Source organism: Cucumis sativus, chromosome 4 (genome assembly GCF_000004075.3).
Source record: "Cucumis sativus cultivar 9930 chromosome 4, Cucumber_9930_V3, whole genome shotgun sequence".
Taxonomy (NCBI): Eukaryota; Viridiplantae; Streptophyta; class Magnoliopsida; order Cucurbitales; family Cucurbitaceae; genus Cucumis; species Cucumis sativus.
In genome coordinates, this window is record NC_026658.2 from 8,782,760 (window position 1) to 8,850,674 (window position 67,915).

General features: G+C 32.9%; 7 protein-coding genes across 14 annotated transcripts; 1 reads left to right on the top strand and 6 right to left on the bottom strand.

Annotated features, from left to right (window-relative positions):
* The first annotated feature begins 23,843 nt into the window (after positions 1 to 23,843).
* Positions 23,844 to 27,683, top strand: LOC101215786 (leucine-rich repeat receptor-like tyrosine-protein kinase PXC3). The gene is made up of 2 exons (XM_004149356.3): positions 23,844 to 26,911; positions 27,005 to 27,683. Exons 1-2 carry the CDS (start codon positions 24,559 to 24,561, stop codon positions 27,328 to 27,330), a joined length of 2,679 nt encoding a protein of 892 aa, XP_004149404.1. The 5' UTR covers positions 23,844 to 24,558; the 3' UTR covers positions 27,331 to 27,683.
* Positions 27,684 to 28,527: 844 nt separating this feature from the next.
* LOC101213065 lies at positions 28,528 to 32,679 on the bottom strand. Of its 4 annotated transcripts, none has more exons than XM_011655126.2 (4): positions 32,521 to 32,679; positions 32,155 to 32,207; positions 29,164 to 29,264; positions 28,528 to 29,031 (listed from the first exon to the last, which is right to left on the bottom strand). In XM_011655126.2, the coding sequence occupies exons 3-4, from the start codon at positions 29,255 to 29,257 to the stop codon at positions 28,883 to 28,885; spliced, it is 243 nt and encodes an 80-aa protein (XP_011653428.1). In that variant the 5' UTR covers positions 29,258 to 29,264; positions 32,155 to 32,207; positions 32,521 to 32,679; the 3' UTR covers positions 28,528 to 28,882. The 4 variants fall into 4 exon arrangements, with proteins under 4 accessions (XP_011653428.1, XP_004149394.1, XP_011653429.1 ...); XM_004149346.3 differs by having other exon boundaries at positions 29,164 to 29,274; XM_011655127.2 differs by lacking the exon at positions 32,155 to 32,207 and having other exon boundaries at positions 32,521 to 32,662.
* LOC105435221 lies at positions 29,781 to 32,145 on the bottom strand. Its single transcript, XM_011655125.2, has one exon. The coding sequence runs from the start codon at positions 30,525 to 30,527 to the stop codon at positions 30,120 to 30,122; it is 408 nt and encodes a 135-aa protein (XP_011653427.1). The 5' UTR covers positions 30,528 to 32,145; the 3' UTR covers positions 29,781 to 30,119.
* A 1,972-nt stretch (positions 32,680 to 34,651) lies between the features above and the next one.
* Positions 34,652 to 36,728, bottom strand: LOC101212501 (40S ribosomal protein S28-1). Of its 5 annotated transcripts, none has more exons than XR_004216026.1 (3): positions 36,525 to 36,726; positions 35,800 to 35,818; positions 34,652 to 35,097 (listed from the first exon to the last, which is right to left on the bottom strand). XR_004216026.1 is itself a non-coding variant. In XM_011655128.2 (2 exons), the coding sequence occupies exon 2, from the start codon at positions 35,071 to 35,073 to the stop codon at positions 34,876 to 34,878; it is 198 nt and encodes a 65-aa protein (XP_011653430.1). In that variant the 5' UTR covers positions 35,074 to 35,097; positions 35,800 to 35,818; the 3' UTR covers positions 34,652 to 34,875. The 5 variants fall into 5 exon arrangements, 1 of the variants encoding a protein (XP_011653430.1); XR_004216024.1 differs by having other exon boundaries at positions 36,567 to 36,724; XR_004216023.1 differs by lacking the exon at positions 35,800 to 35,818 and having other exon boundaries at positions 36,567 to 36,728.
* Positions 36,729 to 38,711: 1,983 nt separating this feature from the next.
* On the bottom strand, positions 38,712 to 41,055 carry SEF2 (zinc finger AN1 and C2H2 domain-containing stress-associated protein 11-like). The gene is given in 2 exon segments (NM_001280712.1): positions 38,712 to 39,720; positions 40,789 to 41,055. Coding segments are annotated over 2 exon segments (870 nt in total). The 5' UTR covers positions 40,888 to 41,055; the 3' UTR covers positions 38,712 to 38,949.
* Positions 41,056 to 45,248: 4,193 nt separating this feature from the next.
* Positions 45,249 to 47,067, bottom strand: LOC101212017 (40S ribosomal protein S2-4). The gene is made up of 2 exons (XM_004149342.3): positions 46,303 to 47,067; positions 45,249 to 45,621 (listed from the first exon to the last, which is right to left on the bottom strand). Exons 1-2 carry the CDS (start codon positions 46,954 to 46,956, stop codon positions 45,460 to 45,462), a joined length of 816 nt encoding a protein of 271 aa, XP_004149390.2. The 5' UTR covers positions 46,957 to 47,067; the 3' UTR covers positions 45,249 to 45,459.
* A 2,752-nt stretch (positions 47,068 to 49,819) lies between these two features.
* LOC101211779 (cellulose synthase A catalytic subunit 3 [UDP-forming]) lies at positions 49,820 to 55,697 on the bottom strand. Its single transcript, XM_004149341.3, has 14 exons — positions 55,293 to 55,697; positions 54,997 to 55,192; positions 54,726 to 54,892; positions 54,555 to 54,624; positions 54,218 to 54,419; positions 53,559 to 53,825; positions 53,125 to 53,470; positions 52,881 to 53,018; positions 52,633 to 52,758; positions 52,342 to 52,554; positions 51,941 to 52,205; positions 51,436 to 51,638; positions 50,965 to 51,315; positions 49,820 to 50,822 (listed from the first exon to the last, which is right to left on the bottom strand). The coding sequence occupies exons 1-14, from the start codon at positions 55,314 to 55,316 to the stop codon at positions 50,238 to 50,240; spliced, it is 3,153 nt and encodes a 1,050-aa protein (XP_004149389.1). The 5' UTR covers positions 55,317 to 55,697; the 3' UTR covers positions 49,820 to 50,237.
* Positions 55,698 to 67,915: the final 12,218 nt, after the last annotated feature.

Consider the following 67,915-nt stretch of genomic DNA (forward strand, 5'->3'; position numbering starts at 1 on the left):
AGTCTTGTGTCTTTCAATCTCTCCACTCACGTTATATTTGATTTTATACACTCGAAGCCTTCTTGCTTGGGGGCAAGCCTTCCATGACTCAAGTCTAGTTAGCTTCTCTCCGGCCAACATCTTTCATAACTTCATTAAAATTTTGAGGTTCATGGCCAATAGTCACTGCTGCAAGAAATACGTGATGTTGCGCAAAAAAATTATCATAATTCACACAATATGCTATAGAGTGTGGAGTACCTAAGGAGCTTGTGAACACCGATGAATTTAGGGATGGATTTTATTGTCGTGTAGGTTTATTAATAAAATCACGAAGAAGAACTTATGGATGTTTGGTTCGTAGAGACTTGTGCCCAATTCAACCACATCACTTACTTGTTTTCATCGTGTAACATAGTTGGTGAATGAATCGTTGTGGTGGTGTGATTAGAAGTTTCACCAAAACAATTGTCAAAACTTTCATCCTCAACAACCCTTGATTATCAACCACTCCAATGAATCTTGTGACTTCTTCTATAGGAGCAACATCATAAGAGGATACTACTTCCTAAAAAATATTTTCCAAATTGTTAGAAGTTGTGTAGGCCCGCGGATAATTTATTTGTTCAGTTTGGTTTCTTCTTGGTTGACGTGGCAAACGGCGTTTGTTTAAAGAAAAATTGTGAAGAATGATATTCTGTTGGGACAAAGATTGTATTTGGTTCCTTTTCGAAAAAGATTCTTTCCTTTTTTATTGAAGATTTGTCGTTGGGGTTATTATGTGCGTGTATGGACATTATTCGACATATGATTCATTTTGTAAGATTGAGAAACACGTTGTAGCTGGGCAAGAAGATAGACAGAAAAAATAGCTTCTCCATTAAACAATTAATTATTCATAGAACCCAAAGCGTGTAAGTCCTCTCTCAATGGTGTGATTTGTTGTTGTTACTTGGATCTGTTATCATCTAGTACTGAGATTATAACATTCTAAGTTCAAGCTTCTGTAGTATGATGTTTTAGAAGAACTTTCATGTACGTCATGATGAAGGACGTGTTTCAGGGGAGTTCTTTCATTTTACTACCTTAATATGTTGATTAATGAGAAACTTGATTAAGAGGAAGATTTTGGTTAGCCAAATCTATCTTTGAAATAGTTTAGTGATAGTGTTACTTGTTGTAAAATTGTATCACGGATAGTACTGAGTGAAGAAGTTTAATGTGAGACTCTCTACTTAGAATCATAATAGTTTGATTATGATTTACATATCAAAGAAATAAAATATATGATCTCAGGTCAAGGACCCCAGACGTAGATGTTGTTTCATCGAACTGGGTTAACAATGTTTGTGTTTCCTACTATCTCTAATTATTGTTCTGATTGTTATATCCCTGCAATTAACTGTGAGTTCTTCTAAATCTCTGTCGTTGATTCTTTCACTGTTTTATCACAAATCATCTAAAATAGGATTAGAATTTACCATATTTCTATCAATAATTCCATAATTACTAGGTTCAACATATAGAGAAATTTATTCTCATAGAATCTTACATCTAGTGAAACAAATATTTTTTCAATTACGAGATTGTCTAGCTTCCACCCTTTCTTATCATATGGATATTCAATAAACACACACTTTTGACTTTGTGGAGCAAATTTATCTTCTTTTGCTCGTTGATTTTGAGCGAAACAAAGGCATCCAAGAACATGTAACACATCAAGGTCTGGAACAATGCCCAATAGAAATTTAAAAGATGTTTTATTTTGCAATAGACTTAAAAGTGTAAGATTAATCAAATAAATTGCACCCAAAACACATTCTCCCCAAAATGTAAAAGGAAGATTTCCTTGAAACATTAAAGCACGAGCCACATTAAGTATGTATTGATGTTTGCATTCTGCTCTACCATTTTGTTGTGGAGTTCCAACACATGAAGTTTGAAAGATAACTCTACGGTCGGTTTGATATATTTTGATATGTCTTTCTCATCAAAATAGTCATGCATGCATTGAAATTTCGTCCCATTGTCACTTCTCACTATTTTAAAAGATATCTCAAATTGACGTTCAACCATAGCAAGGAAGGAAGGGAATGATTTCGAAACTTCAATTTTATTTTTCAACAGATAAACCCGAACAACTCTTGAAAAACCATCTACTATAGTCAGACAATAATGAGAATCACAGGAAGATGGTGTGTTGTTATATGGACCACACAAATCATAATGAATAAGTCCAAATAAACGAGACTTTGTTGTCACTAACAGAAAAACTATCATAATTAAGTTTGTTTAGCCTGAGAACACGACACGTGCATTATTCAATTTCATTTTGATAGAGCTACAATGAATGATAAGGATTAAATAGATGACCCAATCTTCTATGTCATAACTCAAACTCAGATATTTCTGGAACCTTTACTGCATACATGTAAGAATTGCACCGCACGTAAATCATAGAGTCCATCCTTTCGTCCACCGGCACCAATGAGGCTCCCAAAATGTTGGTCATATGTTGCACACAAAGTAGTGTAAATCGAACAACACAATTAGCATCATCAATCAATTGTGACATCAATATTAAATTGTGTTGGAAGGCAGGTGATAATAAAACACGTTGGCAAAGGGTAGCATGCCCCTCCATTGTAGGGAATGCCACAGTCCCATCTGGCAAGCTTACAAGACTTGAGATGATTGTGTTTGTCTGAGTCAACAAATTCAGATTGCCAATCACATGATGAGATGCTCCAATATCAATAATACACTCCATATATATATACACTTGTTTAAACACAATTTATAAAATCCAATCACCTTCTACATTCAGATTTCAAATGTGTTCTCACCTATTTTGATAAATCAAACCAATGAAAAGTTGGCAAATGAGTTCAGACACTTGACCCAAACAACCAATGGACAAATGGTAGCAACACTAAAGCTCACAACAATTGAAATTCGAAAATTGTTGAAATACCAAGACAAAGGATCTAAAAATGGGCGAAGTCTTGAACCACCAAAACTAAAAATTGATAATGGGAGTAATGGTGCTAATAAACCACCCAAACAATGGAAGATATTAAACCACCAAAGTTATGGTGAGGGATCTTTTTTTTCTCTTTGAAATTGAACAAAATCTTGAAACAAACGTAGATCACTAAAACCAAGACAGTAAAGCCACAATCGGCAATACCCAAATGACAGCAAAGATTATGGATGTTGGTTGCTACACTTCATTTTTCATTTTTCCCTTCTCCAACCATTTGGTAGGTTGTGATACCATGATAGGACAGTTGTTTCCTTTTCTCTTTTTCATTCAGAATAAAATCCAATATATAACTAACAATCAACTAAAATCAAAATACAAATGAAAAATTATAAAATTTTACGAAACATATATAAAAATATATTTTTAAAGTAGTAATAAACCTGACTTTCAACCTTAAACGGTTGAAGGTTCAATCTCCCATCCCACATTATTAGTACTAGAAAGAAGCCAAAATAGTTGATTTAGATCGCTCAAATATAGACAAAATAATATTTCAAACACACAAATGGACACGTTTATCAAGAATCTAATCATTCAAAAGAAAAAGAAGCAAAATAAAAGATATACAAAGAAGAAAAAAAGTAAACTAAAGACATACCTAGATTGATTTGGTGAGTGTTTAAAAAAAAAGTTTTAAAGATACTTAGAAATTCAAGTCAAACAAATTATCTCAACTTTTTCCCAACAAATATAGTTTGTCGGGCTTATCTACTCTGTAAGCCGATTAAATTTGCTTTAGTCGATCGATTTTTTTTTTTCGTTAGTAAAACAATTGTTGAGACGAGAATCAAACCTCCAACTTTTAGTAATGGAGGCTTATATCAATTATCATTAAACTAAACTTATTTTAATAAATTAATGATAAATTATGTCATATATGTTCTTATTTGAAGTGGCTACTTTTATTTTCATTATTTGTTTTAAAAGAATAGCTTTTGAAGATATTTTTTTTATTTAAAATCAAAGTTATTTAAAGTTCAAATATTTTATATAATGGCTAAAAAGGTTGAACAAATGTAAACATAAACAACTAAATGGATAATACTAATTGCATTAAATATTAATTATTTAATGCCCTATCTTATTCAAACAAAACTAAAATATGATCCACTATTTAAATGCTTGTATTGTTAATAATGTAATGGGTGACAATAATAGACTAGAAAATTTCCAAACATTACTTGAACTTTTTGATTCGGCACGTAGAGCAAAATAATCAAATTCTATATTTCGTTTTTTTTCTTTATATTCTAATTTATCCTTTTTTAGTGCACATCTTACTAATTTTTGTACCATATGTTTATTAAATTAACGGCTTGCTTCTTGTAAACTTTGAATCTAATAAATTAAGGATCTTTGTAGTATGAATACTTGAACTTTATGCAGTGACATAAAAGTGAATCAAGTTCGAGTTAATAGCCTAAATAGTCTATAGTATAGAAATAGAGTTTGGTGCCTTATTTTAAGGACATTATAGATGTGATCCACTTTGTATATAGTACAAACGATGTTATTCTAAATTGTTCCTGTAGAGACATGTGAGTGAGGGTATCATATGCAAAGAGTTTGTATAAGACCAGACCACGAGATAGTACTTTTATATTATAACGCTCTTTAGTGTTTAAAATCAACTATTTCGACTTTAATAACCTAGGTAACTTGACCTTGATTTTAAGTCAACTATGAACTCTTGTTTATTTGATATTATCCTTAGGTGTGCATAGGTGATGATAGCTCAATAGCACTAATCCAATGGACTTCCCATTTTAGGGGTAATATCGAGTGGATAATTGAGGACGTATGGTGCAATACAAAATTCTCCTACTCTGACTTGTAGGGATAGTAGAGAGAGGTTATTTTCTTAAGTGCTGACTTTGAGACTTGAATAATGGGTCTCACTCTTTCATTGGCCTAAGAGAGATTTGGTTTAAGGGTTGGACCATAAACCAATTGTTCATTAAAGAATCGGTTGAGACTTGAGAAACAATATATAATCTCGAAGTTAAAACTGTATTTTGACCTAGTCGAGATTATGAACAACCTGTGAATGATCGACTTACTAAAAATAGTTATATCAAGTGGACACAGATATATCTATAATGATGAGAGTGCAGTATTGACCTATAGTGAACAATCTTGTTTGTTAATGAATGTTGGCTAGCTAGGTTAAAATGTTTAGCTTGTTAATCTCGAATTGTTGGAGATCATGATCCGTAGTTTAAATATTAATTAATTAAATAGTTTAATGGATTAATTGTTATTATTTTATTATTTAATTGAATTTTTTAAAATTAATTAGATTAATTGTGAAATTCATTTAAATAAATGGAATTATGAAATTCAATTTAAAAAGTCAAAATATTGACTTTAGGTTACCGTGGTCTGTTTCCTGTTCTTGTTTTCATTTTTTAAAAAACAGATACGTTTGGTAACGTTTCCTGTTTCTCGTTCTAAAAAAAATAGAAACATTTCTCATTTTATAAGAAATTATTAGGAGAAAAAAAAATAGTTTCTCTTGTTTCGTTTCTTAATTATTTTTATTGGTTTCCTTTTCTTTTTCTTTTTTCTCAATTATTTCTATTGGTTTCTTTTTTTTGTTCTCAATTATTTTTATTGGTTTTCTTTTCCTTTTTTAAAATTATTTTTATTGGTTTCATTTTTCTTTTTCTTAATTATTTTTGTTGGTTTCCCTTCTCTTTTTCTCAATTATTTTCCTATTTCCTTTTTCTTTTCCATTTTCCCACACGTGGTTTCATTTTCTTCCTCTTATTTCCATCTTTTTTTCTCAAATAACCACTTTATGTGGTTTTCTTTTTCTTTCTCTTATCTCCATCGTCTTCCCTAAATAACCAACGTCTTCCCCAAATAACTATTTTCTTCCCCAAATAACCATTGTCTTCTTCTTCCTCTTATTGCTTTTGTCGTGGGGTTTTGTCTTCCTCCTCGTCTGCTCTGTCCTTCAGATCTCAATCTTCATCTTGATCATCATAAGATTACTAGAAGACCTTCCTATCTAGGTTTGAGAAAGTGAGTGGTGTAATGTTTAATTGAATTATATGTGAATAAAATAGTATGAATAAAATAAAAAAAAATAAATCTCGAAGAAAACTAGGAAACAAGAAATATTTATCAAATACATTCATGTTTCTTGTTGTAAAAAAAGAAGAAACATGGAACATAGAACATAGAACATAGAGCAAGAAACGGGAAACAGGGAACGAAGACGTTACCAAACAGGCTTTGAGGTTCTCCAACTTGGAGTTGAAGATTAATAAGATGCTGACTTCTTGTGTTGTTAAACTTACAAAGCTCCACGAATTCCATTTAACTAAAATCAAATTAAAAACTAATGGTTAGTTTGCATGTGATTGGCTATCTATACTTGAGTCTTAATGTGATTAAAACTTATCGAACATCAAGTAATATGCTAGAAATTACTTTGTGTTCTTGCATTCTCTTCTCTAAAAAACACTCACCAAATTGATTATTAAATTGATCCCACAACCAAGCTATGAATATAGAAGATGGTAAAAAAGATCTTGGTGGTCGTTCACTGCTTGTTTGTTATCTATTACAACATCAAATACACTGAGGTTCGAGCTACATAATATCTTCAGACTCTATTTTTTGAAGATTTATCAAGGCAGGTTTAATCCATTAAATTGATGTAATTAGGATGATATTTGATCCAATTGCTTTGGTTGCATGATTACTTAATCCTTCATCGACTAACGAGAATAACTGCGAAAAGATAAGAAAGAATAGGGAAAGAAGATTTTCAGAGAACTCTTATATTCTCTTAAAAATTGGAGGAATTTTTTTGGAGTCTACAAAATGGATGTAGAGATTATGTCGTACCGTGTTCCATGAGAGTTTCCCAAGGCCTTTGTTACACCCCCTCCCCGACGCACTTCCCTAAACTTAAGAGAAGGCATGAAGCCAATAAGTATTGCTCAACTCCAAACAACACTCACTAACCCTAACTTGACTACTAACTCCATTACTAGAAGATATATGAAGAAAAACATATGCAATACTGATCATAAATGCAAATTCTACTTGATAGTGCAGCCTATAATAACACTATACTAAGGATTAGAGTTTAGAGTAAAATAGCATAAACCTAACCAACGGAAACAAAGGTTTAACACGATCAAATGTTCTAACTTGAAATTCATGTTAAAATCAAAATTTAAAACTTATTTTTTGACTCATGGATTTTAAGCTAACTCCCAGTATGTCTATAAATTTGTTTGATCTATAAATTTGAACAAATCCTCTTGGTCCTAAATATTCCAAACTTATGCTAAAAAATCTCAAAAAAATAAAAAAATAAAAAGGTCCAAAATGGCACATTGATACGGGTGGCGCATGGTTGGACGACAGGTAGGTTACACGCACGCTTGTAAGCCCCCTTAGGGTACCAGGCCACTTGCTAACATTGCAAGGCAAAACATGCTTTATAAATCCTTCGTCTTAGTCATTGTAATACTATTTTCTTAAGACTAACTCAAAATTGAAACACTTCGTATCTTTAAATTAGATATTTTATTGCTATTCAAATTTTTGGTTCATAAGCAAAAACAATCATATTGTATACCAATCTTCACTGCATGAGATAACTTTGATGATACCATAGATTTTCTAAATGCTTGTTAGTCAATTTTTATCTAGATGTATTTTGAGTTTTTAAAACGTTTTTCTCGATGGTACTGCTTGCAATAACAACCTTTTTCCTTGTGTTTTACAGTTGAAACCTTTGTTTGACATCCAAGCTTCCAAAACGATAAAATTGAGTTAATATTTCAATATAATTTTGAAACTAGCAAATATAAAGTAACTTTTAATTAGAGACACTGCTAAATTTGAATTAATATCTATCATTGATACACTTACAAAAAGTTTATGGTAGAATTTAAAATTTTGTAAATATTTTAGAAATTTTTATCATTTACAATAATTCTTTTTAAAATGGTCAAGATTACCAAAATATTAAAATTATGCATGTTTGAATAAATATATTAATTAGCTAGAAGACAATAGGTTGTGTGATATGTTATCAATTTGTTTATAATTTTCGAAACTTCGTATCTACTTCAACTTAGAATTGAGTATAGTTGATGGATATGTATTACATTGATTTTCTTTGTTATTTATTTGTTCATGAAATCATATATAGAGTGAGATTTTATCTTTCCTTTTCAAGGAGGAAGAGAAAAAAGATGTTGAATCATTTTTGTCATTCCCACATTTTTCTTTCTCTATTTGTTCATTAAACAAAAAAGCTATATCTTTAAAAATTTTATGAATTAAAAGAAATTTCCAAAACTATAAATTTAAAAAAGATTTGTGGGTATCAATATATTCTATATAAACATCAGATTGAAAGACAGAATGATTAGGTACAATTAAATCACAAAGTTTGCTTTCCAATCAAAAACTGAAACTTTAGGAAATCTAAGATTACCCAAATCTTAAATCACTGACTTTAAACACCCAATCAAATCTCTTCTTGCCTCTGCACCATCTCTATCTCTGCCCTTCTCTCCCTCATCACACCTCTCTGCCTCTCTCATTCTATATTACTGTATTATATTCCCATCATCTCTATTATTCACTTTTTACATTTTTTATATATCAATATTTTCTTATTTTAAAATTATACAATGTGTATTTACTACTTTTCATTAACAAATAATTTCAACATGAAAAAGTGTCCTTTTCTTTTATTCTATTAATACTATTTAAGAAGTGTCACCACTCACCATGGACAACAGGATATATACTCTCTCTGCAGTTCAATGCCCTTTAGAATAATATTTAAAAAGTGGGTTTCAAACCCTTTTTTTTTTTAATAATAAAACCGTGCTGAAAAAAAATGGAATATTCTTATTGTTTTTTCTAAGAAAAAATAACTTCATCAACAAAAAAAAGTAAAAAAACACCTAATCAACATAAATATTATCGGTTTGGTTAATGAAATTATTATTCTTTTAAATAACAACTTCAATAACAACAATAAAACGGTAATTCACAATTTAAATGGTAAAGTGAAAAAAATATTTGAAGTTTAGTGAATTTTTTGTCTAAATACTCTGCTTTTTATTATTCTTTCTGTCTTTTTTTAAAAACAAAAAACAAGTCATCCATATTATATTTTGTTAAGTGGTAATGACTTTTCGACAGTAAAGAGGTGACTTCTAGAGTGTAATTGATGTTGACAAACATTACTCTTCGAGATAGAATACAATAAATGTCAATTGGATGCTTCTTTTTGTGGTGGAGGTGGTTATATACACATTGAATGAGTACGTAGAGTGATATGAAATGGTCTTTTCAATGTATATATGAGATACATGTGTAAAAGAAAAACAAAATACCTACTTACAAATATAATTTCATGAGAGCCAAACTTTAAGAAAATACAAAAACGAAAATGAAAAAATTAAATAAATATGAAAGTAGTGATTTGAAGAGTAAAACAATGCACCATTTCATGTTATTTTATAATAGATAGATAATAACGTTAGAATAAAAATTATTGCATTAAAAAGTAAATAAAACCATAAGATTTTATGTGCAATGTATGTGTTTCTTAACTAATAAACAATAAATGAACCCTATAAAATTGTATTGACGTTATAAATTGTTTACTTTTCGTTTAAATATTAAAGATGTGAGATCAGATTTAACCTAACTATTGGGGTCTACACTCATGTTAACATGTTTTAATTAGTTAAATTTCAGTAGACATGAAGCATAGATTGACTTGATAACGTTGACCATTGTTTCAAAACTAAAAGACATTTTTTAGAAAACAATTTTAGAAAAACACTCAATGGACTATCTCTAAGGGTTTTTCTTTTTTTAATTTTTATTTTTGGTATTTAAAGGGAAAAAGACCCCTATGGCCCTTTTGGCAATAAAGAGATTTTTAGGGTTAGTTCAATATTCACCTTCCCATCATTTGAAAAAGAAGAAAAGGGAAAAAGATACACCCAACCAAAGAAAAAAGGAAAGAAAGAAAAGACCTCTCTCACATATTTGTTTGAAAATGTATGCAAAAGCGAATTTGGAGTTTTGTAATGATGAAAAAAAAAAAAGATGAAATTCTAGAAAAAGGAAATATTTTATTATTGTTATTATTCTCTTCAGTATATGAATTAACTATTAAAGTCTCTTAACTACATGCTATTGAAAATTCTTTTTCTATGAGAATATATGGTATTAAATTTCCCTCAACAAATTGACATTTCCACAGATATTGACCTAAGATGAGATGTTAATGGACGTGTTCTATTTGTTTTAATTAAAATATGAAATGTTGATTTAGTTCAATAACTCATTTGTTTTTTAATAATTTTTCATCAACTATTCATCTAAATTAATATAATCTACATTAATATTGTATGAAAATCTTTATCTATATATCTTATCTTTCTAAAATGAAGATGTAAACATTCATGTCGACATCAACACATGTTAAACTTTGCGTACATATATACTTTTGAAATAAAGACGTTTGAATGAAAAAGAAAAAACATGGTAGCCCCCATAGATTGAAATTAGGGATAGCATGGCAATATGTGATGGGCCTACTTGTTTTGCTACATGTTTAGGTAATGCAACATTGGTCATTTTCATATAGAGAGAGAGAGAGAGAGAAAAGAAAAAAGAAAAAGAGATGTGTCTATTCTCAACTATGAGAGCAATGAAATTTCTTCTCACATGGTTGCCTCATTTTACATTATTCTGCTTTCTCTCTTGCACATGGAAAGAATCTTAGGGTTCTCTCTCTCTCTCTCTCTCTCTCTTTTTAAGATGGTTTTGTTTTTCAATTTTTCTTTCTCTCTCTCAATCTCTCCAAATGTTTGTTTGCTTCATAATTTACTCAATTTCTAGTTTGGACATGTTTGGTTCGGTTTTAAAATGTTTTTAAATGAAAAAACAATGTCTATAAACACTTAGTGTTTATAAACCGTTCAAAACATACCACTAAAGTTTTTAGTCTCTATAGTTGAAACAATTACTTTCTTTTTATAATTTGTCTATTTAAAGGAAAATTCTTTTTTTTTTTTTTTTTGTAAACATCTTAGAAGAGAAACGAAACCCTAAATTACTTATTGATAAAAAAAAAATGTTAAGTTATGTAGGAAGATGAATGTAATATTATATCATTCAACACTCTCCTTCATGCGTAAGCTTGAAATACAAAAAATACCCAAGAAGTAAAATTTAATATTAATTGAGGGAGGAAACAACACAATAACCTAGAGGTTTGAAAACAATCCCCCTAAGCCAACGCTTACTTTAATATCATCTTAAATTATCAATTGATCCAAAAATTTAAGCTAGTGAGTGAAGGTGAATTTCACTAAATAATCATTCCATTTAGGTGGTGATTGTAAGTTTTATTTCATGAATACACAATAAAACCATAACATTGTATAAAACAATAAATGTCAAGATTTTTGAACTATATGATTTTAACGAATTAAATTTAGTTAGAGAATCACATAGCTTGATCCATGAGTGGTTTTCTAAGGGATTGTGTTTCTCTCACTTGACTTTCCTTAACATAACTAATTTTCTTGATGGGGAAGAATGAATTACTTAATGAGGCAGTGAGAGGATCAATCCCTAAGGTTCTATTCATAGACACCACCCATCATGGTGTTTAATTAGGGTATTATTTTTTTACCTACTAGACCTAATAAAATAATAGGCTCGAAAGAGATAAAATAACATATAATGCATATGGACCACATTAATAATTATCTTATATTTAAAATAAATCTAACCGTGATTAAAATAATCCTAATTTTTTTTTCAATTGATTGTGTTTGAGAGTAACATCAAAAAGTGTAAGCACTTAGAATGGAGAGAAAAAATATATAAAGAGAGAATGATCGAACATAATTTAAAACTCTTGATTGATAGAAAAGTTAGTAAAGTTGGGTAGTTGGATTATAAATAGTGTATTAGTTAGATAATAAAGCAAAAGAAATATTTGGAAAGACATTAGACAATATATTAAAGAAAGAGAGAGAGTTTGAGTACATAGGTTGCAATCTAACCCCCTTCCCTACACACATAAACAAAACTAATATTTTTTTTTCAAAAAATAAAAAATCACGTGACAACTTCTAGTTTGATGCAATAGAAATTGCAAAATAGATGAGAGTAGTCCCACGACACTTACACTTCTTTTCCAATAGCAATATAAGTCGAACAAAAAAATAAATAAATAATGTCTATACACATGTCAGGAAAAATTTATCATATTATACAAGTCAGAAGTTGTGTTGTCACGCCCTGACACTTCCTGCGATCAAATGTGGGACGTGACGCCTAGACATTCATCACGTATCTCACTACAAGATGACGTGAAGAATGCCTAGTAAGTGAAACAACTTACTCCAACTTGCTTTGATCACAAGGCCTTCCCCTCGAACCTTAGAAACTTTACTCATCACAGTGGAAAATATGTACTCTTTAGACTTACTCAATCGCTTAGCACTCTTGTCACAACAACAAAATTCATTCCTAAGCGATAAGTACAAAAAATAAGCAGCGGAATAAACATAGCTTCTCTTTTTATTAACTCGACACTTTACAATAAATTCAAACTTAATAGTTAAATTCATTTTCTCGCTAGGCATATAAAATTAGAACTGAGTTTTGATCCACTTTTCTTCCTCCACGATCCAATGTTGCTCCTTATAATAGGGTATGTAGAGGTGTAAAAACCTCATTTTCATCCTTCTCCTCGGTCGCCCAATAACCATTTCAGGAACAACCTTCAATGCTTTCTTTCTTTGGCTCAGTTCCTTCACACTCATTATCTCTGGCCTCACCAACCTTAACGTGTTAGACAACCTTTCTTCAATTTGAGTAGGAGCCCTTGAAGTTAAGGAGTAAAGTTCTTACCCACTGACTCCGTAAACACAAGGTAGGATGACATGGCTTGGACGCCGCACAAGTTTTCATAACAACCCTTCTTTTCCTTCTTTACTTGGCTTCTACACCTGACCCCTATTCTTTAGTTGGCATCAACGCCTGACAACCAATGGAGGAAAGACTTAAAACATAAGTCAAAGATTTATTGAGTGATAGGGTCTAGGAAATTTTTTTTGAGACTACAACATATTCAATAACAACATTAATACTAAGCTTCATAAACACGAGCTTTTATCGCATCAAACACAACCACAACATTTACAACAATTTCACACGGTTCAAGCCATCAGAGTATTCACTACTCATATATCACCGGGGTCTGGGATTATTCCATCGCCTGGACCTGGGATTTACACTCACCAGTGTCTTGCAATTTTCCTAGGACTTCCACTAGTGTCTCATAATATTCAATCTCATCTCAGACGTGGGATTCACTTTCATCAGCTTTTTCACATATCATCTCACACTCAAATTTGGGATTCACACTCACCAACATCTAGTATTTCAAGAACACAACTCATATACTCGCTCAAACATAGGATTCACTTTCACCAGAGTTTACCCGCTTAGACCTGGGATTCATACTCACTAGCATCTCACATTAAACATGGGGTTTCCACCAACGTCTTGCGATAAATCAGCCACCATTACTCGTCACAACGCCAACATCACATAAAAAGCATTAGCTGAACATAACACTTTCAAGATGTGTCAAATATCATACAACAAGCATCAGAAAGGGTTACAAAAGAATGTTATTCATACAACATTCATAAGATACTTGCATGTTCGTCAATATCATAAATTAAAACACTTATGTGATATACAATATGCATTCATTTAGAAGGATATGGAATCGTTTACAACAAACATTTGTTTTATAAGGATCACTCACAACACTTTGCCTCAACTCTTTCTTTCTCTGGCTTTCCGCTTCCTCTTCTTGCCTCGTGGTTTTCTTTAACCGATTTTTCAAGACTCTAAAATATACTCTCAATTCAGTAGAACGTTTAGTAAATGTTTTTCCCTTTTTCGTCCGACCTTTGATCCTATTTATAGTGACCTTTCACATCTAACGGTCACTTCTTTACACAAGTCACCTTTCTGTTTTGATGTACACAGCAGCCAACTCAAACTCGACACGTAAGTCAATCGTCAGTTACGAATAGACGCTCTCCTTGAGACGCCAACCTTATCTTCTTGGAAAGCTAAACTTCTTTAAGTCGCCTAACTCTCTACTTGGAAAACACAGACTTTTACTCTTCGTCAGAGGGTTGTCTGGTCACTTCAATCGAACACTTACCGCATCACCACATTCTTAGGCATAAGTACTTTCCCCGCATGGCTACTCCAATCACCTAGTCTTAGGTATTAAACGCAACTTTTTCTTTGCCAATAGCCCCAACCTGTTACCTAATTCCATGCAATGGCTCTTACACTCAAATACTTCTTTTCACATCACCATTTCCCCAATTGCATCCTTCTTGGCAGAACGCTTCTTTCTACCTTGGTCAAAATAGCTTATCTTAGTGGAGTTCTTCTTCAACAAAACTCCTTTTGGAATCGGAATCTTACATGTGTGACCAGTTCACCTCTCCTGATGGTTTCTTCGTCAATTTGTGGGATGCTATTTTTTTCTTTTTGTTATATACATGATAAGTTTGCAACTCTTTTTTACACTTAATTGCATGTTGTGAGTGAAAGGATAAAAGCCTATGGCAGTGGAAGATTTTACACAACCATTTCTCAAATTAATTTGGGAATCTCAAAATACCGGTACATTGACAAAATAATTAAGAAACTGGTTTTCTTATTAAGATTTAAAGTCTAAGCATGCTTTCTAATTATAGATTAGAGAAAGAAAATTTTAATTGTTTATGTCTCTAAATCTACCAAGTAAATCTTCAAATTGGGACACCACCCGTTGGAGACCTTCCTATCCTCTTGATATTTATAAATTTTTATTAATTCATTAAAGAAAACTATTTTCTTCTAGATATTTATAACTCTTTTTCCTTCTTAGAGTATGAAAGGGAGTTGGAGAGAATCACAGTGATTCTGTTAATTTAAAAATATTAAATTAACACAAATTTCAAACCTACTAACTAATTAACTATTAATCAATTAGTTAATAATTAATTAATATTTCATTTAAATCTTATTTAATAAATATCTCTCAAATATCTTATAGTTTTAATTAATTTAATTTAATTTAATAATATTAAACTAAACTATTAATTCATTTTTTAATTAATTAATAACTAAATTAAATATCTTATATTTAACTTAAATTAAATTTGAATCATATTCAAATATAAGTTTCTCTCATAACCAATAATTTTAATATGAATCTAATTCACATTAAATTAATATTTTAACTCATTCAAATATTTTATCTCTCATAAATTAATTTTGATAAATTGTATATTATAATGTATCACCTATATGTTAAACTAATTTTCAAAGTAATTTTGAACATTTCAAATTACAACTAATATAAATAAACAACACTACCCTTTATGAGCTAGAAAGATGACCTAATGAACCTACAGATCATAAACTACAACGATGTGAGATTAATTGGCTAAACTCATTAACCACATTAATCAATATTCATTAACTATGTGTACACTCCACAAAAGTCTCATAGTTGAACTCTTCTCACCATAGATATACTTTTGTGTCCACGGATATAGATCAATAACAGTAAGTTAGTCCTTCACGAGTGTTTGTAACACCAGCTGGATCAAATTACCGTTTTATCCCTAGGTTACATCTAATCCTTAAATATTAGTGCTCCTCTAATGAACAACATGTTTATGGTCCAACCAATAAACAAAAAACCTCTCGTGCCATAAAGAAGGTAGTTGAGACATCACTTCAGAAAACACTCATCTACTAATTACCCTAAAGTAGAAAATGAGTGAATTTCATCTTCTGCAATTATGCTCCAAGCTCCTCACTCAATCTTGTCCCCAAAATGATAAGTTTATTGAGTCGATGATCTGACCACTCTCACCAGTACAAATCAAAGGACAATCCCTTGCGAACAAAAGTCCATAATATACACTCAGAATTAAGACTAAGTTACCTAGGTCATCCTAATGAAATAGAAACCTAACTAGTTAACAAAATTACATCTAGTGGTTGGATCATTATATTTGTATCAAATACAAAGTGAGTCGTATCCATAGTGTTAACAGGATAAAGTACCCAGCCTTATCCCTATACTATAGACCCTTTAAGTTGATCTCGAACATTGATCTATGTATGTCTCTACATACTGTTCAAGACTCATTAAACAGCTTAGGATCTTAGTTTATTGAATTTGGGTTATTAAGACAATACTAATAATATAATCCATAATAATTATTACAATAATCACACTTTATTAACAACGGTCGATAGATTATATTTACAATCTACGAGTTTTAGGACATAAATCTTGGCTTGAGTCTGGAATAGAAGGGTTGTTTTTAGAAAAATAGGCATTTGACTATAAGAGCATATTTTAAGAAAGGTGTTTTGAAGAATAGGCATTTTGATGGTTTCTTTTTCTCTATCTTTTAAAAGGAGAAAAAACGAAAAAAAATAAGGATTTGAATCCCAAATAAATTACTTATTATATGAGGTGCGGATCCTTGAGATTAAATCTCTACCAAATTCAACCTCTAAATAAGTTTATTTCAACATGAGATTTGATTTGCTTAAGATAAAGTAAAGAGGAAAAAAGAGTAAAGACAATAAGGTAATCTAAATAATAAGAAAAACTCACCTTTCGGAGATTTTTTTTTCACATAGATTCGCTCTAAAACTTTTCTTTGTACAAACTCTATGATGAATTTTTTTCTCTAAGTAATTTTCTTCTCCCCTTTTTCAAATGACAAAAGGTCTCTATTTATAGAACCGGGGTGTACCACAAATTAGAAAAAAATAATAAGAATAAAATCAAAATAGGATATTATGTTAATCAAATTAATTTTCATTTTCCTAAAATAAATTAAATGAGATTTTGTGAAAAATAAATTAATAAATCAAATTGATATTAAAATATTTTTAAAATAAAATTATTTAATTTTATGTCCTAAAATGATATAAATGAAATATTATAAGATATTATGTTATTATTAATTTTTTTACCTTTTTTAAAAAATTAAATAATTAAGTTTAGCCATTATTACTAATATTATTTTTTTAAAAAAATATATATATATGTGTATGATAAAATTAGGTGGCTACAGCATGCCTCCTTCGTGCATCCTTGTAGAATTAGAAGGTGGACAAAGGTGTAGTCACTAACTCATCAAACTAAAATACTTTAGATAAATTGCCAACGTCAAGGACTATAGATAAAACAAGTGTCACGCGACAAATGATAAATAAGCTGGAGGCCAGAGATAAAACAAGTGTCACCGCAACAATATGGTGTTTAGGGCCATGGATAGAACAAGCGCCTCATGACAAAAGAATAAATAAGTTGGAGATTAGGGATAAAACAAGTGTCACTGCAGCAATACGGTGTCAAGGGCCAGGGATAAAACAAGTGCTTCATGACAAAAGAATAAATAAGCTAGAGACGAGGGATGAAACAAGCGTCACCGCAGCAATACGGTGTCAAGGATCAGAGATAAAACAAGCGCCTCATGACAAAAGAATAAATAAGCTGGAGACAAGAGATAAAACAAGCGCCACCACAGCAACATGGTGTTAAGGGTCGGGCTAAAATAAGCACCTCATGACAAGAATAAATAAGCTGGAAACTAGGGATAAAACAAACGTCATCACAACTAAAATTAAATTGATAAATGTCATTCATGAATGCTTGTATGCATGTATATGCTTACTAAGTCATGCTTATTTTAATAGTTTACTTTTTTTCAAACATTCTCTAGATTCTTTTCAAAAGAAGTAAACGAGTCAAAGCATACAAAATAGGTGGTTTATTTTTCACAAAAACGGTTAATTAGGTATCATGAAGTTGGAATGTAATTTGGCTGCTAAATTGCCTTGAAATTCTCCTTAGAGTGATCATTTACCAAATAAAACACCATCTCTAGTCCTTGCGACCTATGTTAGTAGGTCGATAAAAGACAGTGATTATACATATTAGATCTTGATCTTAAAGTCCTTCCTTAGACTTTAAACTCTTCATAAATGATGAACTTTAAAGGCTCTTATAGTCTCTAAAACCAGGAAATCTTCTTCAAAATTGGCTCTCTCCTGCAAATAACAATGACAAACATCATGTGCTTTGCAATGTAGTTTTACTCAGATGGATGATACTTGAACTTTGACATAGAAAGGAAATTTCACATTATATATTAAATAAGAGGAGACTGCCTTTAAATGATCTTTGATTTAATCCATTTTATGAGCAACAACGACGAAGATTATCAGATATCTTGTAACATAGTCACTTCCAAATTAAATATTTTGGCTTTCTGGTTGAACAATCCTCTTGTTCTCTATTCCAACATCTCGAGGCATAACATATTTTAATTCTTCTCCTTATGGTTAAGAGATGAAAAAGTGAAATCAAACCTTCATGTTGATTTCATTTATGAAGTTTTCATTGATATAATTTTTTTTCACGACAATAAAAATGAATATACTTGAACAAAAATAGAAGCCAACAGTCCATTTTTATTGTGGAAAAAAAGGATACATATGGTTATGAAGATGTCATCCAATTCAACAAAAGATTAAAAGATGCCCCTATTACAAAGGTCTTTTCTTGATCTTGAGGGTAGCCAATAGAAAATAACCTTCCATTTTTCTATCGATCTTAAGCATTTCCTTATTTCTAATTGTGATGGTCCAAATTTTGCAAGCATGAAGAAACCTAACTCACCATATGGAATTACACTACTAAAGATGTGATAGGGACAAGTGCCTCGTTGTCATTTCTTTGCTTTATTTTTTTCTCTTCATAGTTCACTTGTTTAAATAATGGTAGTGACACAAGTCTGATAATGCTCTACCCTGAGTTGATCTCATGCACTTCATCTTTTTATTTAGTGGGATCATACTTTTGATAATGCTAACTTCTACTTCTGCATCATTTGTAATCCCTTCTCCTTTAAACTTCATTATCATAATGTATGAGGTATTTTACTACAGTATGGAGCATTCATAACATTGGTGAGATTTCCTTACTCAGTCAAAGGAGGTTGCTTTTGCTCAACTGGTTTTTTACATTTTTAAGCACATTTCTTAAAAGTGGTTAATGCTTCCTTTTCTAAACACTGAAGATTTAAATGGTATGAGGCCAAACTAATAAATGTCATTGTACTGTTTCATTACTTGTGCACTTGGGAGATATCCAACTACATATACCAATGAGCAGTTGAGCCAATTAGGCTATCTTCTTACGAACAAACAACTAAAAAGAGAAGGATGTCAATCCACTTCCACAATGACAATTTCTTGAACTTGGGTGTTGTAATGATGACATTCAAGACTAAACACAGTTGTGTCGTCGTTTAAAGACCTAGGGTGTACCACAAATTAGGAAAATAATAATAAGAATAAAATAAAAATTGGATATTAGGTTAATAAAATAAAATTTCATTTTCCTAAAATAAATTAAATGAGATATTTTGAGATTTTGTGAAAAATAAATTAATAAATCAAATTGAAATTAAAATATTTTTTATTTAAAATTAATTTTTTTTCCTAAAATGATATAAGTAAGTCAAAAGTGATATATTTAAAACAAATTCATTTCTTTTTTTCTAAAATAGTACAAATAAGATAAATGTGATATTAAAAGATTTTTTTAAAATAAATTGATTTAATTTTATTTCTTAAAATGATAAAATGAAATATGATATGATATTATGTTATTACTAATTTTCTTACCATTTTATAAACAAACAAATAAATAAGTTTAGTCATTATTACTGATATTATTTTTTTAAAAAAATATATATATGTGTATGATAAAATTAGGTGGCTAGAATTATTGTTATAGTTAATGTACTTAAGGAGCATGTAAACTATGTCGTAGAACGCATGAAAATGAGTTAATAAAGAAGATGTTTTGTTATTTCCGATGCATTCTATTATTCTTATTGTTTAGTAATTAAAGGAGATAAAGTGAACTAGGTGATAAAGCCAAGATTTTTAAAAATTTTAAGTTGAGCGTTCTGGCGTTCCACTTGACGCGTCAAGGCTGCTCAAGTTGGGTTGCATGCCACATAGCAAAGTTAAGTCGCGTGAAGAGGGGTGTGACAAGATCAACACACAGGTGTGAGGAATCTCATCGTATGAGGTACAAAAGATCATCTCATTTTATCATTATAGTTCATTTCAAATCTAAATCATTTATTAAATCAAGTTTATTTTAAAGATTTGAGATCATAAGGGAAATCATATAATTGAAGAATTCAATAGAAATGTGTGAATATATATAAGGTTTAGAAGCACAAGAATTCCTTTTGGTTCAAAAATATTTTAAGAACCACTCACAATCAATTAGCTTCTTCACCCAGTTCCTTAGCCAAGAATCTCCTTGCACTTCCTTTAATTCCTTGTCGAACTCAAGCTCACGATAAATCTCTGAAAATCTTGAAATTCTTTCAATTCTTTCTTAAGTGAACACAAGGTAAAAACAGCTTAAACAATTGTCGAACTTCATCTATTTATAAGTCTCTTCAGTGAGACTTTCCATACTGAAATGATTACTTATGTCCTACAGTGAGATTTAGCTACCCAATGTCAAAACCCCACGTGTAACTGTCATTTCCTTATCCTAAATTCAATTGGACGGTAAAGTCATATTAATCGTCGACTTTCTTACATCAGAATGACATCATTACTTCCAAGTGAAGAAAGCTCACCTCACCCTCCAGTCCATCGATTAGTTCCTTTGCATCGTGTAATTAAAACAAAAAGCGCAAGTTGCAGATTTTCCAATCACCATCTTTTTCGTGCATCCAGTTTCATCGCATAACTCACTCTTGCTGCATGAAATCTTATCGCATAGTTTAGGATGCGATCAGGGTCTCACATGCACTAAGGTATGATAGATTAATGTTTTTAGGCCATTTAAAGAGGAATAGATTAATGTTTTTTTAGGCCATTTAAATAGGAAATGATGTTGAAGTACTCCTAGATTGACAAGTTGGTATTGATACCTTAGAAACCAAAATTGTAACTTTAGACACATCATCATCGATTTAAAAAAATTTTAAGCTCTTCTTAATTATTAATAATAATAAAAAAAAAAGTATGTATATAAGGTTTCACATTGTACAAACATCTTAGAATCAAACCGTACTCAACTAAATTTATCCCACTAATTCTTTAAATTCCACCTAAAAAATCCTCAAAATTTATACTAATGTTGACATTCACCATTTTCATTTGACCTCCAACATATTCTTTTTCATTCACCACCAAAACCAACAAATACACGAGACATCTTGCAAGTAGGTAAGAAAATTAATAAAACAACCAAAACCTCGCGATCAAAATCATTACATACTCGGTCGAGATTTGAAATCTACACTAACCTCGAGGATAAATATAAATAAACTCAATCGATATCTTTAACTTAGCATCGAGATTACGTAAGAAGAAACAAAAGAAAAAATTGTTGGCCTAATTAGTATGAAAATACAAGAAAAACGTAGTTTCTAAAGAAAAGTAAGGTATTTTGGAAAAATATGAAATGTGGTTGTGAACAAGAAAGGAAAGAAAATAACTTGAAATTGTTCAACAAGTAATATAATAATACTTATGGAATTGGGGGCATTTTTCGTCACAAGCGAAAAAGTAAGAATCTTGTGATGGATTTCACTATATTCATATTCAGCTAAGCCAAGGATGCATTTGAGGCACACCAACTAAATAAGAAATCTCACGCTCCAATTCGGGCAACATAACTTGAGAAAAATACCATAACAATTATTTAAAATGTGTGTTGTTTTTAAAATACTAAACCTAAAACAAGCCATTTTAGACCATTTCTATTATCATAAATATAACTCATCTTTTTCTCTAACTTTTTTTCACATTCTCTAACTTTATTTATCTCTAAATAGTGGAGTGAATAGTTATCTTTTTTTCACATGTAAACGGATGTCATTTGATAGTTCATTATATTACTAACTTTTTTCAAACAACCACTGTTATCATTATCAATTGTATCTATTACATTTAAACACACATTTCAACAATAACATCCTATTAGTAAATAGCTAAAAAGACTTAAAAGACATATGCATTCAAACGATTGTGTCTCATCAAGAGATGGAAAAAATAGGCCTTTATCATAAATGCAGGAGCTTTTCCAAAATAAAATATAAAAATTGACTTATTTAATACAACTTATTTTTTTTCTATTTTTGACCATTTTTGACAATTTTTTAAATGATGAAAATAAAACAGGTAGATAAAGATTCTATCTCTGGTAGTCTCGTCTATATTTATAATATAGATAGAGATAGAGATAGGAAAACTGCTTATTAATTTTAGTTAACAGTTGAGTCTCGTTAGAATCCAAACTTAATAAGAATCAATATAATTGAAACTTTTTTAAAAGAATTTAAAGATGAAATATCCACAAATTCAAAGTTTTTTTTATTGTAAATTTGTAAACGTCAAAAGACGGCCTTCATGGATAACCATTATCATACCACTATTTGCATATTTCTTAAAGACAACGATTAAATTTTTAGCCACAATTTAAAAAAGAAACAACTTTTTTAAAGGATATTTTTTAAAATAGCAAAATAAATTAAAATATTTACAAACTATAGCAAAATTTTAGATTCTATCAATGATAGACTTCTATCATTATCTATCAATGTAACTGATAGAAGCATATCATGGCTGAAAATTTTACTATATGTTATAAATATTAGAGGCGTTTGCAAAAATAGCAACAAAAAAAAAAAACCGTAAACCCTTCCACAGTAAGATTGTATTATTTTAAATATTTTGTCAAATTTGCTATTTTTTTATAATTTTCTTTTTTAAAGCTTTTTTTTTATTTTTAAATTTTAACTTAGTTTTTTAACCTATCGGTAGAATATGGATAAAGAAGGAAGAAATTAAATTTGGAGATAGAAGTAAAGTAAGGAATGTTATAAACATTTTTCTTATTTCTAAACTAAAGAATGCAAATAAAAATTTAAGGCTTGAAAAATCAAACTCATGGAGACTCACCTAATAGTGTTTTAAATCTTATAATTTTCCTAAACCCTTTCGACGTAAGATTGTAATATTTTAATATTTTGCCAAAACGAAAACAATATCATTAGTTTCTAAAGGTTGAGACCCTCATTTTCATAAGAAAGCCGTAGTGGTGTAAAAAAAAAAACAAAGATTAAGATCTTGTTTAAACTATAGGTAACATTTTTGGTTAAATGAAATGGAGTGGAAGGTATTTTGTTGACCAAAATATTGATTACACATCATGTGAGTACAAATTGGGTAGGACCCTCTTTTTTATCATTTCTTTTCTTTTTAAAGTACATTAATAGATTAGTGGAAGATACTAATTTGGTAAACATTTGAAGTATATGATTTCAGATTTTGGAAGCCATATAATTTGCATTAAACATGAGATTTTGAATATCTATCCAATGAATTAAACTTATTGGTATTAAAAGCAAATGAAGTGAAGAAGGATTGTATATATAATAAATATAAAATAAGTTGCATCATAATGATTCATTCCCAAAATCTAAATAGAAAAATGGGGAAATTATAGTTGAGAAAATCCAAAAGACAGAACCTGGATAGTGAAATAATATACCAATAAAGCATGTTGTCCCATGATACATACATTACAACATTACAACATTACAACATTACACCATCACCCTCTCTCTCTGTTTTTCTGCACCACTTACTTACTTCCTTACTTCCTTACTTACTGCTTTTTCTTCCCTTTTCCTTTTTCTTTTTTCCAAATAACCAAACCCCAATACCCAATTTCATCTTCTTTCATTCACTCTCCCTCTCCATTTCTCGTGACTACTAACTCTCTCTCTCTCTCTCTCTCTCTCTCTCAGACCCACAAATCTGTTTTTCCCTTCACAACACTACACTTTCACTCAAATGGGGGAAACCCCTCTTACCATTTCTCTCTACTAATCTCCTTTTCTTCTCCTTTTTCGTCTGCGATTCAATGTTTCCTCCTTCATTGCTACTTCAGGTTTTCTTTTAGTGCTCTTTTTCTTCTTTCTTCTTTGTTTGCCTTTCTGGGTTTTACCACTTTTTCCTTCATTTCTTTCAGTTTTTTTTCTTTTTTTTTCTTTTTTTTTCTTTTTTTTTTGCTTTCGCCTCTTCTGACATTTTAAGGGGTTTTTATGTTTTCTTGTCTGGAATGTTCTTGGGACTACTCTGCTTCCCCCTTTCATGGGTTTTGTTAGAAATTCCTCTGCTTATTTAAGTGGTTAGTTAATGTGGTGTGAAACTGGGAGGTTTTGTTGCTTGGGCTTTGCTTTCATTTGGTCTACAATGGGTTTTTGCCATGAAATGTGTTTTTCATAGAGGAAGATCTGGTCTGGCTGCTTCAAAATCAAAAGGGTTTTCTGTTTTTGTGAAATATTTCCATCTTTATGGCCTTTTTGTGTTTTTGTTCTCTCTCCATTTTCCTTGTTGTTGGGCTTCTTTCAAATTCCCAGTTCTTGGGAGCTCAGCTTGATGATCAAATCACTATGTCCACCATTAGAGAAGAGCTTCAAGTTCCTGGGTGGAGCTCTAGCATCTCTGAGTACTGCTCTTGGAAAGGTGTTCATTGTGGTTTGAATCACTCCATGGTTGAAACTCTTGATCTTTCTGGTCGTTCTCTTAGAGCTAATTTAACTATGATTTCTGAGCTCAAAGCTTTGAAGTGGCTTGACCTATCCTACAATGACTTCCACGGCGAGATTCCGTTGAGTTTTGCAAAGTTACCGGAGCTCGAATTCCTTGATTTGTCTTCGAACAAGTTTGATGGTTCGATTCCGCCTCAGTTTGGTGATCTCAAGAACCTCAAATCATTGAACCTCTCCAATAATTTGTTGGTGGGAGAAATTCCAGATGAACTTCAAGGCTTAGAGAAGTTGCAAGATTTTCAAATTTCTAGCAACAGGTTAAATGGTTCAATTCCAAGTTGGGTTGGAAATTTGAGTCATCTAAGACTCTTTACAGCCTATGAGAATAACTTTGATGGTATGATTCCGGATAATCTTGGTTCAGTTTCTGCGCTCCAAGTATTGAATCTGCATACGAACAGGCTTGAAGGCTCGATTCCTAGAAGCATTTTCGCTTCGGGGAAGCTTGAGATTTTGGTTCTTACACAAAACAGATTGACTGGCAATCTTCCTGAAGAGATTGGGAACTGCCAAAGGCTTACTAGCGTTCGAATCGGTAACAATAATCTTGTTGGTGTAATTCCTCCGGCCATTGGAAATGTTACTAGCCTTGCTTACTTTGAAGTGGATAACAATCACCTTTCAGGCGATATAGCGTCTCAGTTTTCGAGGTGCTCTAATCTTACCCTGCTGAATCTAGCCTCGAACGGATTCACTGGGATGATTCCTCCTGAACTTGGAGAGCTCATGAATCTGCAGGAGCTTATTCTTTCTGGTAATAGTCTGTATGGTGACATTCCGGGATCAATGCTCGAATGCAAGAATCTCAACAAGCTTGATTTAAGCAGCAATAGATTTAATGGTACTATTCCCTCAGATATATGCAATATATCAAGATTGCAGTACTTACTTTTGGAACAGAATTCAATCAAAGGAGAGATACCTAATGAGATTGGAAAATGTACAAAGCTTCTTGACCTGCGACTTGGTAGTAACTATCTAACTGGAAGCATCCCTTCTGAGATTGGTCGTATTAAGAACTTACAGATAGCTTTGAACTTGAGCTTCAATCATCTAAATGGACCAGTGCCTCCTGAGTTGGGAAGACTTGATAAACTGGTTACTTTAGATTTATCAAACAATCATCTCTCGGGCGATATCCCTTCTGAGCTCAAGGGCATGTTAAGCTTGATAGAGGTGAATTTTTCAAATAATCTGCTTACAGGTTCAATTCCTTTCTTTGTTCCATTCCAGAAAAGTGCAAATTCTAGTTTTCTGGGGAACGAAGGCCTTTGCGGGGCGCCACTCAGCATTACGTGTAAGAATTCAATTGGTCCATACAATCAAGATTACCATCACAAGGTCTCATACAAGATCATACTGGCTGTCATCGGTTCCGGTCTGGCAGTTTTTGTATCGGTTACTATAGTTGTCCTACTTTTTGTGATGAAGGAAAAGCAGGAAAAAGCAGCAAAATCTTCAGGGACCGCAGATGATGAAACTATCAATGACCAACCACCGATAATAGCAGGAAATGTCTTCGACGATAATCTCCAACAGGAAATCGATCTCGACGCAGTCGTTAAAGCAACTTTGAAGGATTCAAACAAGCTCATCTTTGGGACTTTTAGTACTGTTTATAAGGCGATCATGCCTTCGGGTATGATCATATCAGTTAAGAGATTAAAATCCATGGACAAAACTATTATTCATCATCAAAGCAAGATGATTAGAGAACTTGAAAGGCTTGGCAAATTGAACCATGCTAATCTTTTGCAACTCATTGGATATGTAATATATGAGGATGTGGCTCTGTTGCTTCACAATTACTTAACCAATGGAACATTGGCTCAGCTTCTTCATGAATCCACAAAACAACCTGAATATGATCCTGATTGGCCCACGAGATTTTCCATTGCCATTGGAGCAGCAGAAGGGCTTGCTTTTCTTCATCATGTGGCCATAATCCATCTTGATATTTCATCATCTAATGTTTTTTTAGATGCCAACTTCAAACCTTTGGTTGGAGAAGTTGAGATCTCAAAACTTTTAGATCCATCAAGAGGAACTGCAAGTATTAGTGCTGTTGCAGGTTCATTTGGCTACATTCCACCAGGTACTTGCTTGAATCTCCATAGTTTCTCTTATGAGTTTATGATTTTTTTCTCTCCTTATTATTTTGAATTCTAACTGTTTGCTTTCGGCTCAGAATATGCTTATACAATGCAAGTTACAGCCCCGGGAAACGTCTATAGCTACGGTGTCATCTTGCTTGAGATCCTCACTACCAGACTGCCAGTTGATGAGGAGTTTGGTGAAGGAGTAGACTTGGTGAAATGGGTGCATACTGCTCCATCGAGGGGTGAAACACCTGAACAGATACTCGATTCCCGGCTGAGCACGGTGTCGTTCGGATGGAGGAAGGAGATGCTTGCGGCTCTCAAGATTGCATTGCTCTGCACTGACAGCATACCAGCCAAAAGGCCAAAAATGAAGAAGGTGGTGGAAATGCTTTCGGAGATTAAGCAAAATTGATCGGCTCTGCAACTTGCCCGAGTTTTCCATGTGGATTTTTTTTGAGGAAACGCCATGCTAGATGGGAAAAAACGATTGAGATGGAGATTGAATTTGAGTAATTCACTAAAGCAATTGTTTTAGTGAAGGTGGAAATGAGTGTCCATACATAGTTGTATAGTCGGGTGGTTGTTTTCTGATATCATCAACCAACCAGATTTGTGACAAAAGAAAGTATATTTACATAATGGTTGATGTGTAATCTCTTCTTTGAGTTTGAATACGAATGTGAGTTGCTCTAATGAGATTTTAGAGACTTACATGTGCAGTGAAGTAAGGTTGAAAAGGAATGTAGATCATATAATTCTTTATAATTTTCTTTGAGTAGAAGATGAAAGAAAAAAAATACAACGAACATACAAAAGACCAAATGACCAAATGAGCAACTCTAAAGAAAGAAACTCCAAATAAAATACAACGAGACTCCCTCTCATCTATTCCTACAGATAATTTACTTTTACTAAACTAAGCTTTAAATCTTTAACACTATCGATTTTTAAAAGTTATCCAAAGATGGTTGTTTTGATAAGTCAACAATCGAACAATCTTTTTAAAAGAAAAATATACACAAAAATAGAATTTTGTTTTCCAACTTGATACTTACGTAAAGAGGAAGTAATGATAAATAAGTTAAAGGTCATTTTTATTGTTTTTGAAATCACCCTAAAATAAGTTTTTAATCATTGAAAACAACCAAATTTTTTATTATTTGAAAATTAAGCTTGAAAAGTATAAAATTTAAATTGATTTTGAAGTGTATTTTAGAATTATTAAAAATATAACACACATGGAATCATCAGAAAAAGAAACCAGAATGATTACATATTATTTTCTGTCTAAATCTAAAATTTCAAACTTAAAAGAGATTTATTAAAAATTGAGGTTAAGAAAACCCAATTGAGAGGTAAGGAACTAATAAACAAAAAAGATAAAAACGAAATGAGTTGAATTTACAAATGAGTCTAAAATATGCTCAAATCAAATATGAACTTTAGATTACATTTCACTACAAAGTCATTCCGTAGGGAGCCAAACAAACCCTTAATTTCTGTTAAGAATAAACAAGCCTGTGGAAGAAAGTTGATCCCCATGTGAGAGTTTCCAAGCAAATTGGGTGTTGAGCAAAAGGACATTAGCGAACCAAAGGAGCAGCAATTCTAAAGGAAACAAGTTTTATTAGTGATTGTCCAGTTACAAAGAATTGGACCAGACATTCAAATCTCATAAATCAAAGTAAAAATAAGAACAATGATCATTCTACATTGTCTAAAAGAGACACGAGAGGAAGTTTCTTTTTTCACTGATTTATTTAGAATCAACGTCCTGACACCATCAACATAAGAAGCCAATGATGCAACTTAAACAGGAAATAAGAATGTGCCTATCACAACAAACAAACAAGAAATCATTAAGTTTCTCCGCTCAAAATATAAAGCAGATTAGAACTGCTTAATGACTAGGAAGTATTTCCAAAAACAGAACCGAATGTAAAAGTTGACAACCCAAGTAACATTTAAGATTCAGGGCGGGTTTTGACGATGAAATTTTGGCGACTGATGGGGTTCATGACTACAGGTGGACCGGCTGTACGAGGCCATGCTTGGAATTTTTTGTCAGTTTCTTCCAACCACTCGCTGTTTGAAACAGTACTTGGAGTTGTTCCTGAACAAGAAAGAAATCCATTGAAAAGAAAGAGACATTAAGAAATTAGAGAAATGGAGGTACAACAAAGAAATGGCAAAGCCAAGCAACGGTAGCAGATCAAAGAAACTGTGAGACCAGGCCGATAGTTACCTCCAAATATTTTCTTGTCAGAAATAAGATGGTCACAAATATATGCAACTCCACATGCTCCAAGTAAAGAACCTACTATGTATTTGGCTGCCATCTTCTAACTGCAATGAACTAATATGTTCCCAAATCAATTGAACCATACTACACATAAAATTACGTCAAACTGCACCCATACTAAACCAATGTGGACTTGAACACAGACAGACACATGCACAAAGACGACGAGGACCACAAACACAAACTACAACAGAAAAGTAGGACACAAACAAGTTGAAGATATGAATTTTTAAATATATATATGCATCTATTGACATCTAATACTCTTAAAAGTACATGAGCATGTAAATTTAACATTGTTATATGCACCCGTGGGGAAGAAATAAGCGGCAGTGTGTGGTTTCTATTTATCTTTCATACAGGTTTTCAGGACCAGGTGAAGTTTCAAACACAGCAACAGGTTCAGCAATAAGAATTGTAAAAGGTTCAAATTACACCTTTTTTTTTTAAATTTCGAGTTGAAGTGTTTGTGTGTCCTGCAAAAAGTCTGGATATATCAGGGAATTTATCTGGTTAATGTTAGTAAACTAATAGGCAATGATATCCTTTCACAAAAAAAATCAGACAATGATGTATTTAATTTGGATATAGAAGAATAAAGACTAAACTTGTAATTTAACAAATTCTCAAATGTAATTTAACATATATAAATGAATAGGGGTGGAACTACAAAATTTTCCCTATCATCTGATATGGCTCAATAAGATATAGCTCAAACCATTAATATATGTTCCTTTCGCTTCCTGAACTATTATATTTATAACTAACAAAAATGTTTGTGAGGACCATGGCTGTTGGAATGATTCCTGCCAAGTCTTGCAATGTGGAAAGCTGCATGATGCCAACATGTTTGCAAAGACAACTTCCATGAATCAGATGAACTTCTAGTATTTTCTAATTCACAACTTGTCGTTCTTCTTGTATCTCGAATCAACCTTTTCCTGTGGCCTTTTTCCTGGTTTCTTCCTTCTGTCCGAGCAGATACTCGCCATTATCTCATCAATTGACAAAATTTTCTCAAGATTGCTATCTAACAAGTTGCACGCATTTAAGGCAGATTGGGACAGATCCGAAACATCCGATGTCCTAAGTTCTCCTTTAAGATGTTCCATCAAAACAAACCCAATAGCCCGTTGCATCTTCAAATCAAATTTCTCAGCTAAATTTTCATGACCAACTGCTTTTGCACGTTGGAGAACTAGCATTTTAATGCTAATCAGCAGGTCAAGTTCTGATTCAGATAGTGAACAAAGCCAACTGATACCTTCAATTCTTTTATTCTTCAAAATTTCATTCGCCTCTTCCATAGAAATCTTCCGCAATATCACTCCAGAAAAAACACCGGCGGCAGTGGTGCAACGGCTAATGAGGGAGCCACAGTGGTGAATTGTACGGGAGGGAGAGGAGCGGCAGCACTCTTGGTTTGTCTTTACAGCCTACAAAAATCGTTATCCAGAAGCTGAATTTGTCTCCTAATCCGAAGACTCACCGACGGCAAAGCCCCTACAAGTCCGTCCCTGTTTAGGGTTTCAGGATTTGCAGCCCTAATAGAGTTGGAAAGAAGAAGGAGAAGATGAAATAATTTCAAAAATACCCTCCGCATTCTAAAATTTAGGATTAAACAATTTGGTTAATTTGGATATATATTGCTAAAAGTTTGGAAAGAGCTGCCTTTTCTCGCAAATCCTTACTAGCCATCTCAGACAAACCATGAGAACTCCTATAGGCCATCTTGGAGAACGAAATTCCCAAAAGGTTCAAATAAGCAGCAGTTTACGGTCATGCACTTTGGATAAGTAGTTGGAAACTCTAGGGTTGCTTGATTTCCCACTACTCTTATAAAATCCAAGTGTTGAGAAAAGTGTTATCAAATTCTTTGGTTCACTACTTTGCTAGGCTGCTGGGATAGCTGTATGGAGTAGCTCTAAATAGCTTTTCCTTCAAAGAAAAGCAAAGATTTAATGGCGAAGTGTTGAATGCTAATAAGGAAATTCCGAGAAGCTAAATTACGGCTTCTACTTGGTGTGCACCATCAAAACCAATTGGTAAACTTGAAGTCATTATGCAAGATCCTATTAGCTCTAAGGCTTTAGGATTTTCCCCATTTCATAGTTCTCATATCTTCTTGGTGTGTTGCTTTTATTCATATACTTTACCGAAGTTGATCAAGTTCATAGTTTACAATATCATGACTTAAGGTTTCTTCTTCATTCTACAAGCAGTCTAGACATTTTAAATCAGTTGGATGCAGGCAAAATCCTAGCCGCATAATGCTTTGCAATCCTTTCCAAAGCTTTCTAAGTAACTACTTCCGAGTCCAAAGTTCGAATTCCCTCTTTTCATCAATAATTTCACACTGAATTAGCACCAACTTCCAAATATTCGAGCTCATATGCATGATAAAACCTTATATAGCTCAAAATATCTTTCTCATAACCCGCAACAAGAAGCAGTACGCTTCAAGTTTATAATTCAAAACATTACTGATTAAAAATCTCTCAATCAAATTCCAACATTGATAACAGTAATAAGCTCTCCGTAGAAAGCATAAATACAAAAGCCAGAAAACAAGAATCGAAAATCATTACATCTACATGTAATAACCAAACAATAATAAAAAAATAAAATACTCAGGAACTCATATTGATAACAGATCACAAAAGGGAAAAGAAGAACATATAGCAATTCTTAATCTCCTTGCACTGCACAGAATCGTGGTAAAAACAGATTAAAATGCAAACTACAGAGATTAGAGGGAAAAAAGCGGCGGATAACGATTTTGCAGAGTAGGGTTTTGATTTAATAAATTTATATCTTTCGATTTAAACTAGAGTCAATACAATTTTAATAAATTTGTTTTAAAAGAATCAACACAGCTACCAACATAGGATAAAGAACAAAAACAGCCACCAAAGAATTGACAATTTTACATACCTCACAGAATCACACGCAAGAAATCGATTTCTGAAATGTGAGAAAGTAGAGATCTGAAATTTAAATAAAAATAAAAATAAATGTCAAATGTATAGATGTAGGGAGAACCAAACGAGAGACGAGAGGAAAGGGCTGTGAGTGCGAGCGGCTAACTTAAGACAAAAATGGGAAAAAAAAAAAAAAAAAAAAACCTAAAATCTAAAAGGCTATATGACTAAACACACACAAGTGGCATCACAATAACAAAACCATGAATGAGATTCCAGCGATTCTACCAGACGTCAAAAGCTAATAAACATGAGATTCCATTTGAATCGAAAGATAGAAACAACCAACAGCTAAAAAATCAAAGATAGAGAGACATACCGATGTAATTAGAGGTGAAGCGATGAAGTTTATGGAGAAATTGGCAAAAAGGAAAGATCTGGAGCCCTAAATGAGGTGAGAGAGATGAGACTGATTCACGAATGAAGAAAGAGTGGAAATTGCCAAAAACTAGTTTTCTTTAGGGGATGTGAAAAGTCCAAATTGCCTTTTCATTTTTCTATATATATATATAAAAATAAAAAATACCCTAAAAATGCCTATGGGTAATTGTAAAAAATATATATACACACACTTACCGGCCCTTCACTCGAAATAAAGAATATCCCTAGCAGGATGGTAATTTCACACAGGTGTTGCTGGTCGTCAGCTGGTGTGGTGAGATGTTTGGTCAAGTCCTATAACGAGCGAAACTTTAGTTTTGTGTTGCTCAGATATGCGTCTATAGAGAAATGCAACCAAAATTCGTCGAGGTATATTTGAAAAATGGACAAAAATGACCCCTCCAACTTTATTTTTCTCCATTAGATTACACTTTATCACAAACTCTTTCCTTTTTATCCCTTGATTACGAGAGTGATGTAAGCAAACAAAACTATGTATACTTAAAATTGTGGTTACATCCACAATTACTAACCAATTAACTAAATTTTCCCTCTTAATATTAATTTTTACTCAATTTTGTATGTTTAATTATTTTTCTACCCTTTCTCACTTATTATTATAACAAAGAATCAACCCGTTGTTTGGATTTTAAGATTGGAGTGTCCTATCAAGCTTGGGGCTCCAACTAGGGGTGTACAAATATGGGTCGAACCTGAATAACCCGAACTACCCAACTCATATTATAAGAGTTTGGTTGGGTTAAGTTAAAATATGGGTTGGATTGGGTTAGGTTAAAAAAATTTGATTTTTTCGGGTTGGGTTGGGTCGGGTCTTGGGTTGGAGGGTTAAAAATTTTGGTTCAACCCAACCCAACTCAAATTAATATAATATATAAATAAATATTATTTTAATAAAAAACAAATTAAAGATAAAATTTGAATGATGTATGTTTGAAATTTGTTTGAAATTTAAATGTAATGATTTCAAACTTTTATAGTCTTAGAAACTAGAAGATGGAAAAAAAAATTAAAAATTATATACACAATCCAACGACTAACTCAATCCAAATAACCCGAAAATATGGATTGGGTTGAAAATGTCTCTCAACTCAACCCAACCCAACTTGATTTCACTCGTGCGAAAAAGATTTCAAGCTATAACTTAGTAGATAATCATATTTCACAAATGTGGTAATGTTGAAGATATATTTCACTACTAAATTTCTTTAATTTTAAGACAAAATATAAAGTTTCTAAATTCTTATCATTTAATTATTATCAATGCAACTAATATGATATGTATTGTAATTAATTTTTGTGCGCGATTCCTTTTGTATTTTTCAACTAAGGCATTTCTCTTTTTTTACATATACATTTCTGACGATACATTCAATTCAGTTTTGCATCATGATATGCAATGGGTATTTTCGTATATAGTATGATTTTTTTATTCATTTTATTAAATAAAAAAATAAGGATAAAAAAATAATGTTATACCATATCTAACTTTGTACTTGGTTAAATATTAAGATGAATTCTATTTGGTTTTTGGTTTATTTAATTTGTAGAATTATGTCAATTACCAGTATATGAAACTCTGCAAAACAATCTATCTATGAAACTTTTGAAATTTTATGGATATTTTTCACCAAATACGAAGTTAGAAACAACTTTTATAATTTAACCCATTTTTCAATTAAAGTTTGAACTCAAGAAAATTGATCGTACATTTTCACTAGCTCTAAAATAACATTTTTATAACCTAAAAATATTTTAGTTTGAATTAAAATTAAAAATAAGAAAGACAATCAAATCTTCAAATCAAAATAACAAATGCTCATGCACAACTTTTTGTTTAATTAAACTTTCATAATTAAGTTGTTTTTTAAAACTTTACATATCAAACTAGTTTTATGCTGACCTTCTAAACCTATTTTTAGAAACTGAAGCATCAGAGCATTTTGAAAACTAAGGACCAAACAAATCATTTCTTATAAACCTAAAATCCAAAAAGAAAAAAGAAAAGCACATTTATAAAATTACATAACCAAAAACACACATATTCAACATTTTAAAAGAAAAGAAAAACCTTTTTCACAGAAACTCTTTATCAGAACAAAAATAGTTTGACAATCCAAATAAACTATCCGTCCGGTTCAAACATTCTATCTTAGAATCGAAGTTACGAAACAAAATAACAGTATCCAAAATCAGATTTTTCATAAGAGGGAAAATTGATAACAGCCATCATTCTATTCTTAAGAGTGCATGTTGAGAAGGATAATTACTATCATCAACGCAACCTCCTGGCTTCTCTCTCAGACTCCAGAAGGGTAAGAATGTCACCTTCCCTCACAGGTCCCTTGACATTCCTCATGATGTAACGATTCTGATCGTCAAGAAACTTGACTCTCACTTGAGTCACCTGCCCTCTTGATCCAGTTCGCCCCATAACTTTTACCACCACAGCGTGTTTGATCTGGGATTCCATTTCTTAAATGAATTGGAGAAAAACCTGGAAATTAAAGACATGATTAACGACGAAAGCAGGGTAAAGAAGTCCTTTCAGCATCTACCACAGATCAGGCTTAAAAAAAGTAGGTGAAGAGAACTCCCAACAAAAACACAGATAATCATTCAATTCATCTTTTCGAAAAGATAAAACAACTGGAGGAAAAACAAAAAAAGAGAAAAACATTTGTCCAAGTTCAAATGTGTGACAGGAGAATAGTTCTGAACCAGAAAGCTAAAACAGTAATCTTCAGACCAACTTCTAGAGATTACATTGTCAGATAATTAGTAGCAAAATTCATATGCTGTCGTCAGATTACATTTTTCTTTGAAACGGAAACAAGACATTTGCATTAGAAGAATGAAATGAGTCTAATGCTTAAAGTATAAGAAGTAAAATGTTGCCAAATTAGATTAAACTTCAATGGAAAAGTAAATCATCATTGCCTAGTAGTTCCTCTTAAACTTCAATCAGATATTAATTAGCCATTGGAAGCCAACCATGAAGACTCCTATAGGTTATCTTGGAGTAAAACACTCCAAAAAGATTCAAACATGGAACGTCATGGGAAGCGTAGTTACTACAGACATGGAAAATAAACAGACCCAACTGGTGTGCAATTTGGGCAAGTAGTTGGAGAAACAAGGCTACTCTTATGAAATCCAAGTGTTGAGAAAAGCACTCTCAAATTCTTTAGTTTATTACCTGCTTGGCTGCTGCCCGGCTGTATGGAGTAGGTAATAGATATTAGGTACTTGTCATTGAAAGAAAGAGAAACAAAGATTTAATGACAGAGTTGAATGGCAATAATAAGGCAATTCTGAACAATCTACTATTGCTTCCTATATTTGGTTTGGCAATCACTATTCTCATAGCTTGTTAGAAAACGACTAATGCCTTTTCACATAATTTATCAAATCCATAGTTTACAATAGAGCAAACAATGTAGAGATATTTTTAAAACGATCTGATGCAGCCAAAATCCTTCATCTTCTTTGCTTCAATAATTTCAGACTGAATTTATCCCCAATGTCCAAATATTCGAGTATCATCAATATTCACGAAAAAAATCCTAACATAGACTCAAAATCTATCTCTCTCGTTCGCTCACAACTCGCAAGAACAAGCAATCCGCTTCATGTTTAAGATACAAAACCCTATCAAACTCAAAACAAATTTTAAATTTCCGTCAAATTCCAACATTAGATAACGGCAAAAATCTCTCCGTAGAAAGTAAAGACAAATACAGAAGCAAGAAAACGAGAATCAGCAATCACTACACAATAGTCGAACGTATAATAGATGGGAACTCATATTGATAAAAACTGTAGATGAAAAAGTGCAACAAAAAAAACATGTAGCAATTCTTAATCTTGTGGGAAAAAAAAAGCAGATTAAAGTAAAAACAAAAGAGATTTAAGGGAAGGAACCGGCGGCGAAGGGTTTAGCAGAGTTTGGACTCGAAATCTCACCGATGGAGTGTATGCAGCGGCGGCCTAGGCTTGATTTTGTGGTTTTTTACTCTAAGCTTTTAGGGCTTTTTCCTTTTTGTTTTTTGGCGTGCGAGATCTGGCAAATGCCTATTTTATTTTAACGAGAATTTCCATTTACACCCTCTAACTTTGTGCATATCTATTCTTTTAAATCTTAAACTTCATCCCTCTAAATTCTAAAATAATAATCAATTTAAATCCTACAAATTAATTCAATTTAAACCTTTCAATATATTTTATTTAGATACACTTCTAAGAATTTAGACACAAATTGATAAATATCAATTGGTACATGTAAATTAATATTTATCTTTTTTTATTATATTATTATTATTATCTCTATATCAATATATTTGGTTAAGGGTAGAAACATTTGTTTCCCTCATTTCTCTTGATTTGCTTTAGGGTTATACAACATAAATTTACATTTAAATTATTAAAAGATCATATTTATCTCTAACAAATTCAAATTAAACTTTAAAAATAAATAAATATATATAATATAATTTGTAAATTTTTTTAATAATGTTATCTTTTAAAAAAAAAGTTTTAACTAAGGCCTAAAATGTTATACCATACTACAAGATTGATCCAAATTTCTCAAAATTTTTAGAAATGTTCAAAATGGACTAATATTTTACGCAAATATATGGTCCAAATGACCAATTTACTCATCTTTATTGTTCATAATGTACTAATAAATAAAAAAAATAAAAAATGAAAAGTGGACCATGATTAAAACTTGCATTTATTAAATATTATATGAAAATATGATAAGTAATTAATTCTATTAGGGTAATATTATAATCAAAATTATACCTTAATTTTTTTTGGTGGTTTCGTAAAAAAAAAAAAAAAAAATTCCCTCTCATTCTCTCTCTCCGTTAATTTTTTTTTTATTTTGCATTGTTTTTCATATATTATACCTAATTATATTATATATATTTAATTATACGGTGTATATTTTATGAATGAAAGGTTCTATATCAATTTGTTTATGTATTTTATTTAAAATATTCATATCTTACGTAGTATATAATATGTTATGTTTGAAACAATAGTAATTATGCATAAAAATTGTTTATGTCTATAAGAACATGGATGAGAAAAAATTATGATGAATATATGTAATATATGCCATTAAAACATTAGTTGATATTTGATATAGGTAATGTTAGAAAAAGCTGAATATGTTTGCGATACAGACTTTGATGAAAGATTGAAGATCCAAGCAATTGTATGAAAAAACGTTTGAATGAGGAGGATATGTTAAATTACAATATTGTATTATTGATTTCGTGAAAGGATCCACTTTAGCTATAGTTACATAATAGTGTAAACAATAACAAACATAATCAAATGAAATCCCTATTTTAAGTTATCATCCGAATGATGTAAATGTAGCTTAAAATTAGACCATAAATTCATCAATTATTTATTGTTGTACTGGTCATAATATTCCTATCATATCAAAGTGGTAGAATTGAAAAAAGGGACATGAGAAAATAAAAAGAAAATGCATGAGGTTGAGTTTGAGTTTGAGTTTGATCCCAAGTGGGGAGATAGAGAAAAAGACATCTAACGCCACCCCTCTTCCAATTTGGCGTAAATTTGCTAATTATTTACATTTTGTCTATGTAAAACAAGACCCCACCCTTACCATTTTAACACCATTTATTTTCCGTTAGCTGCATTCTGTGGCAGAATGTTCAACGAATTTACCATTTTCTGCTAAATAGGTTTAAAGGAGGGTATCCTTTTACCTAAATTCTTTTCAAAACTATTCTAATCACACATCTCGATTTCTGTAATGGTAGAAACAAACACGGATTTCACCCCTTCTTCAAATACTGCTAATCATTGATACAAACTATTACAATCAAATCAAATACTATGATATTGACCCTTGTAATCTGACCATAGATGCCACTCTCTTAGGCACAAGTTATACCATCTACCGTTGCATTCCAAATTTTAAATAAATTCAGTCAAAACTCTATTGGTACTGCAGGAAATGACAATCAAATATGATTTATACAAATTATCCAAATGATTACACAAAATGACTCAACAAAACAACAAAGCTAACTAATGACAGAGAAGGGAAAAAGTTAAGCCTTCCTTCACGAAACTGATAATGAATTCAATTCTTCAAATATTCTACAATGAACTTCTTCTCACCTCTCTTCATACCAAAATTAATCAACATTACAAGTTTTTAACATAAAGGGGAAAAAAAACGAAGTTTACAAATGGCAGTCACAATGATCTATACTATCATGGGATAGTAGTTTGATGAAACAATTAAATTTGTGATTGAGTCGGTGTTCATACCTCATAATATATAAACTGATATGTACACTCAAGCTCTCGAAGTGCCACCATGATCCCTCTCAATATGTTCCACAAGGGCAACAGGGTCAACAAATCCTCTACTACACTTTGGACAAGCATCGATCACAACCTTCTTCGGCCCAGTTCGATTTCCACCCCTTTCATGAACTTTTTCAACATGGTCTATTAATGACGAAACTGATGAAAACTTAGCACTGCATTGTGGACATTGCTCAATTTGTCCATTTCCACCTCCCCCATTGCTGCTGCTACCTGATGATATCCAAGTTTGACTGAATTCATTTGACAACTTCGTCATGCTTGCTTCGGCTGAGGCTTTAACAGATGAGGCTGCATTAAGGAACGCAGTCCACTTAGAGGAGGATGTGGTGGACAATGCTTTCTTAGGCCCTTTCTCTTCTTTTCTACTTCTGTTTAATAGACCAACAAATGGAAAACCTGTTGGTTCGAGTTTTTTTGGTCCAGGACATTTATGGTCAGGTCCAAACCGATGCTTCAAACAATGGTCTAATGAGCAGTCCCGACATTTGATTGTGTTTGAAAACGTTAGCAACTCCCTGCAGCCAGGTACAGGGCATTTTTTCTTCTTTGTGACTTTATCATAATTCGATGGGTCACATTCAGTGTTTACATGTATCTCCCAAGTAATGTTTGGATCTTGATCTGGAATGAGACGAACTCCTTTGGCACACAGCGGACAAATGACAACGGTGACATCCCATCTATCTGCTTTTGGACAACTATGCCTATTGTAGCTACGATGCTCCAAACAGAAGACCTGTCAAATTTTTAAATTAATAAACTAAATCAAACCAATGAACGGTACCGAGGAAACCTTGAATAATGGACATCTTTTCAATTGAAATGAAATGTCACATTCTGTTTATTCTCAGAAAAAAATTCTTTTATTATGAACTGTTTTGACACATATGGTATCCATGGTTCATTTGGAGCAGTAAAATGATATCAATTGAAGGTTTAAACATTTAACAGAACTTATAGAAGCCTAAATTTTAGGCTGAAATGGAACCGTTGGAAAAGAGATTCTTACAATTAGCATTGATGAATTTCAACAGGTAAAATGGATAAACTAAGTAACACATTCCTGACTCCTTGAAATCCTGATCATAAGCTGATCAGTCAATAACTATTGCTTTCAAATCATTATCAGAGACATCTTCATGAAAATCGATAGATGAAAACTTATCAATCAATAATAATCAGAAAACCGCCCTCAAAATAGTAGACGAAAACCTTAAACCCAAAATAGCATCCCCAACATCATATGTGTCAAAATAAGAGACCAAAACACAAAACCTGAATCGAAGTTCTAAGGCCCTTTTAATAACTTTTTCTTTGCATGGTTTCCACCTTTCTCAAAGAAACATGAATTTCCAAGACTTGGCTTGGTATAAGAAAACATAAGTAGAAACTGGACAACGCAATACATAAATTTAGAGGTAAAAGTAGGGTTTATAAGCTTAATTTTTTTAAAAAAAGAAAAACACAATGGTCGTCAAATGTGGCCTAATATTTCAAGATTAATTAAATCGAGAAAGTTCCTAGGATCCGGTTAGAACCTCAACTCATAATAGTTGACAATTACCCTTTCTATCTCTCCATCAAATTCATTTAAAAATTGGTTTGAGTATTAACGTTAGAACCAGAAAAAACACTTTCTTTATTATTGCGGCCAAAATAGAGTAAACCATTGGATGATGAACCAAGTCAAAACAAAAATAAATTTCCCAATAGCAGAATTAACAATAAATCAATCATCCTAAGAACCAAATGATGAAACAAATCAAATCACAACATGAAAATGAAAGAGAGAAGGATAAGGAACCTGGTGACAGCAATCGCAAGTAAAGGGCAAGAAATCGATCTGCTTACATTCTGCAAAGTTGCAATGCTTCCCGAGATTAGGGAATTCCGGGGTTCCCATTACCCAAATCAAAACCCCAAAAATATAAAAATATATATATCAAAAGTGGGGTTGAAGATTATGAAACTGGAAAGGGGAATTGAAAATTGAAAATTCTGAAAGCTTTAAGTTTCCGCGTATTCAAAGAAACGCGAAAACCAAAAGCTTCAGAGAAAGAAGAAGAAGAAGAGTCTTTCAAAAGTCTTCTCAATTGCTTTTGACCCTTTTCCCCCAATTTCTGATTTGGATTATAACAAATTGTCCTCTAATTCTTTTATTTAAATATTGCGTTAAAAATACTATTTTATTTTTATCTTTATCTTATTTTGTTTTCTAACTTTTTTTATTTTTTTTTTACAATTGTATTTCTTAAATTGATAAATAAAATCACTTATTATACCAAATTAGAATCTAATTTTATTTTTTTTTTCTCCAAAACTTAAATCTCTCCCCTCCCTCCTCCTTCCTCATTCTTGCTTTATTATTTTTTTTTTTTTTCAAATTGGAATTGGCTTTTCACCATTTATTTGTTTGTTTATTTTGGAGGTGAAATCTTGAACAAATTAGAATGACATTGAATAAAAAATTAAATTAAATTAACATATTTGTATTAGTATTGGTAAAATAAATTACAAAAATATAATAAGTACAATAAATTAATAATAAATAAAATACCTTAAACTTGACACGCTAAAAAACTTGTATGTGGATAAAATTACATCTAACATATGAGTTGAGAAAGTGAGGCTAACAACAATGCGTGCTAAAATGGTAACAATCAAAATCTCGAGTACTTTGATAAAACATCAATTACCCTCTAGTTTTTAACTAAAATTTAAAACCCTAGATTATTAAGAATAATTATCTTATTTGGCAGCCTAGTTGTGAGAACCTAATAGCATCTAAACTACTTGATAAGAGCTAGCATCGTTATGTTTAAGATTTGCTTAATGCAACAGGTTCCTTTAAGGGTTTAAAGCACTATTTTCAAAACATAATGATTTTATTCATGTTTTATCTAATCCAATATATCTCAAATAGTTCTTTAGAATAGGTTAAGGAGCAAAAAAAATTTGAGGTAAGGGCACTTATCTCCAGAATCAGAGTTGGGGACGCCTACCTCTCAAGAATAAAGATTGAGGATGCTCATCTCTAAGAATTGGAGTCAGTACCACCTCCCTAGAGTAGATTCTTGGGCTATGGTTATTGTTATTAAAAGCAGGGATTTGATTTTTCCTAAATGTTTGCCAAGTAGTATGCATGTTATCGTTTATGATTACTCATTTAGCTCATACTTTCAAAACAGTTTTCCACTTTTCAGATAGAGGTCGTGTTCTCAAAGCCCGATACGTCGTTGTCTGTCTGCTGAATGATTTTGTCTTTTCTTTTGTACTTGTTTTGCTATTTGAATCTTTGTATATTTGATCTTTAAATTATCTCAAACTTAAGTTCAACATGGGACCTCTTGTCCACAGGAACATACATGTGTCAGTTGAGCTAAGTTCATGTTGGTATCGAAACATGTTTTCATGTAAATATAAGTTAGTATATGTCTATATAAAACTTATGTAACGTTTGTTAATAAATGGGATTGAACTGCAGTTTGTGTTTAAGTTATGTTTATTAGCTTCCGCTTGCGTTTCATTTAAAGGTTATAGGTAAAATGTCAACTTGTGTCGTTTAGAAGGGGAGTGGGTTGACTTTATGTTGTCTCTCGGGTCGAGTGTAGGTGACCCGGGAGGAGTTATGACAATTCCAATCTCCACTCAATTTGTAACCATTAAAAGAACTTGGACCACTCATTGAGCTTGTTGTAATTATTTCTAGCAAACATTCAAAGAACCAACTCTTTGGTTATCCTCACGAATTTTGATACTCACATTTTTTTTCTTTTCTCTCATTAGTTTTTGCACATTTTTCTTTTTCATATATTTTTATTCGTTTTTGTCTTGGTCCCATACCTTTTGTCTTCCAAGTCACACACAACACGTTTTTCTTCTCTTGGAAAAAGTGGTACAAGAAGTATAATCAAATATTATTTTGGGTTCTAATGGACTAGAAATGTATGCACAAAGTATGTCAATTTCAAGTTCACTAGTGTCTACTCTCTCTACATCGAGATCATGCATTAACACAACATTATTAATTAAGCACCTCTTTACTACTTTCCACCTTATCATAAAATGCTTCAATATAGCATATGAACTAACACTTTTCCACTAATGTAGTGACATTTAAATTGAGCTTAGATTTAGTGTAACTTGAAGATTTCCTTTGGAGTTGTCGTTCTATATGAATGACAAGTACCATTTCTTTTTTCAAATCCTCACATGGTCGAATCTTTTGAGGATCGACAAGCATCTCAACAAACTCTTATTATGTCCATTGTAGAATCAATCTACGGTAGCTTCCTCATCCTCAAATATGTTAACCACTCAAGTCAACAACATTTTCTCGTAATAACTTTCCACACGTTTGGTCCCTTGTCTCGAAATTTTCAATTTGTAGAAAGATTTTGAAACATAACGTTTTTTGACAATAAATACCACCGTCATGTTAGTGTGAATTCTTCAACGTTAAATTTTGCCTTTCCTCTTTCACTATATAGTGGTGGTGATCAAATATAGCCCCAAAACATTCTCCTCCCAAAGCAAATATCCACGTGGATTATTTAAAATACTTCCAAGAAACAATGGAGGTTTGTTTCAATCAACAACACATCATAATCACTCCCCAAATCTATTGTCTGACATGACTAACAAAGTTCAGCTACTTAATTATAACTTCAAGTTCAACTATTAATTAACGTACTTGCATGACATTCTGCTTGACTTTACTGCTTCTATTTCTTTTCAAGTTCTTACATTTTTCTTCTCTTTTTTCTTCCTTCAATCTCACAAAATTTGGTATCACAATCTCTTCATCAGCTTTTTTTTTAATTTCTCCTTCACGAATTTGATTCAGCAAAATTTGTGGCCAAATTCACTTTTTAAAAAAAATATAAATACTAAAGTCGCTTCCACACCAAATTTGAACAAGAACGAGAAACTAGACTCGATAAAAAAAAATGTAATTAGCTCAAACATATACCCAATCTAAAGCATAAGCTTGACTATCAAATAATATGAAAACACCAAGATTTAAAAATTAGGAATCCAATTAGTGAACTCTGAATATCAAATTCAAAATCTCCAAATCAATTTGACAACAATCCAAAAAGAAGAAGTATAATTACCTTCTAATCAATGACCATCAAGTCAATACTAACCGTACTTAATATACCGATAAAAGAAGATAAAATTACATCAAAATTAAATAAAATATAATTAATAAATTAGTATCACGACTTGTTAGGAAGGAGTTGAGAGTGGTTGCACTACTGCAAGCACAAGTAATGGTTTTAGTAAGAATTATGTATTATTGTTTATTTACTTTGTGGGTTCATGTTGTGTAGCTTCACTTCAACAATAGATTTGTAGATATAATTTTTCTCCTTTGCTTATATAAAATCTCAAGGTTTTGGAATATTTACTTAGAAACCCCAAATGGCTCTCCTGCAAATCTCTGCTCCCAGTCCCCAATCCGAATTAATAATAACAAAAAAATCATTTTTCTTACCAATTTAATGGAGTTCATTAAAAATAATTAATTTTTGTGTTAATTCTCTCTCTAAAGGTTTTTAGAATGGCATTTTAAAATCAATTTCATATTTATTTTCGTAAATTCAAATGCAAAAACTCCATATAATAAAAAAGAAATTGATTTCGAGCATTTAGAAAAATGCTATACATCAATGTCCAGTATGATTTTTTTTCCTAAAAAATAGAGGCTTGACCTTCTATCACAAGAATATCAACACTCAACGACAATAACAATAACAATAAACATAAGAGTATATTTACTACGCAAGTATTTAGAAAAACATAACACAAGATTTCTTCATCAACAAAAATATTACTTCATCTAGTCTTGTATAAGAAAGATGCATTAATTCATTTAATTTTTATATATATATATTGAAATTCATTTATTTTATTTAAAGCAAATTTGACCGATCTACGTTTGTCCATCTCTCTATCTACTCTTACACTGATATTTTAAAAATATGATCCATCCATAATGACCATCTTACCCGCATTAGTTTTCCTTTACACACAAATATTATAAACGCAAATACTATAAGATCATAGTTCTCCGACCCAAAGATATAGAACATAGAACTAAGTAAAAACCACAATCCATAATGACACAAATCAGATTCATGTGTGAAGACCGATCATCAAATAATCATTCAACATCATAAATGCCCATTGTGAAATTCTTTCCTAGTGTTTAGCTTTGTGCATTCGTAAAAAAGCTATCTAATTTTAAGACAGGTAATATTTTCTTCTTAAGAATCATTAGTGCATTCAAAATCAAGCTTTATGCCATTGAATTCAGAAACAAAAAACAGAGTCAAGTACCCATAAGAAATAAATAACACACTATCCTTGAAAGTAAATGAACTCAGACTGAAAAGCATATACTATAGAGTTGTCCTAACAAAAACATTCTTCTCTTTTCGATTCAAAAGCATACCAAATCTACGCTGATCTAAGCAGCACCCCTCTCGGCATCCTCCAACAACAATGCCTTTACGGTGGGTTTAGCCAACAGATCGGTGTGCTCTTGGAATGGAGATTTGGTGAAGCGAGTCTCCCTCCAGAACTCGGGCGTCAGGAAACCATAGGTTTTCAATAGACAATCAAAGGTAGCCTGCCAAAAAGAACACTTGTAACAACAGACAAAAACCAAATCTGACTTACTATCTAACAGATCGAACAATCTTACACTCCAGTTGAAGTTGAAGTTAAACATAAACAAATAGCAAAGCACATAAATTAAATGTTCGTGTGACTAAACCCACTTTTAGAAGAAACAAACTTTTATCAATGGTTTCTCATGCACTGTCTATTGGCATGCAATTTCACTATAAATTCATTCTATGCGATCTCATCACAAGAAATCACTGGAACTCTCTAATTTAACTATTCTAAACACGAACTCAACTACACCAACAACTGTATTGCATTTACAAAATGCATCCAACCTATAATTCTTACAAAAGGCAGCCCAGTAGTTTGCTTTAGATACAACTAATCCAGATTAAACTATCCAAAAAATTTAACATGAAAATAATGTAGGCTAAAAAAAACAAAACACAAATCAATTTCACAAAATATATGCACACACAGACAGAAAAATCTAAACGAAACACAGCCCGATATCCATAATCAACCACGAATAGACTGCTATTCACGATGTCACAACCGAGCCTAAGTACAAATCTGAATTCAGAGTGCCCGAAATGACATAACACAGCATATTATACTGATAATAGACACCATAAATTCCAGTGAACAGATGATATAGATATTGCACCATATTACAATATACCTTCACAAAGTTTCCAAGTGTCTTAGTGGATCCCCTTGAGGAAGTGAAAACATCCTCAATACCAGCGAATTGAAGCACCTTCTTGGGAACCCTAGCAGCAACAATACCAGCACCACGAGGAGCAGGAACCATACGGACGGTGACAGAGCCACACTTTCCGGTGACCTTGCAAGGAACAGTATGGGGTTTACCAATCTTGTTACCCCAATAACCCCTCCTAACAGGGATCACCGACAACTTAGCCAAAATAATCGAGCCACGAATAGCAGTCGCCACCTCTTTGCTGCACTTAACTCCCAATCCAACATGGCCATTACCGTCGCCAACGACAACGAAGGCCTTAAACCTAGTTCTTTGACCAGCCCGGGTCTGTTTCTGCACAGGCATGATCTTCATGACCTCATCCTTGAGGCTAGGGCCAATGAGAGTATCAACGATCTGATGCTCCTTGATTGGGAGAGAGTGGAGGTAAATCTGCTCCAGTGATTGAATCTTACCTTCCTTAACAAGACGGCCAAGCTTGGTGACTGGAACCCACTTCTCCTCTTCTTCACGGCGGCCAGCACGACGGCGTCCACGGCCACGGTCGCCACCACGGCCTCTACCACCGAAGCCTCTGCCAAAGCCGCCGCGGTCTCCTCCTCGTTCAGCCATGATAAATGGTTATTGAAAAAGCTGCAGGGAAAATGAGAATGACCGGAGGTTTGAGAGAGTGTGAGGATGAAAAAACCCTAAAGAAGGAATTTATATATGGGGAGTTAGGGTTTGATGGGTTTCGCTTTTAAATGAACCGATTGCGGACCAAATGTGATCCAGGCCCAGATAAAGAATCCGAACTGGTCCAGCCCATCAGAAGATAATTGAGTTAGCCGAATTGAAACTAGGCCCAAACAGTGTGGCCCATAATTGAACTTGAAATGAGAAATGGGTTTAACTACAAACAATATAGGCCGAAATGTACTCTAACGGTCTTATACGTTGAAGAACAAAATTTTTCATCCTCCATTAATCTCTATCGGTCTAATGATTAAAACAAAGTGTGTTTATTATATAGTGCCAATGTATAAAATTTATGCATTCGTCGGTAGAATTAAAACTCAAATAATTAAGCACTCGATAGCACACTCATCTTCTTTTCCTTTAATTTCATCTTTTTCCTTTTAATAACTTTTTTTTTTCTTTTCTTCAATAATTAACCTCAAAAATTAACTTATTATTATTCTTATTTTCATTTTCAACGATAAAGCAACAAAAAATTTAGTATCAATATGTGATTGAAGAAGAGAGTAGGAATTTGTGGGAATTACAACAGCAACTAAAGTTTAGTTCTATAAAAGTTGAGGGACCAAACAGCAAATATTTTTAACTTATTGAAGTCTGATTAAAGTTGAAAAAGATACAAAATAAAAAGTTGTTTGGGTATTTGATACAAAGCATAAAGCCAATAAGCCATTACCACTATTCAATCTCTTTTGTTTCTCTTTACAATATATATTCAAAATGAGGGCAGCTCCACCAAATGCAATCAAGCTCGACGGTCAAATGCAGCTGCTGCCGGAGCCACCCGCGGAGCCATCCCACTCCACTCGTCACTCCCTCCACACGCTCCTGGTGCTGCTGGCGGCAATCACCATTTTAGGTGTCATTGCTCGAGTTTTCGCTCGCCTTTGCGGTGGAGGAACTGATGACGACAACATTGAAGGTTGGGTTCAAACAAGGTGCAACAGCTGCATTGACGGCAGCAGCCCCCCTCCGTCGCAAGTGGCGGAGGAGGAGAAGAAGTGAGATCAGGCGGGTAGAATAGTAATTAATTTCCAGGTTTTTTTCTTTAAGAATTTGGAATTTTTGTGTGATTGTATCGTAATGTAATGTAATGTAGCAGAAGGATTTCATGTGCTTTCCTTTCCTTCATTTTCCCATTCTTCTTCTATTATTTTCCCTTTAAAATTTAAACTTTAACCCAATCTAGACTTTAAATCTTCATACGTATTAAAATCTAAATTGATACCATTAATTTGGGGTTTGCATTGAAATAATAATTAAATTAAAAGTACACAATGAAACCCAAATTCAAAGGCAAAATGAGAGAAAGGGGAAAAAGAAAAGTTTGGAAGTGAAGGGTTCCCCAAATTTCTTAAAATTTGGTACTTAAAATGCATTTGAATTTCCACTTTTGCAAAAGCTGTCTTCTTTATAAGCAGCTTTCATTTCTTAATATTATTCCTTTTGACAACATATCACTATTTCAAACTATTATTGGTTTATGTTACAACTTACAAGGGTACAATACAAATGATGAACTCAACTCATTCACCATCCTCCACCTACAATTGTTTCAACCACAACAATAAATCACCATCCAATCAAGTCTTGATTGGGTTGTTTTATTGATGCAAACCTCACGTCTTTGAACTCTACTAAAACGAGCACCATGTTTTTTCTCTTTTATTGTTGGTGTTCAATCATCTATCTCAACAATTGTTGTACTTAAAAAAGGAGAAGAAGTTTCTAAGAACGTTAAGTTTTATTTCTAACAAGTTTATGAAATTTAAAATGCGTTGGATGAGTCATTAAAAACTTTCATTTTTTAATTGAGTGTCTATATTTTCTTTTTTCTTTATATGGTTTAATTGTGCATCTAGTTGGTTTTTGACTTATTTTACACTTCTAAATTTACTGATCTAATAAATACAAAATAAAATGTTTACAGTTAGATTACACATAAAAATCATTTTTAAATCTAATGTAAGAAAAAATAGCAACAACATTCAAAATTCAAAATTTAGAAACTTGTTAGAGAGTTAATTCAAGAATCAATTATCTAAACTTTTATGCTTGTTTTTTTTTTTTTTTTCTCTTTACTACAACAATTAAGGCTATTTGAGTCTCAAACTTCAAGAAAAGAAATACATTCTAATTACAAATTACAACATAACTATCCGTTTAATCACAATCTATTAAATTACAAATTTAATCCTTATAATTCAAAAAAAAAAGTTAGATTGTAGACTTTTTTATTTATAATTATAACTTGGTTCATATGATTTAATAAAATAGTCTATGGTAAGGAGTATTTGTGCAAGGTTTATCAAAACATAAAGAATACACATAAGATTTGATTAGTACTAAATTTCAAAAATTAATTTTCTGTCAATCATATTGTTGTTATATTGTTATTATTAAGACCAAGTTTTTAAATAAGCATAATATTTAAACCAAGTGATATGCATCTTAGGGTAATCCTTGAGAAAAGAAAAGAGAGTCATGTCCTAATTGCATGATTATTATTATTTATTTTGGACAAATATTTGAAGATATTGAAAAACAAAAAATCCTGCTTTGAATTTAGAACGTGAGAACGGGCACAAAAGAAGGATCTTCTCTAATTTAAGCCTCCAATAATGGCTTTTGTAAATTCAAACTACCTTTCACTTTCTAAGGAACTTTTGAGCTTTTTCTTTCACTTTCTTTTGCTTTAAAACACACCTCCACTAACATATGATTCAAGACAAAAGTATGCAAAAAAGAGAATAAGCGTTAAATAATTAACCAGCATCACAGTTTATACTTAATACATGAGAAAGAAGAAGTAACAAACAAGTATCATCATGTGTCTTTATCAGTTTTATTTGTACATACAAAGAACATTGAAGGGGGAGAGGGGAAAAAATTTGAAGAGATCAAGATCATCATCATCATCAACCTCTTTTGTAACTTCAAACTCTAAAACACAGCACCGAATAAAAATAAAATAAATTAAATAGCATCGTCGATAGATAAGCAAGGCTTGTACCTGCATTAGCTTCCGCATACCAATTCAGGGACGATTACAACAGATCATAAATTGCCTAATCTGGATCAAGTTTTCGTTTGAGAATCTATTTGTTTCCTTTCTTCATCTTTTATCTGTCTGTATAAAATATAAAACTCCCTTTTTAACAGTTGATTCCACACTGTTCGACATCAGGACCAGTTACCCGAGTTGTGAAGGGATCGATCCGAACCCATAAAAGGGAGAAGATTGAGGCAAGGAGGATAGACCATACAACCACGATTGTGGGTGTTCGGTTCTGGCGACCCATCAGACCCTTAAGGAAGGGATACAGATGAATAATCACCCAGAAAGCGAAGAACAGTTTCCCGAAAAGGGGTCCCCAAGATTGATAACCACTGTTGATCGCATAAGAAATTCCAGCAACAACTCCAACTATGTTGATAATTAGGAGAGTAGTTGGGGGAATCAGAAGAGTGGTCCACTTGAACATGTAGAGCTCAGCAAAATCTCCATCTTCGTCGGACGCTTTCGAAGTAACCGTGAAGTTTGTATCGATTCCAGCAAGAACTTTAAGAAGACCTTGGAAGACAGCGAAAAGATGGGCCGACACACCTCCAATAACCCAGAATTGTTCGTTTCTCCACCATTCATCGATTCCAACACCACTCCATCTCATTTCCAGAATACCGGTAGCAAAGATGGAAAGAAAGAGAGAGATGAACCAGATGCTAGCAAGATTGCTGATCTGTAATGAAAGCACAAACAACAAAGTATACATTGAGCAAAAGGATTATGTTTGCAGCACAGTTATTATACACTAAATGCATCTTTAACATAGAAATCACTGATTAACTATTGGATTCCAAAAAAAATATAATCCTTCTTACCTGAGGAATGATAAACTTTCCCGTGAGTAAACATATGGCAGGTAAGGTACAATAGGCAAGAAGAGGAATGGATGTTATTGGATAAATGGTGGTGTTAACATAAGCAAATCTCTCAAGCCATTTCAACCGTCCACCATAACCGTACCATACAGGACAATGCCGACTGAAAAGAATTTCAACCGAACCTAACGCCCACCGAAGCACTTGGTTAAGACGATCAGAAAGATTAATGGGAGCAGATCCTTTAAATGCAGGACGGTCTGGGATGCAGTAGATTGATCTCCAGCCACGGGCATGCATCTTGAACCCTGTCAAAATATCTTCTGTGACGGAACCATAGATCCATCCAATCTGCACCACCAAATATTAACACATCCCTTAGTAATACAAAATTTCATCAAAAAATTATGAGCGCAAACAATGGTTGCTTCCAACATAAATTAATGGATTTAGAAGGAAATGAATTCGTACTTCACTTCCCCAGTCTGTTTTATCCTCGTATCCACAACTGATGACATGAATTGCTTCTTTAAGGAGAGATTCTGGAGTGGCAGATTGCGGCACACCACCATTTTCCATTAGTGTGGAAGCAACAAATACAGCTGATTGACCAAACCTCTTCTCCAGGCTCATTTGCGACATTAGTAGTGATTTCTCGTCATCAAACCCAGCACCTGGATTGGATGATATATGGAAATTAGTACCCCATTTCAAGGTGCAAAGTAGAACGTTAGACTTGCGTAAAGACATCAAGAAGACTAAACAAGAACCAAAAATTAGACTTGGAGAAAGATAAATAGTTCTCATTTAAAAGCACATTACAAAACTGGACTTACATGGAGAAAGGAGCAACATTATTTTAGATCGCTAAATTTAGTTAAAAATCTCATAGAAAGGAAAACAGATGCTAACAACTATGCATATAGAGAGCATATGCCTGGAAAATACTGCTAAAGCAAATAAATGAAAACTTTACCTTCAACTCCTTCCTCAATATCTTCGAGGTTGAATATTGGCACCGTGGGATCAACATTTTTACTAGATTGCTTCTTGTCAGAATCCTTTCTTTTTGACTTAGAACTTTTCTTTTTCGATTTCCCAAAGCAACTGGAGAATACCCCTGCCTTTTTATGCTTGGGCTTGAGTGGGGGCTCATAGCCGTACAGCGCAGTTCGATTGAAAACACATCCCGTTCCCACATAAACTGGACCTTGGATACCATCCAAGCCTCGAAGATTGATCTATAAGCCACGTTAAATTTTAATAAATTAAATACAGGCCACCAGGACATCATGAAAGAAAATCTATTTAACAAAATACACAAATTCAGAACTGTGACTGAAGGTATCTAGACGAAGACAGCTAAACAAAACTTACATCAAAGAAAACAGTGTTTCGGTTGGCATATCGATCGTTTCTATCAATTCCATCAAACCTCTGAGGAAACTGAACATAGCAAACTGATTTACCAAGATTAGGATCCATCATAAAACACATAGCTTCCCGCAACGCCTTACTGTTGTTTATGTAGTGATCACAATCAAGATTTAACAAGAAGGGTCCGTTGGTAAGAACAGCAGATACGCGAACCTGAACAGAAGTGGATCATTCAAAGAAAGATATAGAAGTAAAGAGATGTTGAGAAATTTTCCAAAATCATCTACTCACAAGAGCATTCATAGCACCAGCCTTTTTGTGATGTTGGAAACCAGGACGCTTCTCACGAGAAACATAAACTAAACGTGGAAGCTCATTACCATCAGTATCAAGTCCTCCACTGTGCCCTAAGAAAACCTGCAAATTTATAAAGAAACAGCACAATGAGACTGCAGTAATGTAATCAAAACAAGATTTAAGCAGCAATGAAGAACGATGGGCACTGAGACAGCAGTTTTAATTCCAAATGACGTACAGACCTGTATCATTCCCGGATGATCTCTCGTGTTATTTCCAGGCCATGGGGTGCCATCTTGCATGACCCACCCTTCATCAGGAATTTTCTGTGCCTTAGCAACAAGTCCATTGACACGAATTTTAAACTCCTCGTATTCTCTCTGTAACACAGAAGAACAGTCAGTCAACTATGGGGATGATAAAAGGAACTTTAGTGTAATGTAGCCATAGAAAAGAAAGCAATATGGAAGGAATGGGATTTACTACCTTCATTGCTCTCCGCTCCTTCACAAATGATGGTTGAACCTTGTCCTTTAAGTAATCAATCTTCTGAGCAAAATACCACTCTGGTGCTCGTGGCTCAATGCTGTACTTCTTGCAGAAAGGAACCCATTTTCTAGCAAACTCTGAGGTTTCGGACAAAGCTTCAAATGTTAACATAGCAGCTCCATCATCAGATACGTAGCAAGAAACTTTATCAACTGGATAGTCCACAGAGAGAATTGATAGGACTGTATTGGCAGTGACAAGGGGAGGTTCTTTCAGAGGGTCGACAGTACTGACAAATATGTCAACAGCAGCCAACTGAGATGGCTCTCCTTCACGATCATATCTGCAAACCACAAATATTGAGATTAAAATTTCAAGGTAAGGACAAACATAGAAGTGAAAATTGCTCATAATGAAAGCTAAAACCCAACCTCAGAGCAAGCCTATCAAGATATGTCTCACGATTAACCGGGAGCCATTTGGGGAACTGATCCAAAATCCAAGATATAGCAAACCAAATCTCACAAATCACTGATATTAACCACAGAGCAAAGGCATTTGGAACTGGATTTGTAATCCGATAGTGCAAGAAGATGCAAAGAATAATAAGCCGGAGAACGATGACCATCCTATAAGGATTAATCCTAGAGGATGGAATAGAAACCTTCCTCGATAGAGGCTGGCGAGCTTCGTCATTTCTGCAATGCCAACAAATGAGAATAACAGTTAGAAAGCAAGTACAAGAAAATAACATTTAGAAGATTATTCGAGTGGAGAGCAGTATCATGCAACGGTTGATTACTTGAGTATCAGTCACAGCGATTGATGGTATTTGAGCCAAAAAGCATAAATCCCATTTGCTATGTTGAAAACTAAAACGTATCCTTCTTCTTCGTGTAAAAGAAGATAAAAACCAGAGCTTTCACGAAAGCAATATGACAGTTCAAAACATTGCTGATAATAAGTTTTTTCTTGTTTTGGTTCACACTCCTCACAGAATCATTTTACTCTTCCAAAATGCAGTCAACAGTAGTTACGCTGCGAAATGGTAGAAACTATATAAGAACAAGAGACCAAATGAAGCACTCACAGTAAAGAATCATCGATCACGACATCAGTGCTGGCATCAAAATCGGCACCACCCCTCCCTTCAGAAGGTGCATGACTGACACTCATTGGCGGCACACTCTTGTCTTGCTTCACCTTCCAACTATCTATTCTCTCCTTCCAGGCCACATTGCCAAACCTAGCCGATCCCGAGTCTCTTGATTGATCCATAATTCTATAGTTAGCTGCCAATTATCAAACAAACATTTTAAAAGAACCATCATGACAAAGTTTACTTTCCTTCCCATACACATTTCCCAGACATAGAACCACCGAACCCCTTAAATTTATTGTAAGAGGTACCAACTATATGAGCTTACCCCGGCTCCCGCTTTCAGGAGAGGCCATGGACAGCCGCTCAGGAGATGCAGCTGACAGTTCTCCAGAAACCTTAAGCACAGAGAATACCATAAAACCACCAAATTCAATTCCAAGTCCAACAAACAGAAACATAATTGAATCAAATAAAGTAAACCACTAGATCAACTTACAGATCGTCCAGTGGTGAGCAAAGGAATGTGATTAAAAGATCCCTCTTTATCATAATTAGTATCCCAGCTAAGGGTGCGCTCTGGCATCTTATGATGCCTTTCTTGTGCCCCTCCCACTCCATTGCCATCACCATCTTCTACTGCCTCACCAGTAACAGGAGGACTTCCTAAAAACAAAGAAACAAACCGATCCATCCCATTACCATCAAATGTTCAAGAAGTACAAAAACAAAATCAAACTAAAAAAAAGTAGATTGGATCGAATCAAAACCTTTATGCCACTTGTATTTAGTCTTGCATTGAGGGCAAGACTGATTCCCATCTTTCCTCTCGTACTCATAACATGGACGGCAGACCGGAAATGCACAAACATCACACGCAACAAACGGCTCGCCGTCGGCCGTCGTGCCAACGGAATCACTGCAGATCTGACAAACCTGGCCGCCCCCAATCTGTTTCGACGGTTTCTGAAACAAAAAAAAAAAAAAATAAATCATCAAATCACAAGAACCCAGTTAGAAACAGAAGATAAGAACAAAATTGAGAAATGGGAAAGAGTTAAATTACCCCAGGATTAGTATCGACCTCCATGGCTGCTAGTCCAGTCGAAGATCGTAATGGGTGTTAAGCAAAAGAAGCAGCAGTGAAAGGAACAACTCTGGATTACTTCATGGAAACTCAAAGTTGGAGATGGAAAAATGGGGATCTGGAGACGTGAGAGGGCAAAGTGAAATGGGGATTGGTTAAAAATGGAGAAATGTGTGAAGAAGAAGAAGATGAAAGGAATTTATGGGTCAGAAAAGCCACCGACGCTGAGACAACACAGATCCAATCCAACCTCTCTCAGTCTTGTTGTTGAATTTCTTTCTTTTCTTTTACTTTTTCTCAGTGAAATTTTTCTCACCATTTTCAATTATTCTCTTTCTCAATCTTTGATTTTGATTGGGATATTTTCATACTCACTGCTCCAATAGTACGGTAGAAGAAGGAACCATCCAAGTGAACTTTTTTGGATTAATTTATACACTAAATTTTTACTAAATTCAGATGGGTTTTTTTAAAAAGGAAATGTGAATTATCCACAAATGTGGAACTCTCCATGTTACAAATGTCCATGAAAATATCATCACAATCAATTTTACATTAACAATAACTTAACTAAATATACATTCAAATTCAAAGTAATATAATGAAAGAAAATCAAATTTAAATTCATATTTCAAAACAATACATTTGGCTTCCCATTCTTTTAACAATCATCATTCTTTGTTGATTATCTTTAATAATTTATTTTCTTTCTAACGTGACAATAAAAATGTCTTTTCATCCTCCACCTCAATTAGAATTGGTGATAATATAGAAATATTGATAGAAATACTTTTTTTTTTGTTAGGATTAATTGAATCTCTTTTAAATGGTCTATTGAAACTTATTGTTTGGATACATTTTTTAATTCCATTTTCTAAAAGGATAAAATATTTGCTTGCACTTAAATCTAACTTTTCTTTTTGTGCCCTTCAATACTTTTTCTATTTGACTAAGAATCTAAGATTGATAGATGATTGCATGTTCCACAAGTATGTATCATTTATTGGATGTAAATGTATAGTTTGACTTGGTAGTCGAGCAAGAGTTACTTAGTATTTTATACCCATCATGTCACGTCTCGTTCAAATCCTCTTCATGCAACTAAGAAAGATGTGTGACCGTCTAGACATTCTATTTGTATCTCTCTATGAGATGACACATAGAACGCCTAATGAGGGGATTAAATGAGCGTCAAAATTTAATGTGAAAGAGTTCAATTGCAAAATACAAAGATTTCATTGATAGTGGATCAAAAATACATTAAACACGAGTACCACCCTTCTCGAGTTCAACTTAAGGTTTTTAAAATAACAATCTTGACACCTTTCGCCTAACTCTACATGTTATGTGATTTGGCAGTGGTTACTATTGAGTGATGTGTTCAAAGGGCACGTCAGACAATCAAGGCGGCATGTTCGATGCTAGATGTCTTTCTCTATCGGGGGAAGAGAGAATAAAACAAAACATTTGAAAGGTTAAACAAAAAACGTCTAGTAAGTGTGGTTGTTTAGAGTTCTAAAAATGTGTGAACTTAGAGGTCCATTGTTTATGTTTTTGAAAGTTTTAAGTCATGTATTATATATGGGTTGTTTTTAAATATTGTAAAATAAACTAAAATATTTTTTAAAAAAATAACAAAATTTCACAATTTATCACAAATAAGCACCGATAGAAGTTTACTATTGTCTATCACTGATAAATTCTAAATTTTTACTATATTTTGTAAATATTTTCACCAAATTTATCATTTACAATAATTTTCCTAAATATTAAAACTAATAAATTAAATTAATACAACTGTAAAAGTTAATTACCAATTAAAGTTTAATAGTTAGATTGTTACGCTTTTTGAAATAAATAATTTTTACCATATCACAAACATCATTTAGAGGTGAAAAGCTCTTATAACCCAACATTTACTAACATCTATCTTAATAAACGTTGTTAAATTCAACGAAAAAGATAAATCGAAGATGGATGAGACTTCAGTTGTAATTATTTTATTTGCATCTTTTTCAAATACAATGGTCGAATATTTTGTCAAAATTGAGAATAGAAGATGAACTCATTGAAAATATAAAGTTAAAGAAGATTTGTGTATAATGAGTAGAATCTGAAAGAAAAGTTTAGAGTATAAAATGGTGTTTGTTATTTTTAATTGTATACAATTAATAATGAATGATGAATATTGGAGAAAGGTGTAAGGGTGTGGAAGTAAAAAAGAAAAGGAGAGTGAAAGTTGAAGAGGAATGAATAAAAGATGGGGTGAGGTGGAAGAAGAAGAATGGTTAGTTTGGTAGTTGAGAGAGTGGGAGAAGGAGAAGGAGTGACCGACAGAGGAAGGAGAGTTATATGGGTGGGCGCGTGTGAATGACTTTGTGAGTTGGAAGGTGAGGCGTAATTGGGTGCGTTGCTCACCAACCGGAGAGAGAAATAAGAAACAAATTGGAAATATTTGTGTAATATACAAAATAAAATAGCATGTGCATATTTTCATATTTGTCACTTTGTGTCGGTGATGAGTTGGAAATAGCTATACATATAATTTAAGTTTGTTTAATAAATTTGTTAAATTACAACTTTAGTTTAGGTCGTTTCATGAAAGTTAGAGTTTAGCATATAGTTTGATAAAACCTCATTCATTATGGTTTGACAATTTTTATTAATAGTTCTTACAAGCGATACTAATCTCTATGATTTCTATCAAATCAAAAGGATTAAGTTTTTGTTATAAATCATAGAGACTAAATTCTATCATTTTAAAACTGTAGAGACCAAATTTTTAATTTAACCTAAATTTTTACATAATTATTATTAGGAGTTTTTCAAGAATAATGAAAAGAACCCATTACACTTGATTTTGCCATAAAGTGTAACTAGTTTGTTCATTTTGTTACTTTTGACAATTCTCCTTATTATTTTGTATTATTATATAATTTATAATATAATATATAATGCGCATTATATTAAAAAAATGAATTGTGTTTATAACATGATATATTGTATTTTAAAAGTTAATTTACATAAATGTAACAACATTCCAAAATATTTAGGACTCATATAACAAAATAAAAAGTCTATGAAATCGGTCATTTTTTTAAATATTCCAGGTTTGCTCTTGCCTCTTTTGAATTTTGCGCGACTTCAATTTCTTTCTTTTTCCTTTCCATCTTCTTCACAGTGGTGTTCTCCTTCTCCTTTTTATGCAATTTTTATTTTTTTTTTTTTATATCATGATCATTGTTCTACTATCATTATTGTTCTTTTTCATTATACTTCTACTGTTATTATCTTTGTTTTCAATCAGTCATCAATCTTATATAATTTTTTCAATGTGTCATGGACAGAGATGAACTACATGTTGGAATTTATGTCCTAAAACTCGTAGTTTGATATTATGTTTTATTCAATAAAATTGTTATTGATACAATAATTTTAAAGCTAATAAACTAAGGTTCCGATGCTAATTTTGAGTAAACTTGAACTTTATGTAGAGACATAAATGTGAATCAATTTCAAGTATATAGCATAAATGGTCTATAATATACGAATAAGGTTAAACACCTTATTCTTGTGACACTATGGATGTGACTCACTTTGTAGTTAGTACAAACGACGTAATCTTGAATCGTCCATGTAGAGACATGGAAGTAGGAGAATTCTATGTAGGGGCAACTTAACAGCACTAGCCTAATAAGCCTCCCATGTTAGGGGTAAGACTGTGTGGATAACTAGGGACATAGGGAGCAAGACGAAATTCACTCTTATTCGTTTTAGGGATAGTAGATAGGTTGTTCCCTTCAGGACTGAATTCATGTCTTGAACAAGGGGCACCACCTTCTCATTGGCCCAAGAGAGATTTTCGATTGATAGGTTAGACCTAAAACCAATTGTTCAATAGTGGATCATTGGAACCTAAGGAATAGGATGTAATCTCAAAGGTAAAACAATACATTGACCTATATGAGATTACGAACAACCTGTGAATGACTAACTTACTTATCATGGTTATTGAAAGGATGAGAGCCCTACACAACGAAAGATTTAAACAGAGACCATAAACTCAATTTAATGGGAACTTAAAAACACTAGCATTGGTAAAATAAAATAGAAAAAAAAAATCTAAATTACTATAAGGCTAAGCATGCTTTCAAAATAAAAATAGAAATTACAGAGACAAAAACTTACTTTCATTGACGACTCAAAATTGAATTTTGGATGTCACAACTTGGAGACCTCCCTATTCTCTGAGTAGAGACTGATTTGTGGAAACCAAAATTGGGAAGGAGATTTTTGGAGAATTTAACAAAATGAATTCTCAGTACGCAAAAAAAAAAAAAAAAAAAAATCAGAGCTATTTTGTCAATCCTTTTTGCCGTATTAATAACTCTCTCTTCTTTAGTTAAAGTTCGAGATAATATGGGCACGTGGAAAAATTAATAATTAATTAAATCATATTTAAATGAATATCTTTCACACAACCTATAATTTTGATTTAATCAAAATTAAATCAAATCATATTAAACTATTAATTAATTCTACAGTTAATTAGTTTCTAAATTAAATATCTTATATTAAATTTAATTCAAATTTGAATCATATTTAAATATAAATTTCTCTCATCACCTATAGTTTTAATTTGTATCATATACGCATTAAATTTTAACCTATAGTTTTAATATGAATCTAATTCATATTAAATTAATATTTGAACTCATTCAAATATTTTATTCTCTTATAAATTAATTTTGGATCATATCCAAAATTAAATTTATATAATAAAGTTTAATTAAAATATAAACTTTATATTATAATGTATCATCATACATCATATTAATTCCCAAAGTGAATTTGAATATTTCAAATTACAACCAATACAAATAAACCTCATTATCTTTACGAGCTAAGAAAGGGACCTAATGGACCAACAAATAAGAAGCTACAACGATATGAGATTAATTGGTTAAACTCATTAATCACATTAATCAATAAAAGTTAATTGTGTGTACACTTCATTGAAGACTCACAACTGAACTCTTCTCACTATAGATATATTTCCGTGTCCACGAGTATAGACTTATCTACTTACCTTAAAGTTGGAAATGAGTGAATTAGATCTTGTGTGATTATGTTTCCAACTGCCCACTCGGTCTTGTTCATGAAATGATAAGCATATTGAGTCGGCAATCTGGCCACTCTCACCCATACAAATCAAGGACAATTCCTTGTGAACATGAGTTCATAATACACTTAGGATTAATACTAAGTTACCTAGGTCATCCTAATGAAATAGAAACCCAACTAGTTAATGAAGTTACATCTAGTGGTTACTATTTTGTGGTTTGGCCTTATGCAAACTCATTGCAAATGATATCCTTGATAACGTGTAGAAATACAAGTTATTGTAGCTTTTAAAGTAAAACAATAAAGTCTTATCGCATGAAAATAGAAGAAAACAGAGAGAGAAAATAGGCGATTTGATTATTATGGGAATAGTATAACACAAATGAACTTCATCCCTGTTTTACTACAATTCAGTGCTCTTATCGCAGGATTCTAAGTGAAGAAGAGTGAAGCTCAACGAGTAGCACGTTGTATGCGGAAGACCTAGCCAACCTCTTTTGCACGAGGAAGTAGACCTAGCCAAAAGAGGTTGGCGAGATAGTCAAAAAAGGATAAATGAGCATACTACGCAGTACAACTACAAATTTTCAGAGATCTTAATGGCGCATGCTGGCATGTCAACATTACTCCATGTATTAAATAGGGCTTCTCACTTCAGAACAAGGTATGCACAATTGGTCAGAAAAAGCAAGCTCCTCATATCGTCCATTCTTCTCCCCTATCTTGAGTTTTAGGTGAGAGTTTAAAGCAAAAAGAGAGAGATTCATCCCTTCCATTGTCCCTCTCATCTATAGGCAAAAATCAGAGCCAAAGAAGATGAGAGATCAAACTCTGCGACGTAATACATATGTTGTATTTCCATTTTTTATTTTCTATATTGTATTGTTTTGTAAGAAGAACCTCATGGACGAAAGGCCTAAAGTATTGATAAATGTATTTAAGCTTCGGTTTTATAACAAAAATGTTTATGAAAACCTATTTTCTAAAACTGTTGCTCACTAAGTTTTTTGACTTATCCTTTCAAAATGTTTTTCCTTCTTTCCAGGTATAGATTGTGACTCTCCACGTGTTGAACATGCTACTGCCAGGCCAAGTAAATTTTTAGATACAAAAGAATACGTTAATAATAGAAGTATCATTGTGTTGTATTAAGAGTTTACATCTTCACGTTTTATACATTTATAAAAGGCATTTCAAATGGATTATACTACAGTTTTAAAAGATTTCAAAGTTTAAAGACTACCGCTATTAAATGTTTTACTCGTATTCAAGTCAATAGCCAATTGAAGTTGTTCCAGAGGTGAATGACTTCAGCTGACATCACGCCACATCTCAAGCTGAGAAAGCAGCTGCTCAAGGTGGGGCGTGACATAATATGACTAATATGTTATGATGCATGATATATTAATCGTATGATTGATATTCATGTCATGTTATGATATTTATGATATGCTACATGCTATGGACTGTGGTGTTCTATTGACTTTGTCTATTAAAGTTGTACCCATATGGGTGTCTCTAGGGATCACCACCTTTTTATATTGTGTGAGTTCGACAAGACCACCAATCTATCATGATATGTTGTATAAGTGATCCGACAGGGTCACTTAGAACCCGATTCTCTAAGGTGTTCTTTCGAGTAGTTCACCGACAGACCATATGTGTTCTTACGAGATCACAAGATTGTTTGTGTTCGAGAGCACAATAGTTTTGGTGTACTTCCCTACAAGATCCTAATGAAAAGTTAACAAACGCCTAGCAGGACTAGTAGTGGGTTCCTTACTGAGTATGTGTTTATACTCACTCTTTCTATGTTTAATTTTTCAAGCAGAGGTAGAGGTAGAGGTAGAGATAAAGAAAAATTGGCGAATGACAAGAAGTTATCGTGACTTTCCATAGGAAAAAGTTTATGTTGCTTCTGCCTTCCATGTTTTCAGTATTTGACTTTTAATATTTTATTTAAATTTATCAAAGTTATGATTTACTTTTATGTTATTTTTTCTTTAAAAGTTAGATAGGGCCCGAACTAGGATTAAATTTTCTAGTATTTATTTCTATCTTATTAGAACTTGAAGACTGTTAATATATTGTTAGTTAGTTAGAGAAACTAAAAACTGATACTGTTACATTTGTTTCTTTACTGTTATCCTTGATAACTGATTGTATATACACCTATAAATCTCCTCATTGTTCATAAATAACATGAGTGAAAGAGTTCTTCCATTCTTTGTTAATATGGTATCAGAGCAGTTCCTCTTTCTCCAAAAGCTTCTCTCAATCTTCCGCTAAGACTCACGATTCATCACCGACGGAATGAAAACTCCAACGGTCAATACTTCACAGAACCTGCCGGAAACTCAAGAAAATCACAATTTCAGTCAGTCTGATACCTCTGCCCAAACTTCTTTCAATCAGAATCAAGGATATCTAAATCCTTACTTTCTTCATCACAATGATAATACAAGTTTGGTGCTGGTTACAGAACAATTGACTGAAGAAAATTATATCTCTTGGAGCCGAGCAATGACCATTGGTCTTTCAGTGAAGAACAAGATTGGATTTGTTGACGAAACTATTACCAAGCCAACCGGTGATCTTCTCCCAGCTTGGATCAGAAATAATAACATCGTTATCTCTTGGATACTGAATTCAGTGTCCAAACCCATATCAGCAAGCATCTTATTTTCAGACTCAACAAGAGCAATATGGATTGACCTTAAAGAAAGATTTCAAAAGAAGAACACGCCAAGAATTTTTCAGTTGAAACGATCCCTTGCAACCTTGGAGCAAAACCAAGATACAGTTTGTATGTATTATACTAAATTCAAAACTCTTATTGATGAGTTGAATACATATAGACCAGGTTGCACTTGCGGAACTTGCAGCTGTGATGGTGTACGAGAAATGACGGATTTCCTTCAAATGGAATATCTCATGGACTTTCTTATGGGATTAAATGAGAACTTCTCTCAAGCACGGGGGTCAACTTCTTCTCATGGATCCTCTACCATCAACTAGCCGAGCCTTTTCTCTTCTTCTCCAAGAAGAAGAGCAAAGGTCAATTGGATCCCTTTCCTCTACAGCATCAGCAATGGCCTTTGCGGTATCCTCTAACTCATCCAAAAATGGAACCAACAATCGACAAAGGAGAGAAAGGCCCATGTGCACCCACTGCAACACTCATGGACACACAGTAGATAAATGTTATAAGCTTCATGGATATCCCCCTGGATACAAGACCAAACAACAACAACAACGAAACAGTAACGTTGTTAATTCAGTAGCCGCTCAAAACAGTGAGAATATCTCTCAAGACACCACACAGAATAGTCAAATGGTGAATAATATCAGCATTGCAGACACATTAATCCAATGTCAAAACCTTCTCAATCAGCTTCAGTCCCAAATCAATGCCTCCAACCAGATAGCTACCTCACATATAGCAGGTACTTCTTATTCATTCCCTTTATGGATAATTGATTCTAGAGCATCCACCCATATTTCTTGTTGCAAGTCCTACTTTACATCCACTCAACCATGCTCAACAACCATTAGTTTACCAAATAAACAAGTTTTTGAAGTTAAAAGTGCTGGCACCATCAAATTATCCGAATCTATAGAGCTGAATAATGTCTTATATATTCCTGAATTTTCATTCAACCTTATATCAGTCAGTGCCTTAACAAGAGATCTTCCTGTGGATGTTAGTTTCTCTACTAATAATTGTGTAATTCAGGACAAGTTCGCTTTGAAGAAGATTGGCAGTGCTGAACTTCTATATGGTCTATATGTCTTCAAATTGAGAAATGCCTTCAATCTGCAATCTCTCATATGTGCTGTAAACAGTGATAATACCTTTTTATGGCATCAAAGGCTTGGGCACCCCTCTGTTGATGTTTTAAAGTCTTTACAAAGCATGTTACAATTGAAATCTTTTACTTCTCACACTTGTACTACTTGTTCATTAGCTAAGCAAAGAAGACTAAGCTTTTCTTCAAATAATCATGTATCTCCAAATTCTTTTGACCTTATACATGTTGACATTTGGGGACCTTTATCTACTGCTACACATGCTGGACATACATACTTCCTCACCATTGTCGATGATGCCACACGTTTTACATGGGTATTCATGCTTAAACAAAAATCTGATGTCAAACAGATTATACCTAATTTCTTTAAGCTTATCGAAACCCAACATGGTAAAATGATTAAACAGATGCGTTCTGACAATGCTCCTGAACTTATGTTCACTGAATTCTTTAAAGAAAAAGGAGTGCTGCACCAGTTCTCTTGCGTGAACTGTCCTCAGCAGAACTCTTGGTTGAAAGGAAACATCAACACATACTCAATACAGCTAGAGCCTTATTTTTCCAATCAGGTATTCCTCTAACCTTTTGGGGAGAATGCATACTAACTGCTGTTTACTTGATCAACAGAACTCCATCAAAAATGTTGAACTGGAAATCTCCATTCCAACTGCTCAACAACAACAAACCTGATTACAATAACCTAAAGGTGTTCGGGTCCTTATGTTATGCTTCAACTCTGCCAACAATCGCTCTAAGTTTCAACCAAGAGCAATACCAGCTGTCTTTATTGGCTATCCACAAGGCATGAAAGCATACAAACTATACAACATTGATCAACAAAAATTCTTTACCTCAAGGGATGTAATATTTCGTGAAGAAGTCTTTCCTTTCAAAGGTTCACCCGTATCACAGCCCATGGAAGACACTTTACCAAGTTTTTCTTTACCTAAAGTCTTTCATGAATCCCCAATCGATCTCATGAATCCCTCAACCAATATGCCCTCACCCCCCCCTCACACCAAATACAAACAATGACAGCACCTCACAGACTATCCAATCCACAAATAACCCAACCAATGATAGTACCTCATCAACCCAACAGCCTGAACAAAATATTTCTGAGACTTCTAACAATCCTACAGTTAGAAGATCTACTCGAATCAGCAAACAACCTTCTTATCTCCAAGCTTATCATTGCAATCTTCTTACATCACAACCTCACCAACCAAGCTCCACAAAATACCCTTTAAGCCAGTACATATCATACCAAAATCTATCCCACTCCTTTAAACATTCTGTACTCCAAGCCTCTACCTTACATGAACCAAACTTCTACCATGAGGCTGTCATACATGATGACTGGAGAAAGGCCATGGAAATTGAACTGAAAGCCATGGAGACGAATCAAACATGGAGTATGGTTCCTCTACCAGCCGGCAAGAATACTGTGGGATGTCGATGGATATATAAAATTAAACACAAAGTTGATGGATCTGTTGAAAGGTATAAGGCGAGACTCGTTGCAAAAGGATACACACAGCAAGAAGGTCTTGATTATTTCGAAACCTTCTCACCGGTAGCCAAAATGGTGACTGTTAAAACCTTGCTAACTATAGCAGTATCAAAAGATTGGCATTTACTTCAATTAGATGTGAACAATGCATTTCTTCATGGAGACTTATTTGAAGAAGTATACATGGACTTGCCATTGGGTTATAAACCGAACCTCACCATTCAAGGGGAGAAAATGGTGTGCAAACTTCACAAATCTATATATGGACTAAAACAGGCCTCACGTCAATAGTTTGCCAAATTCTCCCAATTCCTCATTTCAATAGGTTTTCAACAGTCCAAGGCTGACTATTCTCTTTTTGTAAAAGGCCAAGGTACCAGCTTTATAGCTCTACTTGTCTATGTTGATGATATTATCATCACTGGAGCAAACGTTGATCTTATTCAAAGATTACGAAATGTGCTCAATCAAAAGTTTCTGCTTAAAGACTTGGGATCCCTCAAATTCTTCTTTGGTCTTGAATTAGCCCGTATATCAACTGGTATCCTATTGTCACAAAGACACTATGCACTACGCTTGCTAGAAGAAACTGGTTTGCTTGGTGCTAAACCAGCATCAGTACCTATGGATTCGAAAATCAAGTTAAAAGCCTCTGACAAAGACCTTCTTCAAGATCCAAGTACTTATCGAAGATTAATTGGGAAACTTCTATACTTAACCATTTCAAGACCGGACATCACGTTTGTTGTTCATAAACTCAGCCAATTCATGGCAAAATGACAAGACTCATATGAATGCAGCTAATTATCTTTTGAGATACATCAAAGGATCACCAGGCCAAGGAATATTTCTGTCCAAAACAGATGATCTATCCTTAAAAGCATTTGCAGATGCTGATTGGGGATCATGTCCTGATACCCGTCGTTCAGTCATCGGATTTTGTGTCTTCCTTGGAAAATCACTTGTATCATGGAAGTCAAAGAAACAGCAAACAGTCTCACGGTCATCAGCTGAAGCAGAGTACCGAGCATTGGCCACTGTTTCTTGTGAAGTTACAGATAGAAACAAATACACAAACTGTAGTGTTTTGTGATAACCAAGCTGCCATTTACATCGCCAATAATCTCATGTTTCATGAAAGAACGAAACATATAGAGTTGGACTGCCACTTTGTTCGAGATAGAATTGTTGATGGATCCATCAAACTACTCCTTGTACGCTCTTCACATCAACTTGCTGATGCCCTCACTAAACCACTTAATGTCATAACTTTGTCTCTTCATATGTGCAAGATGAGAGTTAAAAATATTTTTTCTCCATCTTGAGGGGGAGTATTAGAACTTGAAGACTGTTAATATACTGTTAGTTAGTTAGAGAAACTAAAAACTGATACTGTTACATTTGTTTCTTTACTGTTATCCTTGATAACTGATTGTACATACACCTATAAATCTCCTCATTGTTCATAAATAAAATGAGTGAAAGAGTTCTTCCATTCTTTGTTAATATATCTTTCCAAATTATGAATTATAAATGACTATTTGAAATTCTTTATTTAAGAACTTGGTTTTCTCTTTTTCATTTAAAGAAAATAATTTTTTTTATTTATTTTAGTAGTAATGACATCAGCTTAGTACAAGAAGTTGTTGGAATAAATGGTTATGATTTTTCATGAATGGATGCATCATGAGTGGATGCATCATTTCATGAAAAGTGTTATTAACTATAGGACATGACTTTTCAAATGACCACGAAAAGTCTATAAATAAGTCATTTTGATTGAGAGAAATAAACACATCAAAATCATTTGTTTTCTATAAACAAACTTCTCTCCATATCCATAATCTTGACGTTCGGTAGATTCACAAGGTTTCGGTAGACTCACAAGATTTCGTTCGTATATCTTCTATACGAGGTGCTACACTTAGAAGAAAGTTGATCTATCTATCCTAGGAGGCAGTTGCTCTAAATTCTCAAGCACTAGGGTGAGTAAATTTGTCTTAAGTAGACAACGTGAATTCGTTGGGCTCATATCTATATTTATGTATGATTTTTTGTTCACTGTGATAATAATTTACATAACAATTTGATAATCTGTATAACAATCTTAAGACAAATTTAATTTACAAATGTTTTTGTATGGATGCTTTTAC

What these genes read in the sequence shown, in the direction of transcription:
- LOC101215786 (XM_004149356.3), top strand. Translation starts at nt 24,559, where the DNA reads ATGGCCTTTTTGTGTTTTTGTTCTCTCTCCATTTTCCTTGTTGTTGGG. An exon ending in ATTTGGCTACATTCCACCAG is followed by an intron (nt 26,912 to 27,004) that starts GTACTTGCTTGA and finishes CTTTCGGCTCAG; the next exon opens with AATATGCTTATACAATGCAA.
- LOC101213065 (XM_011655126.2), bottom strand. Translation starts at nt 29,257, where the DNA reads ATGGCAGCCAAATACATAGTAGGTTCTTTACTTGGAGCATGTGGAGTT. An exon ending in TGACAAGAAAATATTTGGAG is followed by an intron (nt 29,032 to 29,163) that starts GTAACTATCGGC and finishes TTTCTTGTTCAG; the next exon opens with GAACAACTCCAAGTACTGTT.
- LOC105435221 (XM_011655125.2), bottom strand. Translation starts at nt 30,527, where the DNA reads ATGGAAGAGGCGAATGAAATTTTGAAGAATAAAAGAATTGAAGGTATC.
- LOC101212501 (XM_011655128.2), bottom strand. Translation starts at nt 35,073, where the DNA reads ATGGAATCCCAGATCAAACACGCTGTGGTGGTAAAAGTTATGGGGCGA.
- LOC101212017 (XM_004149342.3), bottom strand. Translation starts at nt 46,956, where the DNA reads ATGGCTGAACGAGGAGGAGACCGCGGCGGCTTTGGCAGAGGCTTCGGT. An exon ending in CACTTGGAAACTTTGTGAAG is followed by an intron (nt 45,622 to 46,302) that starts GTATATTGTAAT and finishes TCTTTTTGGCAG; the next exon opens with GCTACCTTTGATTGTCTATT.
- LOC101211779 (XM_004149341.3), bottom strand. Translation starts at nt 55,316, where the DNA reads ATGGAGGTCGATACTAATCCTGGG. An exon ending in TCCTGAAAGCGGGAGCCGGG is followed by an intron (nt 54,420 to 54,554) that starts GTAAGCTCATAT and finishes GATAATTGGCAG; the next exon opens with CTAACTATAGAATTATGGAT. An exon ending in CTTGATAGGCTTGCTCTGAG is followed by an intron (nt 53,471 to 53,558) that starts GTTGGGTTTTAG and finishes TGTGGTTTGCAG; the next exon opens with ATATGATCGTGAAGGAGAGC.